The sequence below is a fragment of the Coregonus clupeaformis genome, chromosome 10, assembly GCF_020615455.1.
Source record: "Coregonus clupeaformis isolate EN_2021a chromosome 10, ASM2061545v1, whole genome shotgun sequence".
NCBI classification, from domain to species: Eukaryota; Metazoa; Chordata; class Actinopteri; order Salmoniformes; family Salmonidae; genus Coregonus; species Coregonus clupeaformis.
In genome coordinates this window covers 41,644,120-41,715,294 of record NC_059201.1, presented here as the reverse complement: position 1 = coordinate 41,715,294, position 71,175 = coordinate 41,644,120, and the positions used below count along the sequence as shown (strand labels likewise).

Genomic DNA, 71,175 nt, shown 5'->3' with positions numbered 1-71,175 from the left:
CCGGCCAAACTGAGCAATTGGGGGAGAAGGGCCTTGGTCAGGGAGATGACCAAGAACCCGATTGTCACTCTGACAGAGCTCCAGAGTTCCTCTGTGGAGATGGGAGAACCTTCCAGAAGGACAACCATCTCTGCAGCACTCTACCAATCAGGCCTGAATGGTAGAGTGGCCAGACGGAAGCCACTCTTCAGTAAAATGCACATGACAGCCCGCTTGGAGTTTGCAAAAAGGCACGTAAAGAACTCTCAGACCATGAGACAAGATTCTCTGACCTGATGAACCCAAGATTGAACTCTTTGGCCTGAATGCCAAGTGTCACTTCTGGAGGAAACCTGGTGGTGGCAGCATCATGCTGTGGGGATGTTTTTCAGTGGCAGGGACTGGGAGACTAGTGCGGATCGAGGAAAAAATGAATGGAGCAAAGTACAGAGAGATTCTTGATGAAAACCTGCTCCAGAGCACTCAGGACCTCAGACTGGGGCAAAGGTTCACCTTCCAACAGGACAACGACCCTAAGCACACAGCCAAGACAACGCAGGAGTGGCTTCGGAACAAGTCTCTGAATGTCCTTGAGTGGCCCAGCCGGAACCCGGACTTGAACCTGATCGAACATCTCTGGAGAAACCTGAAAATAGCTGTGCAGTGACGCTCCCATCCAACCTGATAGAGTTTGAGAGGATCTGCAGAGAAGAATGGGAGAAACCCCGCAAATACAGGTGTGCCAAGCCTGTAGCGTCATACCCAAGAAGACTCAAGGCTGCAATCACTGCCAAAGGTGTTTCAACAAAGTACTGAGTAAAGGGTCTGAATACTTATGTAAATGTGATATTTCAGTGATTTTTTGTATTTTTATTTTGAGTGTTTTACCCCCTTTTTCTCCCCAATTTCGATCTTGTCTCATCGCTGCAACTCCCCAATGGGCTCGGGAGGCGAAGGTCGAGTCATGCGTCCTCCGAAACATGACCCGCCAAACTTGCGCTTCTTAACACCCGCCCACCTAACCGGAAGCCAGCTGCACCAATGTGTCGGCGGAAACACCGTTCACCTGACGACCGAGGTCAGCCTGCAGGCGCCCGGCCTGCCACAAGGAGTCGCTAGAGCACGATGAGCCAAGTAAAGCCCACCCGGCCAAACCCTACCCTAACCCGGACGACGCTGGACCAATTGTGCGCTACCCTATGGCACTCACGATCACGGCCAGTTGTGACACAGGCCAGGATCGAACCCGGGTCTGTAGTGTTGCCTCTAGCACTGCGATGCAGTGCCTTAGACTGCTGTAACGTAACAAAATGTGGAAAAAGTCAAGGGGTCTGAATACTTTCCCAATGTACTGTATATGGATGTACAGTGATGTATTTCCTTCTATCTCATATCTTGCATGAAAATATAATCTCTTATCTTTGCTTTGATTGTATGTAACTGGTTTCACTCTGGCGTTGTGTGTGAAGTAAAGGATGACACCACTTGTGTCTGGATAGATTTGAATATTTGCTACCTGCATGGAGAGACAACAACAAACTTCACTTAAATGTGTCTCAACTGCATCCACAGCTTCTCCAATAGGAACAGAAGGAAAGACAGCAGCAATAATATGTAAACATGCACACAAACACAAGAAATGCACATGCCACAAAATGTTACATACAATACTATTTATAATTTCGGTCACACTTTATTTGGATAGTCAGGATTTTCAACAAACTATCTGTTGACAAGCAACTGCTTGCTAAAGTTACAGTTAGGGTTAGGTGTAGAATAAGGGTTAAGGTTAGGGTTAGAACTAAGGTTAGTAGATAGTTGAAATGTTACTGATAGTCTGTAGAGCATCTACAGATGGATTTTCAAAATAAAGTGTTACCATAATTTCTCTACAAAAGTGTTAGAATCAACCCTATTATTGGTGGTGAATAGTATCTAGTAAACTTGTGTGACTGGAGGGTTGGTTGTACGTTGAGGACATGGCTGTGTAAAATTCAACACAACCATGCCATTATGAAGCCATGGGCCGCTACTGGCATACACACACACACACACACGACACTGTGAAACCATTGGCCACACACCGTAGTCATGACTACAGCCAGGTCCCCCCACATGCTTTCTGTATGACTCACGTGTATGACCCTGACTGTGACCTCTCTTTCCGAGGGTGACTCAGGGGGAGTTGGGATATGCAAAAAAACACATTTCCATTTCACACATGCGTATGATACACACTTGTGAAACCCACCAAATTATATTATTATTATAAACACACACAAACACATGGGTCTTTCTATAAATCATGGGGCCAATGTGTGACATTGGAATAAAAATTTCAAAATGGTTTGAAACAAAAATAACAAATATTTTAATGCAGTTCCACATGTGTACTTAGAGGAATAAATGTGAATATATGCAAATTGACTCCACCTATACAACAACATAGGCCTATGACTATACATCCTTTATGCAGGGTTCATACAGACATAGGCAAGTCAAGGGCTTTCAAGGACTTTTTCAAGCATATAATTGTACTTTTTAAGGACCTCAATGTTATATAATTGTATAATTTAGGGTGCTGAGGAGTATTTCTGTCTGTAATAAAGCCCTTTTGTGGGGAAAAACTCATTCTGATTGGCTGGATCTGACTCTCAAGTGGGTGGACCTGGCTCCCAAGTGAGGTGCCCTCCTAGGCCCACCCATGGGCTGTGCCTCTTCTACCCCATAAAAGCATTCAAAACGTGTCAAATAAAAAGTAGGCCATTACCACTTTAACAATTATGAACTTTTTAGGCCTTGATATTCAAATTATTATTGCATTCTAAAATTATGTGAGAATAATGTGGACATTGCCTGACTAAATAGATTGGATGCACGCATGGACATTTTTCTGTAGCCTATGTGGCAGACGCAGGCACACATAATAAAGCCATGAATAGCGGTAGCATTAATCTCACCATCGCTGTTTTTATAATGAGAAAGTGACCAAAAAACAGGTTCCTTTTTAATGGAAGGATTTGTATGGAAAGCCAAGTTGAAGCTAACATTATTTGTTGTCATCCTCATAATAAACGCATGTGGTTTTACCGCAACAGAGTAGCTCAACACCCTTCAATTGAAGCGGCGGGAAACAAACGAAAGTGGCCACTCAAAAATAAAATCACAGATAATTGTAAGGGAGCAGGAGAACTTATAAATTGGCTACAATAATTACAAGGACTTTTCAAGCACCAAATTGAGGAAATGTCTGATTTTTAAGGTAGGCCCATTCCAGTATTTGAATTTCTGAGCTCCAAATCCAAGTTCAAGTAGGCTACTTCAAGCCCCTTGTATTGTTTAACATTGCAGGTGTAACATGGAAAACAAAATATATTTGTCACGCCAAGATGGCGTAGTAGTGCGGTCATGTATTCTGTTGTGTCCTCGTGTAAATAGCCACTTTTTTTCGTATATATTTCTCTATCTCACTTTCCATCTTTTAACTAAATATACTTTCCTGCAACCCGCCTCACCCAAGAACCTACGGCTGAAACTAGCCAGTTAGCCAGCTAACTAGCTATTAGCCACCGTTAGCGGTCTTCACCACTGTCAGTGGCCTGCACTACCTACCAGCCAGCTCTAGCCTGGACAATTATCGGCCAGTCTGCACAGCGTGCTTTCGACCCAGAGCATATCGGATTTTCTGCTGGAATCACTGAATCACTGGACCTTAACACCAGACCATCGCAACTAGCTAGCTGCAACCGAATGGCTGTTGTTGGCTAATCACTAATGTCCCGACACACCAGTTAGCCTTGAGCTAGCCTCGAGCCAGGCCCATCTCCCGGCTATCTACCTCTCTGTCAACCGGACGGGACCTCCTAGTGTCAACACGGAGCCCTGCCGATCCATCACGACTGGTCTGCCGATGTAATCGTCTGATGTGGTTTCAACAGGCTTCCCGTTGCGACGACCACGACTGTTCCTTTACAAGGTACCCCATCCTGTTTATCTGTTTAGCCTCAGCCCAAACTTTCGTCGCCATTACCAGTTGTTGTCTTAGCCCTCTCGAATAACACCAGTGATTCTATCTCTTTCATAGTTACCCAATGCTTAGATGTACCTCCACTGTACTCATATCCTTCCATATCCTTGTCTGTACATAATTCCCTGAATCTATTCTACAACGCCCGGAAATCTGCCCCTTTTATTCTCTGTACCCAACGCACTAGAACACCAGTTCTTAAAGTCTTTAGCCGTATCCTTATTCTATTCCTCCTCTGTTCCTCTGGTGATGTAGAGGTTAACCCAGGCCCTGTTGCCCCCAGTATCACTCCTACCCCCCAGGCGCTATCATTTGTTGACTTCTGTAACCGTAAAAGCCTTGGTTTCTTTCATGTTAACATCAGAAGCCTCCTCCCCAAGTTTGAGTTATTCACTGCGTTAGCACACTCTGACAACCCTGATGTTCTAGCAGTGTCTGAATCTTGGCTTAGGAAGGCCACCAAAAATTCAGAAATTTCCATCCCCAACTACAACATTTTCCGTCTAGATAGAACTGCCAAAGGGGGCGGAGTTGCAATCTACTGTAGAGATAGCCTGCAGAGCTCTATCATACTATCCAGGTCTGTGCCCAAACAGTTTGAGCTTCTACTTCTAAAGATCCACCTTTCCAGAAATAAGTCTCTCACTGTTGCCGCTTGCTACAGACCCCCCTCAGCCCCCAGTTGTGCCCTGGACACCATATGTGAATTGCTTGCCCCCCATTTATCCTCAGAGTTCATACTGCTTGGTGATCTAAACTGGGATATGCTTAACACCCCAGCCGTCCTACAATCTAAACTAGATGCCCTCAATCTCACACAAATTATCAAGGAACCTACCAGGTACAACTCTAAATCCATAAACATGGGCACCCTCATAGATATCATCCTGACTAATTTACCCTCTAAATACACCTCCGCTGTCTTCAACCAGGATCTCAGCGATCACTGCCTCATTGCCTGCATCCGTAATGGGTCCGCGGTCAAACGACCACCCCTTATCACTGTCAAACTAATTGACCTGGCCCGAGTATCCTTGGATCGATATTGACCTCATTCCGTCAGTAGAGGATACCTGGATGTTCTTCAAAAGTTATTTCCTCTCCATCTTAAGTAAGCATGCCCCATTCAAAAAATGCAGAACTAAGAACAGATGTAGCCCCTGGTTAACCCCAGACTTGACTGCCCTTGACCAGCACAAAAACATCCTGTGGCGTACTGCATTAGCATCGAACAGCCCCCGCGATATGCAACTTTTCAGGGAAGTCAGGAACCAATATACACAATCAGTTAGGAAAGCAAAGGCTAGCTTTTTCAAACAGAAATTTGCATCCTGTAGCACTAACTCCAAAAAGTTTTGGGACACTGTAAAGTCCATGGAGAATAAGAGCACCTCCTCCCAGCTACCCACTGCACTGAGGCTAGGAAACACTGTCACCACCGATAAATCTACGATAATCGAGAATTTCAATAAGCATTTTGCTACGGCTGGCCATGCTTTCCACCTGGCTACCCCTACCCCGGCCACCAACTCTGCACCCTCCGCTGCAACTTGGTTTCCGAGCTGGTCATGGGTGCACCTCAGCCACGCTCAAGGTCCTAAACGATATAATAACCGCGATCGATAAAAGACAGTACTGTGCAGCCGTCTTCATCGACCTGGCCAAGGCTTTTGACTCTGTTGACTCTGTCAATCATTCTTATTGGCAGACTAAATAGCCTTGGTTTCTCAAATGACTGCCTCGCCTGGTTCACCAACTACTTCTCAGATAGAGTTCAATGTGTCAAATCGGAGGGCCTGTTGTCTGGACCTCTGGCAGTCTCTTCAATCGAACGATGCTTGCACCCGCCTGCCCGACTAGAATCACTACTCTCGCGGCTCTGACTTAGAATATGTGGACAACTACAAATACCTAGGTGTCTGGTTAGACAGTAAACTCTCCTTCCAGACTCACATTAAGCATCTCCAATCCAAAGTTAAATCTAGAATCGGCTTCCTATTTCGCAAAACAAAGCCTCCTTCACTCATGCTGCTAAACATGCCCTTGTAAAACTGACTATCCTACCGATCCTTGACTTCAGCGATGTCATTTACAAAATAGCATCCAACACTCTACTCAGCAAATTGCATGTAGTCTATCACAGTGCCATCCGTTTTGTCACCAAAGCCCCATATACTACCCACCATTGTGACCTGTACACTCTCGTTGGCTGGCCCTCACTACATATTCGTCGCCAAACCCACTGGCTCCAGGTAATCTATAAATCACTTCTAGGCAAATCCCCACCTTATCTTAGATCATTGGTCACCATAGCAACACCCACCCGTAGTATGCGTTCCAGCAGGTACAGTGGGGAGAACAAGTACTTATGTCATGCAATAAAATGCAAATTCATTACTTAAAAATCATACAATGTGATTTTCTGGATTTTTGTTTTAGATTCCGTCTCTCACATTTGAAGTGTACCTATGATAAAAATTACAGACCTCTACATGCTTTGTAAGTAGGAAAACCTGCAAAATCGGCAATGTATCAAATACTTGTTCTCCCCACTGTATATCTCACTGGTCATCCCCAAAGCCAACACCTCCTTTGGCCGCCATTCCTTCCAGTTCTCTGCTGCAATTGACTGGAACGAACTGCAAAAATCTCTGAAGCTGGAGACACTTATCTCCCTCACTAACTTTAAGCATCAGTTGTCAGAGCAGCTTACCGATCACTGCACCTGTACACAGCCCACCTGTAATTAGCCCACCCAACTACCTCATCCCCATATTGTTATTTATTTTGCTCATTTGCACCCCAGTATCTCTATTTGCACATCATCTTCTACACATCTATCACTCCAGTGTTAATACTAAATTGTAATTATTTTGCACTATGGCCTATTTATTGCCTTACCTCCATAACTTACTACATTTGCACACACTGTATATAGATTTTCTATTGTGTTATTGACTGTACGTTTTGTTTATTCCATATGTAACTCTGTGTTGTTGTTGTTTTTAATCGCACTGCTTTGCTTTATCTTGGCCAGGTCGCAGTTGTAAATGAGAACTTGTTCTCAACTGGCTTACCTGGTTAAATAAAGGTGAAATATATATATATATATTTTAATCATTACCAGATCATAGTGTGAATAAGCCCACTAGGCTATGTAATTTGTTGTCATTATATCCACATGTATAGGAAGAGCGTTGGGTGTTGGACAATAGTCTATCCTACACAATTCTAAAAAATTAATAATAATAATAATATTTGGCCTGATTTGCATGTTATTTTGGCATTAATTCGCGTTACATATCAGTTTGTTCTGTCACTCATGGGGACACTACATCACCGCAGAATATACAGGGAGAGCTACAGTGAGGGAAAAAAGTATTTGATCCCCTGCTGATTTTGTACGTTTGCCCACTGACAAAGACATGATCAGTCTATAATTTTAATGGTAGGTTTATTTGAACAGTGAGAGACAGAATAACAACAAAAAAATCCAGAAAAACGCATGTCAAAAATTTTATAAATTGATTTGCATTTTAATGAGGGAAATAGGTATTTGACCCCTCTGCAAAACATGACTTAGTACTTGGTGGCAAAACCCTTGTTGGCAATCACAGAGGTCAGATGTTTCTTGTAGTTGGCCACCAGGTTTGCACATATCTCAGGAGGGATTCTGTTCCACTCCTCTTTGCAGATCTTCTCCAAGTCATTAAGGTTTCGAGGCTGACGTTTGGCAAGTCGAACCTTCAGCTCCCTCCACAGATTTTCTATGGGTTTAAGGTCTGGAGACTGGCTAGGCCACTCCAGGACCTTAATGTGCTTCTTCTTGAGCCACTCCTTTGTTGCCTTGGCCGTGTTTTGGGTCATTGTCATGCTGGAATACCCATCCACGACCCATTTTCAATGCCCTGGCTTAGGGAAGGAGGTTCTCACCCAAGATTTGACGGTACATGGCCCCCTCCATCGTCCCTTTGATGCAGTGAAGTTGTCCTGTCCCCTTAGCAGAAAAACACCCTCAAAGCATAATGTTTCCACCTCCATGTTTGACGATGGGGATGGTGTTCTTGGGGTCATAGGCAGCATTCCTCCTCCTCCAAACACGGCGAGTTGAGTTGATGCCAAAGAGCTCGATTTTAGTCTCATCTGACCACAACACTTTCACCCAGTTCTCCTCTGAATCATTCAGATGTTCATTGGCAAACTTCAGACGTGCCTGTATATGTGCTTTCTTGAGCAGGGGGACCTTGCGGGCGCTGCAGGATTTCAGTCCTTCACGGCGTAATGTGTTACCAATTGTTTTCTTGGTGACTATGGTACCAGCTGCCTTGAGATAATTGACAAGATCCTCCCGTGTAGTTCTGGGCTGATTCCTCACCGTTCTCATGATCATTGCAACTCAACGAGGTGAGATCTTGCATGGAGCCCCAGGCCAAGGGAGATTGACAGTTATTTTGTGTTTCTTCCATTTGCGAATAATCGCACCAACTGTTGTCACCTTCTCACCAAGCTGCTTGTCGATGGTCTTGTAGCCCATTCCAGCCTTGTGTAGGTCTACAATCTTGTCCCTGACATCCTTGGAGAGCTCTTTGGTCTTGGCCATGGTGGAGAGTTTGGAATCTGATTGATTGATTGCTTCTGTGGACAGGTGTCTTTTATACAGGTAGCAAACTGAGATTAGGAGCACTCCCTTTAAGAGTGTGCTCCTAATCTCAGCTCGTTACCTGTATAAAAGACACCTGGGAGCCAGAAATCTTTCTGATTGAGAGGGGGTCAAATACTTATTTCCCTCATTAAAATGCAAATCAATTCATAACATTTTTGACATGCGTTTTTCTGGATTTTTTTTGCTGTTATTCTGTCTCTCACTGTTCAAATAAACCTACCATTAAAAATTATAGACTGACCATTTCTTTGTCAGTGGGCAAACGTACAAAATCAGCAGGGGATCAAATACTTTTTTCCCTCACTGTAGGTACAGTTGAAGTTGGAAGTTTACATACACCTTAGCCATATACATTTAAACTCAGTTTTTCACAATTCCTGACATTTAATCCTAGTAAAAATTCCCTGTTTTAGGTCAGTTAGGATCACCACTTTATTGTAATAATACTAGAGAGAATTATTTATTTCAGCTTTTATTTCTTTCATCACATTCCCATTGGGTCAGAAGTTTACATACACTCAATTAGTATTTGGTAGCATTGCCTTTAAATTGTTTAATTTGGGTCAAATGTTTTGGGTAGCATTTCACAAGCTTCCCACAATAAGTTGGGGTAATTTTGGCCCATTCCTCCTGACAGAGCTGGTGTAACTGAGTTTGTAGGCCTCCTTGCTCGCACACGCTTTTTCAGTTCTGCCCACACATTTTCTATAGGATTGAGGTCAGGGCTTTGTGATGGCCACTCCAATACCTTGACTTTGTTGCCCTTAAGCCATTTTGCCACAACTTTGGAAGTATGCTTGGGGTCAGTGTCCATTTGGAAGACCCATTTGCGACCAAGCTTTAACTTCCTGACTGATGTCTTGAGATGTTGCTTCAATATATCCACATAAGTTTCCTTCCTCATGATGCCATCTATTTTGTGAAGTGCACCAGTCCCTCCTGCAGCAAAGCATCCTCACAGCATGATGCTGCCACCCCCGTGCTTCAGGGTTGGGATGGTGTTCTTCGGCTTGCAAGCCACCCCCTTTTTCCTCCAAACATAATGATGGTCATTATGGCCAAACAGTTCTATTTTTGTTTCATCAGACCAGAGGACATTTCTCCAAATAGTACGATCTTTGACCCCATGTGCAGTTGCAAACCGTAGTCTGGCTTTTTTATGGCAGTTTTGGAGCAGTGGCTTCTTTCTTGCTGAGCAGCCTTTCAGGTTATGTCGATATAGGACTTGTTTTACTGTGGATATAGATACTTTTGTACCTGTTTCCTACAGCATCTTCACAAGGTCCTTTGCTGTTGTTCTGGGATTGATTTGCACTTTTCGCACCAAAGTACGTTCATCTCTAGGAGACAGAACGTGTCTCCTTCCTGAGTGGTATGACAGCTGCGTGGTCCCATGGTGTTTATACTTGCATACTATTGTTTGTACAGATGAACGTGGTACCTACAGGCGTTTGGAAATTGCTCCCAAGGATGAAACAGACTTGAGGTGTCACGAATTCAGCCGAGGCTGCCCCTCCTCCTTGCTCGGGCAGGCTTCGGCGTTCGTCGTCACCGAAGTACTAGCTGCTACCGATCCATGTTTCTATGTTCGACTTGTTTTGTCTGTATTGGTCTCACCTGTTTCCCATCATGTTATTATGTCTTCCCTATTTAACCCTCTGGCTCACACTGTGTGTTGTGCGTGTTTGTCCATGTTTTGGTTGTCGTATGTGAGCGGGTTTGTTCCTCCCTGCGGGGAGGTATGTTCATTGAGATACCTACGAGTAAAGTAAGTTTTTCGATCAGCTCTGTGTCCTGCGCCTGACTTCGTCCTACCGCATTACACTGACGCCTTGACATGAGGAGGTCTACATATTTTTTTCTGTGGTCTTGACTGATTTCTTTTGATTTTCCCATGATGTCAAGCAAAGAGGCACTGAGTTTGAAGGTAGGCCTTGAAATACATACACAGGTACACCTCCAATTGACTCAAATGATGTCAATTAGCCTATCAGAAGCTTCTAAAGCCATGACATCATTTTCTGGAACTTTCCAAGCTGTTTAAAGGCACAGTCAACTTAGTGTATGTAAACTTCTGACCCACTGGAATTGTGATACAGTGAATTATAAGTGAAATAATCTGTCTGTAAACAATTGTTGGAAAAATTACTTGTGTCATGCACAAAGTAGATGTCCTAACCGACTTGCCAAAACTATAGTTTGTTAACAAGAAATTTGTGGAGTGGTTGAAAAAATGTAATGGCTCCAACCTAAGTGTATGTAAACTTCCAACTGTAGTTCAAGCCCCCTTGGGTGCTGCCATAGATTTACATTAGAAGCTACATCCAGGCTCTGTCGTAGACGGCCGCGACCGGGAGACCCATGCGACGGCGCACAATTGGCCCATCGTCGTCCAGGGTAGGGGAGGGAATGGCCGGCAGGGATGTAGCTCAGTTGGTAGAGCATGGCGTTTGCAACGCCAGGGTTGTGGGTTCGATTCCCACGGGGGGCAGTATGAAAAAAAAGATTTAAAAAAATAAAATAATGAATGCACTCACTAACTGTAAGTCGCTCTGGATAAGAGCGTCTGCTAAATGACTAAAATGTGAATGTAAAATGTAAGTGCCTGTCCAAGAAGGCTCAAGGTCATTGACCACAGATAAAATGACATAAAATCACGTTAAATCTACGTAGCTTTGATTGGACTGATCATGTCAACATCTTAGGCTACTTTCAAAATCTTAGCTAACAAGCTAGTTAGCTAGACAAGCAGTCATCATCATGAATCAAGTCAACAATCTACTGGCAAATCCTTTTCAATCCTTGTCATATGAAGAGAAATTATACATAAAACATATCGGTGCTCATCGACCATTTGACATAAACATACAACAAGACGGAAATCGCAAATTTAATAATGAGTGGTTTGGAAGGAATCAGTGGCTAACTGCAAGCATCGCAAAGCAATCACTATTTTGCTTCCCCTGCCTGCTATTTGGTAAAGCGGGTGTGTGCTCCAAGTCAGGGTTTAAGGATTTAAAACATCTGTCTGAAAGGGTCTCTTTTCCAAGCTTAAAGGGATAAACATTCACACGCAGCACCATGGGCCAGAAAAGGTTGAATACATTGGCCATGCTGTCATGACTTCTGCCGCGTTCAAAACAACTGGAAACTCCGAACTTGGAACTCCATTCAAGGCAACTGGGAACTCGCAAAAAAACGAGCTCCAACTGGGAAAATAAATGTTGAACGGTGATCCAACTCGGAATTCCAAGGCGGGAACTCGGGCCTCATTCTAGAGCACTTTAAGAACTGCCCATGTTCTGAATTCTGCCGCTGTCCATTTCAAAAGTAATAGACCCATGTAATTCCTGTTGATATTGCAAGGGTTGTTTTGTTTGCACAATGTCTTATTGTCTATAAAAGTGGATCCTCGTGATTGTATTTTCCTTCCTTTTTAGACCTCATAGGCCTAATAAAATATTTCAAATGGTAGGCTACCCACATCTCTCTCTCTCTGTGTTGACTTAAAGAAGAGTAAAGTTAAGGCCTCAACATCTTGCTGAATTTATCTGAACTAACATCTATCTGAATTTCTGTCGGTGTCCATTTTGAAAGTGCTGAACGAAGGCCTACCTCGTCACAGCTCGTTTACTTGCACTTGCTTGTACAGTGCATTTGGAAAGTATTCAGACCCCTTCCATTTTTCCACATTTTCTTACGTTACAGCCTTAATCTAAAACTGATTAAATAAGAATTGTTCCTCATCAATCTACACACAACACCCCATAATGAAAAAGCGAAAACAGGTTTTTAGAAATGTTAGCAAATTTATTAAAGATAAACAACAGAAATACATTATTTACATAAGTATTCAGACCCTTTGCTATGAGACCTGAAATTGAGCTCAGGTGCATCCTGTTTCCATTGATCATCCTTGAGATGTTTCTACAACTTGATTGGAGTCCACCTGTGGTAAATTCAATTGATTGGACATGATTTGGAAAGGCACACACCTGTCTATATACGGTCCTACAATTGACAGTGCATGTCAGAGCAAACACCAAGCCATGAGGTTGAAGGAATGGTCCATAGAGCTCCGAGACAGGATTGTGTCGAGGCACAGACATGGGGAAGGGTACCAAAACATTTCTGCAGTATTGAAGGTCACCAATAACACATTGGCCTCCATCATTCTTAAATGGAAGAAGTTTGGAACCACCAAGACTCTTCCTAGAGCTGGCCGCCCGGCCAAACTGAGCAATCAGGGGAAGAAGGGCCTTGGTCAGGGAGGTGACCAAGAACCCGATGGTCACTCTGACAGAGATCCAGAGTTCCTCTGTGGAGATGGGAGAACCTTCCAGAAGGACAACCATCTCTGCAGCACTCCACTAATCAGGCCTTTATGGTAGAGTGGCCAGACGGAAGCCACTCCTCAGTAAAAGGCACATGACAGCCCGCTTGGAGTTTGCCAAAAGGCACCTAAAGGACTCTCAGACCATGAGAAACAAGATTCTCTGGTCTGATGAAACCAAGATTGAACTATTTTGCCTGAATGTCAAGCGTCACGTCTGGAGGAAACCTGGTACCATTCCTACGGAGAAGCATGGTGGTGGCAGCATCATGCTGTGGGGATGTTTTTCAGCAGCAGGGACTGGGAGACTAGTCAGGATCGAGGGAAAGATTAAAGGAGCAAAGTACAGAGAGATCCTTGATGAAAACCTGCTCCAGAGCGCTCAGGACCTCAGACTGGGGCGAATGTTCACCTTCCAACAGGACAACGACCCTAAGCACACAGCCAAGACAACACAGGAGTGGCTTTAGGACAAGTCTCTGAATGTCCTTGAGTGGTCCAGCCAGAGCCCAGACTTGAACCTGATCGAACATCTCTGGAGAGACCTGAAAATAGCTGTGCAGCGACGCTCCCCATCCAACCTGACAGAGCTTGAGAGGATCTGCAGAGAAGAATGGGAGAAACTCCCCAAATACAGGTGTGCCAAGCTTGTAGCGTCATACTAAGAAGACTTGAGGCTGTAATCGCTGCCAAAGGTGCTTCAACAAAGTACTGAGTAAAAGGTCTGAATACTTATGTAAATGTAATATTTCCGTATTTTTTTTTTTATACATTTGCAAAAATGTCTAAAAGCCTGTTTTTGTTTTGTCTTTATAGGGTATTGTGTGTAGATTGATGAGAAAAAAAATATTTTAATCAATTTTAAAATAAGGATGTAACGTAACAAAATGTGGATAAAGTCAAGGGGTCTGAATACTTTCCGAATGCACTGTACTTAGAGCTAAATGTTAATGATATAATAACAAACATTATGAATTTACTGAACATAAATGTAATAATGTTTGTGTATGGTTCAAAAGTCAAAACTCATGCCGGCATTTGATATTATTGAAGGAGAGTGCTGTTCTTATCAAGTTACACAAATCCACAAGACGTCAGTAGAAACCATATTTATTTAAGATAGTCAGTCATATCAGCTATGTTTTTAAAAAATGCAGTAAATGAGGCTGAATGAACTTTTTCGCTGCCAGACGAGGCTCCGCTGATAGCCAGGTGTAGCGGAGGTAAGGATTCACTCCAAGGTGCTGAAAGGAAAGCGCCGCTGTCAGGACAGCTTTATGCCCTAACAGTTTGTGGGCACTTTTTGTCACTGTTATCGTGCAATTAATGTATTGTTTAGTGTTGTGCTATATAGTGGCTTTTCTGGCATGCATCTAAAAAAAATGGTTGAGTTTGCCCCAGCAACATTTGCTTGCTAAAATCGCCACTGGATCCAGGCACAACTGTCTTCAACTGTGTAACAAATGAGACACCAAAATATTTTGGACATTCCTCGCAAATACCTTTTTTCCAACACTTGGGCTGTTGTTGCATTGCATGTGCCATCACAACAGCTGTTCCTCACTTGGAAAATTCCTTCTTGGATCAGATGATGTGAAAATATCACGGCGTAACTAATCAGCTGGACACCAAATGCACATCCAACAAGTATTATGCATAAATATTGAAGAACCACATTAATGACAGTATCGATTTAGGTTTTAAGTATCAAGGTAAGGTGACTCTTTTGGTTAGAAGTATTCGATTTCTCAATTGCATTTATTATTTGGATTCGTGTGCCCATGAAACCGGTTTTCACCATGTAACATAAGGAGACACAATATGTTACATAGTTACAATGCATTTCTGAGTTCTCTATACAAAAAACTGTCTGACAGCTAGATTCAGGATTCTTACAGGGTTCAAGTTCAATGTCTAATTTAACTAATTAATGCTTAATAAATGACATAACAACAACTTACACTGCCATAAATGCAAGGACTGATAATTAATGTTTTATGTCACACGATTCTGGACAAATCTGTCAAGACACCAACCATGATAAAGTGTTAAAACATGGAAATGCCCTTGAGAGGGGAAAATGCTAGGCAATCTGTTCACCCAATATGACTTTCTGTTTCTGGTAATGAGTAATGCTTTCTGACCACTTCTCAGCCTTTCGTAGCGTACGTACGCCCCCTTTCCCGGCCTGTCACTTTTTCCATCAAGAAGAACTTGCTACGACATTGCCCTTCCACAATTAGCTCTGTCAGAGAGAGAGTGTGTGTGTGTGCATGGGTGTGTGGCGCTCGTGCGTGTGTGTATGTAGGGGAATACCAATGTTATCAGACACTCTCTTTACAGAAAAAGCAGAGGAACACAGACTTGCCTCTCAGCACTTCCTTTTAGTGGAAACTAAACTACACAGTCACCAACGAGGCTGTGAACACCAGATAAGCACTTCCCTTTCACTTGGAGTGAATTTCTTTGGGGTTGTTGTTGTTTTTGCCTGTGGGTGTTACTGTATGGTTGGCCCCCAATCAAACCTGTTAAACTTGGGAGTCTACAAACTAGATCTCCATGGTTTATTTACTCGATATAAGGATGACACAGATCTCAAAGTATTTTATTGTGTCTGTAGGCACTAAACATTAATAAATGCTCATTTTAGTTAATATTATTTCAACAACCACAGGTTAACAAACAATGCCAGTGACATCCCTACTGATGGATGCATAACTACTGTATGCATTTACAGTATGTAGCATGTATGAATATATTACACATAGTTCATGAATATGTTATGCATTTTAGCATTCTTGCCATAAAGAAAAAAAGCATAACGTTTCCAGTCAATCCTTTTCCTCTTCAGCACCTGGCACTGAAAACTCATGATCCAACATACACGCTCACCTCCTGCAACCCTCATGCAATCTATTAATATAACTACATTTTCCATAACTGTTGACTCCTGTGGTGCTGCTTGAAACATGCAAGCAGACTACGTGTGTGGAGAGGTGATGCCTAAGTGTTGGTCATCGTTGCACACTGATTGCAACTCGTTACGGCATGATAGCAGTCAGTCCCGCTCTGCTCTATCTGTTGCAATGGAGACACTGTTATTGCCAGGCATTGCATTTGACGGTGTACACTACAGTATGTACACGGCTCTGTCTGGGCTGTTGTGTCATCCCTAAGAGCTTATAACACACACACACACACACACACACACACACACACACACACAGGTGCACAAGCCTTAACCGTGGCGCTCTGAGGTCATAAAAAGGGCTCTGACACGGAGGTGTGAAGAAGAAAAATATCCTGAGTGAAAAGGTGCAGTGGTCAGACTGACAATTATAGAGGTGCCTGGTGTGTTGTAGTGGTCTAAACAATGTTTCTCTCTCTCTTCCTATTTTTTCCTCACTTTCTATGCCTCCCATTCTCTCTCTCTGTCTCTCCTTTACTCACGTTCTGTGCCTCTACTTCTTTCTCAACCTGTTGCTTGTCTGCTTCTGTATCTTTTTACTTTCTCTCTCTCTCTTTCTGCCTGTCAATCATGCTCCTTACCAGTTTCTTAGCCTATCTATTCTATCTCTCTCTTTCGCTCTCCTGTGTATTTTTGTATTATGTCCCTAGCTGCTTCTCAGTCACACACTGTCTGACTCACTACCTGTCTATCTCTTGCTTTCTCTTTCACTTTTCATCATTGCTTGTCTTTCCTTTTAATTTTTCCTCCCTTAACCTTTTCTCTCAACCTTTCTTTATCTCTGCCTCGTTTTGTCTTCTCCACTCTCTCGCTCTCTTTCTGTCTTACTCTCTCTCCCCCTGTCTCTCTGTCTCTCTATTTCTCCCTCTCTCTCTCCCTCATGTGGGCCTGCCTGCCACTGTACAGCAGGCGTCAGGTCTTGCCCAACCTCCCCTATGTGCTGTGCTGTCTGTCTGTGTAGCTGTGCAGCCAGTGGGGCTGGAGCAGTATTTGCATGGCATTACCTCAATCCCGCTCCTCTGACACGTATCACATTCCTAGAAGAGGCTTGACTTTCAGCCACACAGACAGATTCACTAGCTAGTACCTGAAAGTGAAGGGGGGCATCTTACGCAATGGCCCAGGGGATTGCTCAACCTCTCCCTCACAGCCAACAGGAACTGTGTAAACACACCAGGAGCGAAAACAAAAGTCAGAGCAAAGAAGTCACTATAGAAACTATCAACACATGCAACCAGCAATTAAATATTCAAATGGAGCCCTTCTCCTCTTTCCCAAAACAAATCGTTGAGAGAGGTTGCTGCACTCCCAGACTAGCCAGAGGCATGTTACTGTAGTTAATTACATACAGGTTTCACTGTCTGTGCTGGCTTGTAGTGCATCTGTATGGAAAATCTGAGTGTGTGTGGTATGAGAAATACTCATCATCACCATCATCATCTAGCCTCATACAACCATCCTGATCACACAGAATGTATGAGGCTAATCATCATCTCAGATAAGCAAACATTTCAGGAGAGTCACACTGAGTTATAAGAATACACCACATGACAGTGGTCTGAGGCAGAGGCCTCCTTGAGGACACCCAAACCCATCTGATCCTACGCTGTTGTTACTCATCACAGTGTGGAAGTATGACATTAATACAGTTCAGTGGCATGTAAATCTTGGTGGGGCAAACAAAACAAAAAAAGTGGGATGCATGCCAGCAAAGCCACTACACAACACAATACTAAAAAATACATTAATTGCACTATATTGGTGACAAACGGTGCCCACAAACTGTTAGGGCCTACATAAAGCTGTCCCAACAGCAGAGTCCCACAAGCAGTACCAACATCTTACCAATGCTACACCTGGCTATCAGCGGAGCCTTGTCTGGCAGCGAAACAGTTAATTCAGCCTCATTTACTGCCTTTAAAAAAAACATAGCTGATATGGCTGACTTGCTTAAACAAATGTGGTCTCTACTGACAATTGAGATGTACAAACTATGGCATAAGGGGACGACAAGTGTATAAGAGGCTATCCGTAATTTCGATTAAGACATTAATGAGCGAGCTAGGACGGACGTAGTCAATATAACAGCAGCGCAGCATAAAGGCTCAAATTATCACAGGCTTTAACTCGTGACAGAACCCCTACCTTTCAGAATCCTACATCTCCACAGTTCTCACAAGACTCTGTGTCGTTTTCATTAAGTGCATGTGATTATGTCTGAGTTGCATCATGCAGCGCTGTACAGTCTCCCCAGTGAGAGTTCCCAAGAAAATAAAAACTATTTTTATGCAACTGTCAAAAGCGAACAATGCCTGCAATTTGAACCAAACAGAGTGCCGATGGTAGAGGAATTATTTTTGACCCTGGTGTATGACCCTCTATTGAATTGTTATGCCGACATGCTGCATTACAGAGTGTTTCATCAGAGTTCCATTCCCAAGCCCACGTGCACTGAAATGGCTGCCACTACCCTAGCAGTCATCTGGGCATGGGGAGTTAAGTGTTGTATTAGGAATGAGGGTGATATAAGCCTGAAGTAATAAGAATAATGGGGTTGGGGTTATAAGTTAATTCCTGTATAAATCTGCATATTTATATGGGAACTACAGTACAGGGCTATTGCTATTTTATCAACTGTAATCTCGGAAGTATATAATAACCTATTCATACCACTGCTTTAATTAGTATCTAGTGTATATCAAATCCCTTCCATCAATCAATATTTCATTCTTGACTGGGTATGAATACTGTACAACCACGCTGACTAGTCCTCATTAAAGTTGTACACTGGATGAACTCCTTCAGTTCTAGGACATTTCTCATGTATCAGTCCATACCCACCCAGCTATGCGGATGACGTGTTCGCTTCCCTTTCCTTCCTGGTGTGCGATTCGGCTGCATGGGCAACAGGGAAACGGATGATGTGGTGGCCGAGGGGAAAGAGCTAGGAGGAAGGAGGACATAAGGAAATCAATCAAAGCTCAGATAAAGCACAAAGTCCCATCAGTTTCTTGCTCCTAGCAGTATGAAGCTCACAACACTGAGATGAGATGACAACTTCTGATATGAGTTATTTTCTAATGAACGGCATAATTCTTTTTCGACATTTTAATGACCTTGTCATGAGAGATATCAAATGGGCTTTTGACTGATCTCAATGTGCTAGACTCATATTAATCTGTCAAATGTGTCAAGGTGCTAGTCAAGTCAAGTGTTTTTCGACATGGATTGCACAACCCTCATTGCGTAGTACTTGTACTCCACATGCAGTTCTGGGGCCTGTTCTACCTGCGGCTGCACAGTCTCGGGGGTCTGGTTACTCACAGGAGTCATATGAGCGGGGAGCGGAAGCGCTGGCTAAACCACAGACCTCAGCCCCACCACTCCACTACAGTAGTTTCACCCTTTCCTCAGGAAGGCAGGCAGGGCCTTGTGGTTGCCAGTGGACCTGTGTGGGACTTTGAGGGGGGCTGAGATGGGAAATCCTATCAAAGAATCCAATGGGAAGTGTCTCAGATAATTGCATCCTGATTCCTGACTACCATCCTTAGTGAAATCCCCTGATCACAGAGAACTCTTTTAGACTCTAAAACTTCAAAAAGCTGTGTGGGGGAGAATCAATCACATGGAACCACTTTACATCTACATCTAGCTACCCACTGTCTTAGCTTAGCTGAATCACAGAGATCAATTCAGTCAAAATAGTCGTCCCTCTCCTAAATACAGCTTGGAATACAACTAAGATGTTACCTGTTAGTAACAAAAGTATGAGGGTGTGATAGAAAGGTGCCAACAGAGGTGCCAGGTGTAAAGTTATCTGTAAAACTACAGAACTATTTACTTTAAAGCAACATCCTTATTGGGGAATCCCACAGGTTGTGACGCCAAGCCAGCGAGAAAACACATAAACATTCAATATGGAGTCAACACCAAACCCTACTACCCGCACTAGAGGCCTTGTCATCTGTACCACAGTCACAGAAAGACGTAGTCATTTATACCACTACATTATAACACACTGACACCTTTCTCTAGTTTTCAACAGCCAACAACATCTGTGAACTTAATAGCTCACTACTAGCCACTCAATATAGACTCTTCCAAATCAGACAGAAGGAAACCCCAGTTTAAGACTATTGAATCTGGCTTTTGATTGATCTCAATGTGGTAGACATCAATCTGTCAATTGTGTCAAGGTGCTAGTCAAGTCAAGTGTCGCTGTATAGTCTTTCCTACTTTTGCTTTAGCTTTCAACATGGATTGATTGCACAACCCTCATCCAATAGATAGATATTTTTGGAAATATAGCCTGACAAAACAAACCTAAAGGGGATTCTGTGAGGAAGTAAAAGTGAGTGAGAGAGAGCAAATAATGATGATCAGACCTTCATCTTGGATGGGAAAATAGAGCTTAACAATAAACCAAGGAGAACCCTGCTGTTTTGGTCCATACTGTATGTATGAGTGTTGAGTGTAACCAGACCAGACCAGGATGTGCTCTGTCTCTGGGCATAGCCTGGCGTTAATGGCAGACCACCGTTGAGTCAGAGCACTTGGCCTCTGATTTCATCACATTTTGTTATGAAAGGCATGTGATTCAGAGAGAAAACGCAGCTGACTCAGAAAGGCCACTTTTGTGGCTGGGTGTGGAAATGCATCTGAAATGTCGTTCTCAATATAGAAATAGAGCCGTTGCACCAGCTAGCAGCGATGGAATGAGATGAAACACAGTGGCTTGAAGGCCTTTAAAAATAACATCTATTTGCATCCCAAATGGCACCCTATTCTCTGGGGCCCTAGTCAGGAGTCATGCACTATATAGCGAACAGGATGCCAGCCCTAGTGGTTTACCTTTAGCTTGGACTGAAGGCTACAGTGAGCCACGGCAACACTACACAACACATACAGCATTACCCTTTACAAATGTATAAATCCTTTTCCTCATTTATTTTCCTTTTTACATGACAATTCCGCATTGGACACGAAATCCAGCATTTGGTTGACCCAAATCCTACCTTGTACTGTTCCAGTGAAAATGCAATGTTAATTTTGTGTTCTGTTGAAAATAGGAAATTGCTGATGTGTGATGTATAAATCTCTTGTGTACTTGTTAGTGGTTTGCCTTAATGGTAGAGACACATATACTGTAGACTAGAGGGAAGAGAATGGGTTCATTGTGTGTGGCCTTATCAGCAAAAACCAAAATACATTTCTCAGTATTTCACTGCGTGATCAACACATGGGTCTTAGTTATTAATTATCTATTGACCTGGGCATCCACTGTCTCTGTTCTAGTACACCCAGGCTCCTTGGCTTCTATGCCAGGTCGGTATGATTTCACTTAGCCCACATTATGATTTCATTACAGTCATAAGGCTCTTGTGAGATTGTATTGGTTGTCCTCGGCTACAGGTTCTGCTCGCTTGCGAAAGGTCATTTCAGTTTCAGAGGCCCCATTCTATGTTTACACAAGACTCGAAGACATGTGTTTGACATGACTCACATAAACACACAGGCAGGAGTTCATTGTATTGTTTTGATAGAAAAGGGCACAAGACAGCTGTACTAACGTTAGGGAGGGGATCAAAGACAGATTGGCTGCACCTTTCCATTGGCTAACGTTAGGCAATAGCCTACAGCAGGAGAATGAACTGGTTCAAACAGTTGTTCAAAGTTCATATACTTTTTTTCTTCATTTGATGGTACCAAAATATGTTACACGAGAAGAAGGTCTGTGTTAATTCATCATTATAGCAAGTGAGTTATTATTAACCAGAAAATACCCAGCTAACCCAAGAAACTTGCCAACAGCTTGGAGAGACTGAGGCAATCACTGACAATTCTGACTTTCAGTTTTCTTCATGGTCATCACTTCCGAATAATTATTGCATCATTAGGGACGTGACTTATAATTGTGAAATCTTTCACAAGAACCGCTTAACTCAGTATTTTCCGCTTTGTTTGTGAGTTAAGTTATGCCACACATTTCATCTGAAATAAACAAATAAGGGGAATGAACAAGGAAGTACCTCTAATAGGTTATTGGGTGTCATGCTATGCTATCAATGTGAGTGATTGAGTTGAACTCACTTGGCTTTTTCCTCAAGCCTATAATCAGATACACCACTTAAATTAGCATTCACATCTTTCCTCCCACTCATTTCTTCAATATTTCATCATGTAGTACACACTCTATGGAGTGCATTCACAATCATTTAAAAGCTAGATTCGTTAGTTGATAAATCCATTTTTGGACATAAATTAATGATATGCAGTGGGGTCTGAAATAATGACACCCTTGATAAAGATGTGCAATAATGACTGTATAAAATAAATAATTTCAATACTGAGTTACAGTGCCTAGTGAAAGTCTACACACCTCTTGCACAGTCTTCACATTTTGCAGCCTCAAAATTAAATCTAAAAAGGAATACATTACATTTATTTTCTACAGATCTACACAACCTACTCCATATTTTCAAAGTGAAAGAAAATTATAGAAATGTTCCTAATTAATAAAAAATAAAAATAAACGAAGATGTCTTGATTGCATATGTCTTCACACCACAGAGTTAATACTTGGTGGAAGCACATTTGGCAGCCATTACAGCTGTGATCATTTAGAAAAATCTTCGACAAACTTTGCACAACTCTTAGGGCAATATATGTCCATTGTTTTTGTCAAAATTGCTCAGGTTTAGTACATTTAGTTGGGAATCATTTATGGACAGCAATACTCAAACCTTGTCTCTGATTTTCAAGCAAATTTAAGTCAGGACTGAGACTAGACCACTCAGGAACACTCAACACCTCTTGGAAAGCCATTCTGGTGTGTCTTTGGCATAAAAATGTGTGTAATTGTCTCGCTGAAAAATAAAACTCTATCCCAGGGTTAGGTTTTCAGAAGACTGAGGCTGGTGCTTCCAACAAGTGTTTACTCTGGGGTGTGAAGACATGCGCAATCAATATATCCTCATTTTGTATTTTTTTGTAAATGTTCTATAATTTTTCTTTCACTTTGAAAATGTGGAGATCAATAGGAAAATAAATCTAATTGAATCCCTTTTTGATACATTGTAAGGCAGAAAAATGTGAAGATTGCTCAGGGTGTTTAAACTTTCACTAGCAACTGTATATTGTATGTGTAACAATGATGCTGTGAGTCGAGAAGCAGGTGCAGGTGAAACGTTTAATAAAACAACAAACATGAAAGGAGACAGTGTAACAGTGGCGATATAGCATAATCACAGGGACAATACCGACTGAGGACTAAACGTAGTAGATTCTTATGAATAAAGTGTTCAAACGTTTAGTATTTGGACCCATATTCCTAGCATGCAATGACTACATCAAGCTTGTGCCTCTACAAACTTGTTGGATGCGTTTGCAGTTCATTTTGGTTGTGTTTGAGATTATTAAAAAGTAACACAATAAAATAACAATAACGAGGCTATATACAGGGGGTACCGGTACTGAGTCAATGTGCGGGGGTACAGGTTAGTCAAGGTCATTTCTACATGTAGGTAGGGGTAAAGTGACTATGCATAGATAATAGACAGCGGGTAGCAGCAGTGTAAAAACAAGATGGGGAGGGGGGGTCAATGTAAATAGTCCGGGTGGCGCCATTTCATTAATTGTTCAGCAGTCTTATGGCTTGGGGGTAGAAGCTGTTAAGGAGCCTTTTGGTCCTAGACTTGGCGCTCCGGTACCACTTGCCGTGCGGTAGCAGAGAGAACAGTCTATGACTTGGGTGACTGGAGCCTTTGACAATTTTTTGGGCTTTCCTCTGACACTGCCTAGTATATAGGTCCTGGATGGCAGGAAGCTTGGCCCCAGGGATGTACTGGGCCGTACGCACTACCCTTTGTAGCACCTTATGGTCAGATGCCGAGCAGTTGCCATACCAGGCGGTGATGCAACCGGTCAGGATGGTCTCGATGGTGCAGCTGTATAACTTTTTGAGGATCTGGGGACCCATGCCAAATCTTTTCAGTCTCCTGAGAGGGAAAAGGTGTTGTCGTACCCTCTTCACGACTGTCTTGGTGTGTTTGGACCATGATAGTTTGTTGGTGATGTGGACACCAAGGAACTTGAAACTCTCGACCCGCTCCACTACAGCCCCGTCGATGTTAATGGGGGCATGTTGGACCCGCCTTTTCCTGTAGTCTACGATCAGCTCCTTTGTCTTGCTCACGTTGAGGGAGAGGTTGTTGTCCTGGCACCACACTGCCAGGTCTCTGACCTCCTCCCTATAGGCTGTCTCATCGTTGTCGGTGATCAGGCCTACCACTGTTGTGTTGTCAGCAAACTTAATGATGGTGTTGGAGTCGTGTTTGGCCACGTAGTCGTGGGTGAACAGGGAGTACAGGAGGGGACTAAGCACACACCCCTGAGGGGCCCCAGTGTTGAGGATCAGCGTGGTAGACGTGTTGTTGCCTACCCTTACCACCTGGGGGCGGCCCATCAGGAAGTCCAGGATCCAGTTGCAGAGGGAGGTGTTTAGTCCCAGGGTCCTTAGCTTAGTGATGAGCTTTGTGGGCACTATTGTGTTGAACGCTGAGCTGTAGTCAATGAACAGCATTCTCACATATGTGTTCCTTTTGTCAAGGTGGGAAAGGGCAGTGTGGAGTGCGATTGAGATTGCGTCATCTGTGGATCTGTTTGGGCGATATGCGAATTGGAGTGGGTCTAGGGTATCCAGGATGATGCTGTTAATGAAACATAAAATATTACCGTTTTTAATGTCCCATTGGTAGGATATTCTTGATCGTAGATCATCCATTTTGTTTTCCAATGATTGCACGTTAGCCAATAGAACGGATGATAGTGGAAGTTTACTCACTCGCCTATGAATTCTCAGAAGGCAGCCTGACCTCCGCCCCTTTTTTCTATGTCTTTTCTTCACGCAAATGTCGGGGATTTGGGCCCGTTCCCGAGAAAGCAGTATATCCTTCGCGTCGTACTCATTAAAGAAAAAATCTTTGTCCAGTGCGGGGTGAGTAATCGCTGTTCTGATGTCCAGAAGTTATTTCATTCTGAGTAAAAATGAAACGTCACACTTGGTGTAAATCTTTTTAGCACGCATTCACCATCACGTGTACTTGAAATGATATTGTGAAATACATTTTCATGACTGCTATTGAAATTGAGAAATTATTCCAATGTATCGAATACCATTTACCTTTTTATGAAATTGAGCACATTGATAGATATTAAGTCAACTTTGAATAAGACCGTAATTGAAACTGTACAGCCTACAGACTTTGTTTGATGTCACTCTTCATTGGAGTCTACCTGTGCTGGAGGACATCTGCAAGATGGTGCTGGTAGGCTTAAATAATAAATTAATGTCAAGTTGCTGTTCTTTTTGTTTGCTGTCACAGTTTACGATAATGTGTAAAAGATTACCAAACTACATTTGTAACTAGTACTTTAGTAGTTTTCTGACCGGATAATTTTTTACTCTTACTTGAGTAGTTTCTTAAGAGGGCTACTTTTATTTTTACTTGAGTACATTACAATCTAAGTAACAGTACTTTTACTTAAGTACAGATTTTCAGTACTCTACCCATCACTGGTTACCCTTTTCAAAAAGAACAGGTCAAGAGAAACATGACCACAGTATATAATTCATTTTGGATTAGCCAGAGGCGGCAGTGCCCTTAAATCTTCATCCTTCCTACAACAAGTGCTAGCAGACACTAAGCTCCCACCAGACGGACGCATTCAATTCAGTCAATACCCAGAACATCTATTAGCCCAAACTATACTGAACAAAAATATGAATGCAACATGCAACAATTTCAAAGATTTTACTGAGTTACAGTTCATATAAGGAATCAGTCAATTGAAATACATTCATTAGGCCCTAATCTATGGATTTCATATGACTGGGAATACAGATATGCATCTGTTGGTCACAGATACCTTTTTAAAAAAAAGTAGGGGCGTGGATCAGAAAACCAGTCAGTATCTTGTGTGACCACCATTTGCCTCATGCAGCACAACACATCTCCTTTGCATAGAGTTGATTAGGCTGTTGATTGTGGCCTGTAGAATGTTGTCCCACTCCTCTTCAATGACTGTGCGAAGTTGCTGGATATTGGCGGGAACTCGAACACGCTGTCGTACACGTCAATCCAGAGTATCCCAAACATGCTCAATTGGTGACATGTCTGATGAGTATGCAGGCCATGGAAGAACTGGGACATTTTCAGATTCCAGGAATTGTGTACATATTCTTGCGACATGGGGCCGTGCATTATCATGCTGAAACATGAGGTGATGGTGGCGGATGAATGGCACAATAATGGGCCTCAGGATCTCGTCACGGTATCTCTGCGCATTAAAATTGCCATCAATAAAATGCAATTGTCTTCGTTGTGCGTAGATATGCCTGCCCATACCCAGTGGTGGAAAAAGTACCCAATTGTCATACTTGAGTAAAAGTAATGATACCGTAATAGAAAATGACTCAAGTAAAAGTGTAAGTCACCTAGTAAAATACTACTTGAGTAAAAGTCTAAAAGTATTTGGTTTTAAACATATTTAAGATTTAAGATGAAATGTAATTGCAAAAATATACTTAAGTATCAAAAGTAAAAGTATAAATAATTGCAAATTACTTCTATTAGGCAATCCAAACAGCACAATTTTCTAGTTTTTTATAGTCAAGGTCACACTCCAACACAGACATAATTTACAAATGAAGCATTTGTGTTTAGTGAGTCCGCCACATCATAGGCAGTAGGGATGACCAGGGATGTTCTCTTGATAAGTGTGTGAATTAGACCATTTTCCTGTCCTGCTAAGCATTCAAAATGTAACGAGTACTTTTGGGTGTCAGGGAAAATGTATGGAGTAAAAAGTACATTATTTTCTTTAGGAATATAGTGGAGTAAAAGTAAAAGTTGTCAAAAATATAAATAGTAAAGTAAAGTACAGATACCCAAAAAATCTACTTAAGTAGTACTTTCAAGTATTTTTACTTAAGCACTTTACACCACTGCCCATACCATAACCCCACCTCCACCATGGGGCACTCTGTTCACAACATTGACATCAGCAAACCGCTAGCCCACACGACACCATACATGTGATCTTTAATTGTGAGGCCGGTTGGACGTACTGCCAAATTCTTTAAAATTACGTTGGAGGCGGCTTATGGTAGAGAAATGAACATTAAATTATCTGGCAACAGCTCTGGTGGACATTCCTGCAGTCAGCATGCCAATTGCACGCTCCCTCAAAACTTGAGACACCTGTGGCATTGTTTTGTGCGACAAAACTGCACATTTTAAAGTGGCCTTTTATTGTCCCCAGCACAAGGTGCACCTGTGCAATGATCATGCTATTTAATCAGCTCATGAAACATGGGAACAACACTTTACATGTTGCGTTTATATTTTTGTTCAGTGTACATGTTACTTTCTTAAGAGGGCATAGGTTTAAAAGGATCAAATGTCTCTGATGATTTGTTTAGGGGATCTATATAAAACAGCATTTTGGATGCATCACTCTTTAGAAATGGTTTGAACTGCCATTGAAGATAATGTGCAGGTAATATAGTAGGCACAAAGGACTGAAAGCAAAACTCTGTCATCACTGAGCTAGAATAAAGAAATCAATAGGGACCGGTGATGGGGGGAGGAGGGGAAGGCCTTGGGGATTTACCGCTTCCTCAAAGGGCAATAGACATTAATGAGCCATTAGAAACAAACTGCAATACACAAACTGTGCCTCCCTACACAATACACAAACACCCACAGCCCTGCTATGTGTCGTGGAGCTGCTCCACCACAGCCAGCAGTAAGACGTGTTAAAGGCCAGTCATAATGGAACCTGACGCCTGCGACTTTTGATCTGTAAAGAGATTAGTGCTCAGTGTCTAATGAGGGGGAGGTCTGTTAGTGCACAGCTCGCTACAGTCAACAGGCCTAAATAGGTCACGATAGGTCCCAATACAATGTCTGGGTGAAGGGATCACACACTGACTCAGAGAAGTGGGGTGGCCTCAGGTCAGGCCATAAGGGACGGCGGCAGCAGAGTGTAGCCTCTTATAATTCAATTCTAGAAAGAAGCATAAATCGACAGAGGCCAGCTAATTGAATCTCCTCTCCATTGAAAGGCTAGAGGAAGGTGACAGGTACTTTGTTGCTCCTGCTTCAAAGGACACATCTTTAATGTGATTAATAAAAGAGCAAACCAGATGGCATCATAGGGTTAAGTTAATAAGTTAATAAAATTATGAAGCTTTATTATAACTGTTCTGTTTGGTTAATGAGATAAATTAGGCTCTTCTTCTTTCTTTGGATCTTTCTCTGTTTTCTTTTAATTTGTCTAACTATTGTCTTCATTAAATATCTTTAAGAAAAATGGGATATAACTAAAATAAACATTTTGTCAAATGTCATTGGGGAGCATGAGCAGGTTTTTTCTAGAGCCTGAAAACAGGAGCACAGTCAGAGCAGCAGGTACCGTTTGCCTGAGAAGAACACCACTGTCTAACTAGTTTATGCAAAAAGACCTGTCGCTGCAATGGAATTTCTGCTTTCGTAATCTCCTGCATAGCTGTGGCCGTGCCAGAATGAGGCCAAGCCGAGTATGGTTGGCTACTCTGCTGTCATTTATCTTCCTGGTCACTGTTAAAAAGTCCTGCAGATATTTTCCCTAACAGAGAACCATCCACCACAAAAGCAGCATTATGATGCAATACCCTAAACTTGCCCTTTTCTTTCCACTGACTGAATCACGATTACAGTAGTGGGAACAGGCCCAATTTCTGGTAGCGTCTGTCTGTTGTGAATGCCAGGAACTCTGTGGTCTGATAGCTGAAGACCCAAACTCCAAAGGAGCCATTGAAACCCCTAGAAGCACTTACAATCCAATTACCCACAGATATATAAGCTATAGCCTCTTTGTTAACTAGGCTAATTGAGCTAGCCCTTTCATGTGTGCGACTGACATGGACGGACAGCACGTGACCTCCAAACCCAACAGTGGCCCCCTATCAGTTATGATAGCAATCTCTTGAAAAGACATGGCTGGAGAGAATACCCACTTGATAGGTAGCCCCATTGTCTCCAGTCCATGTTCCCCAGGCTGTGAGTCTGTCACCACAGAACATTGTGTAGGGGTTATCAGGACATTTTGTATCATGGGTTACCAGGACAGCCAAGTCTACATGGCTCCAGTATCAAGCCACGCCACTGTGAGAACAGCGATTTATGCTCCCATTGCGATAGGCCTACTATTTCTCAACCCAGGAAGTATGACTTCAACACAGCTGAGAGTTTCAGAGAAATCCATTCATTTTCCCCCACTAATCAATTTCCTCTGATTGCCGTTTATTGTACTAAGACAGTTATTGGTTTATCATTGCACTATTTGCAGACTGCTATGGTGCCAACACAAATTATACTGTTTCATAATCCCTCCATGTAAATGTTGATACAGAGGGTGATTCATTCAACATCAAACTGTGACTCACAGAGTTAATGAAGGGAGATTGAGGCAGCAAGCAGGGGGAGAAATACTCCTAGAGAATATTTTTGGATATTTAGTGCTGCCAAGTTACATTGCGACGAGTGACAATTTCACAGCTGTCGCCTCAGGCAATGTCTCTAGCAGTCATGCAACGCTGTGTGTGCGACTGAAATGTTTCAATATTATGGCAAGGATGATCTCCCACTCATAGGGCTGACTAGGAGTCATCACGGCACAGGCACAGGACACTTCCCTCACCCACACACACACGTTGGTTTTACTACCCAAGTGGGGACCAAAACATTTATTCCCATTCAAAATCCTATTTTCCCTAAACCTAATCCTTAACCTAACCCTATCCCTAATCTTAACCCCTAACCCTAATTGCAACCTTAATTGTAACCCTAACCCCTAAGCCTAAAATATATATTTTCCTTTAGGAGTCCTTGAGGACTGTTGGAACCCAAAAGGATAGTAGAATTAGACCACACACCCACACACCATCTGACTCAGCTCAGGACCACACCAGTACATCCTATCTTTGGTCACACAAAGACATGACTTTGAAGGGAACATTTATCAGTTGTTTGTCACATGTGCAACTCAAGCACTAGCCATTAAAAGCTACCTGTGCAGGACTAATGATCCATGTGTTTCATTGACATTAATAATGTGAAACTGTCCTCTATGTGTGTGTTAGTGAGGCATACATACGTGTGTAAGTGACGCATGCCGGAAGTTGTACCAATAGCCGGATAAAAGTTATTTGATCCTTGCCCACTTTATTTCCAGGCTACTGAATTTTTTTAGCTGTGTAATCAATGTTAGGCTATTTTTTCTGATACTTGCAATGTGTTGAACATAGATGGTGAGGACAACACACTTCTACTTTCAGAGTCAATTTCTCTCATTTTCCATGGTTACAACAATCAAACAGATATTGTATAACCCATAATAACCAATGATTTATATATACACTAGATGACTTGACAGGGGTCGCTGTTTTGAAGCCACCACGCCTCCATCTTGGCACTTCCCCACCGGTGTGGTGTAAAAAATATTTTGGAAGCTATAGAAATGCATTTATTTGTTTTTGCCATGTTTATTCTATTACAGACACCTTAATGCATACTTTTAAATTATATTATGTGAGCTAAACATATATATTTTTTATATAATAATAATAATACAAATATATATTTTTTCCTTAATGTATTTTTTTTTTTTTACATACTAATGTTACTGTCCCCATTACAAGAAAAACATACTTAAATACATGTAATTTTGTCCTTGAAACATTTAATTGAAATGCTGTTGAATTCCATTCATTTCTATGGTCTGCTTTTCTGAGGAGTGCCAATATGGCCGACCAGTGGCTTCAAAGCCTTTCATTGGCCAATACATAGCATCGGCAATACAGGGTTTATATACGTCATTGATATTAACCCATCCCCATGTGCATGCCATCCAGAGAGCATGCATTGTGAAGAATGGTGCAATACCATCATTGCTATTGAGTCATAGGAGGAGTGTGGCAAACCCTGTCCAACATATGGTTGGGTTTATAGTGACAAATTGTTTAATCTTATTAAATAACATATTTCAATTAAATTACATGTGCAACTCTTGCATGTGTACTAAATAGTTTTGAATTAATTTGGTCAGTGCAAATTTGGATGTATTCCACCTCAACTGGATTTCGTCACATAATTACTTTATGATCAATGACTTGCAGCACACCTTGCAATTTCAGATTTAAATTGCAAGATTATTTTGTTCCATTCAATAGATGTAAACTGCCCGGGTGACTATTGCGAGGTTCACCCGCCGATGTCGTCAGACCAGGGGGTGGAGCTACGATGTTGCAATCATGCTCAGTCGCGCATCATCAACTTCACTGCTGTAACATAAAGGATATTTGAAGCCAATGCGCTGTCGGGTCCATTCTAAATCAGACGGGCAGTCGGTGGGGGCACGTCTGATTAGAATTCTACTTTTTAGGGACTCAATTTCCAAATTAAAGGTTTATTACGCAAGTGACCAAATAGGGGACGTGTAGCTTACTCTTCCCTATGACCAATTATTTATCTGGACGCGTCCACGAGTTTCCATAACTACTTCGGACAAGTAGGCTATCTTTCTTCATTATTGAGCAAGAGCCTTTAAACGTGTGTATTTTCTCTATTTATAGAAAGTTTTGCTGGATTTCTACTAAAAGCCTCCGGTTTAGAAAACCTGTCCTCGTTTCGCAATTGAAGACTCAAGGAAAACACTGGATACACAAGTCGCTACACACCGGGAATAAGGAACAAAGGCATCTGTACCAACAACATTAGAGACACCGGTGTTGCCGCCTCTCTTCAAAACAAAATAACCTATTCAGTTTGTAAAGGACTTTAATACATATTTTACTTTGGATATGTAAACAGACATCCCGCACAACAACCGACGAATGCTAATTTGAACTAATATTTTATGGTTCGATAATTTGCACAAGTAACTGTAAATAAGTTACAAAGACTCCCTTGAACCAAGCTCTCAAAATTATTTGGTTTCCTCTACACCGCAATGGTTTTGCTACGGTTACTGCACATTTCGAGTTTCTAGACAAGCACTGCACATTTCGAGTTTCTTGACAAGCAAAGCACTACACCCAAAGCTGGAGTTACGATACCATTGTTCTGTTCTGGAGAGCGGACCCCTTTGTCTTCCACTGCCAAGGTAAGAACTTGTTCACAATTTTCACCCTACCTCAGTATCCATGTTTTTATTATTATACAGTTGAAGGGGTTGCTTGCAGTCCCGACCTGTATTGAAAAGTCATAGATTTTTAACGTGTATGTTGTCGTGAAACAACAATGTTAAACTTTAGAAAGTGATGGTGCATCTCTCCCTACCACTCTTCGCGCTCGGTGAAGTATCCCCCCTGAGCTCGCGCTAACTATTTCTCAGAATTGCTCGCTGGTCTGACCAGTTTCGTCCGGTTCAACAAATATTTATTTTGACTAATAACATGACCCCCATGTGACCTCTTCTAGTTATAATGTCAATTTATCATAATCATTATTTTACTTGTAAAACTTCAGGCCTTGGCGCAAGCTAAGGGAAGCCTGACGTCACTTTTATCATGACGTCCGTCTATGTATTTCTAACTTATTTTTTCATTTGACTGTCTGAGAATGACTCACTAGCCCCATTTCGAAAGAGACTATCAGTAATTTGAGTAATGCATATTATGACAGGCAACATTACTCACCAGTCGAGGCTCCATGGCGTCATCCAATAACTTTTAGCCTGTTATTAGGCACTGTTTAATAGTGGATATGATTCGTCTGCTCTCCAAGTTGTCAATTATGCTTTGTATGTGCAAGAAAAAAGGGGATATACAGTATTTGCACACAGTGAGTTCTTCTAGGTAGTTATTTAATTGTGCATTTGAAATGTGGTTCCACATTTCCAATCAAACACAAATCATACAACCCCCTAGGATAGGCCTACAGGTTACCATGTGGTTCAGTCATGTCCTACATATATCACAATGAAACCCACTAAAACTCCCTTGAGACATGTTCCGTGTAGCTCAGTTGGTAGAGCATGGCGCTTGCAACGCCAGGGTTGTGGGTTCAATTCCCACGGGGTACCAGGATGAAAATGTATGCACTCACTAATTGTAAATGTAAGTCGCTCTGGATAAGAGCGTCTGCTAAAATGACTAAAATGTCAAATGTAAAACAACCCATGTGACTCTTTCAGATGAGTGTGAACATCTCCTCTCCCGCCCCTGCGCCTACTCGTCCCCTGCGGCTGAAGCGGCTGGAGCTGGATGACCCTCAGGACTACACAGAGGCCCTGAAATGCAAGCGTCCTCGACTGAGCCTGCCACCCTCATCCCCCGGCCTGGCCCCCTGCTTGAGGCCCCTGAGCCACAGCCCGGGCCCCGTGGGCTCCAACCACCACTGTGTGTCCTGCATTGGGCCCTACGTCTTCCTTGAACCCACAGAGGGGACAGAGACGTACAGGGCCATCCACAGGGTCACAGAGCAGGAGTACACCTGCAAGGTACGTATTGTAGCTACATGACCGGATAGAGTGGTGTGACTGTCACACTCGGTTTGCTTAATCAACTGTCTGTCGGTACTTGCTTGATACTGTGCCTGTGAAATCGACCTATGCACACACATCCTTTTTGTGCCATTCAAGTTCAGTTTATTTGTCATAGGCACAGGAACACATGGTGTTCTTTGGCACTCAAGAGTGGGTACATTATCCTCCGGAGATAAAGAATATGCATAGCTGTAATGTAGTCCAGTCTGTAATTTGACCGTGACCTTATGAACTCAGAACTGTAACATAACTCTACCCTGTGTCCTCTACCAGGTGTTCTCTATGAGGCGGTACCAGGAACTCATTGCCCCCTACGCCCGCCTACTGCCTCACGACAACATCTGCCGCATCGCAGAGGTGGTGACGGGCGAGCGCAGCGTCTACGTCTTCTTTCAGCGCAACTACGGTGACATGCACTCTTACGTGCGCACGTGCAAGCGGCTCCAGGAGGAGGAGGCGGTGCGTCTCTTCGGCCAGATGGCAGCGGCCGTGGCCCACTGTCACGAGCACGGTGTTGTCCTGCGTGACCTCAAGTTGCGCAAGTTTGTCTTCGTGGACCAGCAGAGGTTAGTAGTTGATACTTTTCTTAACTTAATTGAGTTTTAGCTGAGGAACATGATCATTGGATCATCTGTTTGCAGGTTGGATTGCCTTACAGTAGTGACTGAGACCTGGCCCAAATTAATCATCTGAATGTTTAGACGGCCAGGCATATGTGGACGGTTTACTACCATTATGTCACTGTTAAAGAAAGCCCTTTAGTTAGGCAACTGTTAAAACGACTCTAAAGATCTTCATGACGTCTTAATCACACCATCATAACAACCATGTCATATAGGACTGTAATTTCTCCAACCCTGTAAACACAGGTGTCATTCCAGACAGTTATGTAAGCCACTGTATTATGCATGCATATGACCCAGTGCACCTCCTGTAAATCACACAAAGCAGAAAACATGTCCCACCATGGGGGATTTGATTACTATGATGACTCAACCTCTCTCTCTGGTTCTCCTTAGGACCAAGCTTGTTCTTCAGAACCTGGAAGACTCATGTCTGCTCCACGGGGACGACGACTCTCTGACGGACAAGCACGGCTGCCCGGCCTACGTGGGCCCCGAGATCCTCAACTCGCTCCACTCCTACTCAGGGAAGGCTGCCGACGTGTGGAGCCTGGGTGTGGTGCTGTACACCATGCTGGTGGGACGTTACCCTTTCCAAGACGTGGAGCCTGCTGCGCTCTTCAGTAAGATCCGCCGGGGGGCGTTCACGGTGCCAGAGTCGCTCTCAGTGCAGGCCAAGTCGCTGGTGTGCTGCATGCTGCGAAAAGCTCCCTCAGAGAGACTGGAGGCCTCGGAGCTGTTGTTCCACCCGTGGCTGAACTGTTCCAACAACACAACACCTAACACGCACCTCAACCCCAGGAACTGCACTGACCAAGTGGTCCCCAGCTACACCGAAGACACGGGTTTCTAGAATAAAAAATGTAAATGTCCTCTGTCCTTCATCGTCCACTTTGTCCTACTGATGCAAGTACAGCAGTATTATCTCCATATAGGGTATACTGGTAATGCAGTTTTTTTTTTTTCTCCCTACATGAAGTTTGGTGACATTTTAAGAAACATATCAGTCATAAGGCATTGCAAATGTCTAATTGCAGCTTGGTATGTCAATGCTGTCAAAGCTTTGTTAACCTGCTGTTAGACATTAGCATGTATAGATGTTGAAGTTATGCTTTTGAAGAAGTTATGAATGTGTTATGCAGGGCCCTTAATCTGAAGTGGTACCAAATGTATAACATAGTTCAGTGTCAAAGTATCTGTTGACATTGCAGACAACAGTAACTACCAACTACTGTATCTCCTGGCCACGTAACAGACGCCTCCTTCAAGGTAGGTGTACACCTGCTGGTCTAGGGTCCAATGCAGTTAGTCCCGCACTGTAGTGTAACGTCAAGAAAGGTGCTTTTCAAAAGCTACCCAACGATTGTGCTTTAACCAATGGAAATATGTTTTGACTCAATGGGAAGAACAGATGAAAAGTATTCAGATAACATGCCCTATGGAAGCAGTCTGTCGAGCTGTATTCCCCTTTGCAAAAAGCAGTAGTTTTACCAGATTTTTTGTTGTGAGTAACTCAGATGGGAACACTAAATTGAAGATCTATATCTGACAGGATTGATACCTCCGAACTTGACGACATCCTGGAATACTTGATGCACATTTTGTGCCTTTATGTAGGCCTACTATTGTTTATATATTTTAGTGACATCTAGATCCTACCAACCATTGAAGTGCCTTGTTTTCATAACCACAGTTTACATTTAGTCCCCCCTTATATCCCTATCAAAAGTTCACTGAGTTTTGCTTTACCAAAGACTAATGCTGCATTCATAACCTAGTGGGAAGGTCGTATTTACCACATACGACTGGGAACAATCCACTTGAACGCCCCTCCAACTGGTAATTACTAGTGGGAAACTCATCTATCATCCCTGAGTTCCGACTTCTCCATGCTGATCTGAGGTCACCTACCAAGGAAATTACCTTTAACAGCATTTCCAGCAGTTAAATGCAACAAAACATTATTTATCGGATAAGAGCGTCTGCTAAATGATGTAAATGTTTTTGAACACTAATTTGTTCACAAGCATGATAGCTGTACTTTTAGTTTTTGGTTGACAACTTGTTGGCCATTAGCCAAATCGGCATTCAACAAGTTTAAAGCATGTGAATGCATCCAACTGATATTTACGACTTCACAACTAGTAATTACCACCTTCCCACTTGGTTATGAACGCAGCATTAGGCTACCCACAATCATCACTTATGGTGTGCCGATACAGTTTTAGTGATCTGTGATTCAGTGATCGTTCGCCTCGGTCACAGGGTTTGAATGTTTTCTGAAGAACGTGTGATGTCAGAGTTAGCATGGTGTCCTAGATCCCTAGACAAGTGTAGTCATCATTACCTCAGGAGTGAGTTAATGTCTGTAGAAGTATATAGTGCAGTGGGTTAGATCCTGAAGAATACAGTGCTGTAGTGTACTTTAAACAACTTGATTACCCATTTAATGGTGACATCGTGTTAGTATCTGTTGGCCTGAAGAAACAAAGGTATCACATACATTACATAGTACTGTGTATTATTCGTGATAAAGCCTGCATGCAGTTCGCTGACCCTAAATGGATTTAAGATCCTACACTAAGCCACAGCTCTTATTGTGACTTTGTAAATACTTTTTTTTTTTTTATATATTGTAAGAAAAGTACACACTACATTTTTTTTCTGATGTTGGTGGATGTACTTTTGTAAACAAAAGTAAAAAAGTATTTGTTGTTGCCAGTAAAAAATAAATCCTTGAACAAACTGACTGTTTGCAAATCAGCCTTTTTTGCGATAAGACCAAACTTTGTCATCAGAGATGATTGTAACACTTCATTACCCAATCTCTATTTTCGTGGTCAGGGTCAGAAAAATAATTCCAGGAATCAAGAAATGTAAACTATAAACACGTCTTGATTCAGCTTTGACTAATACCAGGATGTACAGTGGAACTGAATATTGTGAATATAAGTGACGCAAAACTGTGCAAGGATCGAGGTTATGACCAATTCATACTTAATAGTAAATATATCTGTAGGGTTTCTGCTACTACTGACAATAGTAATGATGCACTACCTAGTCTCATTCCAAGTCTTGTACTGGTTGGATTACATCGATTTAGAAAGAAAACCAATCTCACCTGAGTTTGACTAGAGAATTACACATCAACATTATTTAAATCAGTGTTTAAAAACAGATGTTTTAGTCAAGACCTTTATTGTACATGGTAAGTTGGTGACAAATAAAATGATACAAGTTGAGAAATAAAACCACAAGTATGAGGTCTTTAAAAGGTGCCAGAAAGAAAATGAAACTATTCTGCAATGTATTCAATAAATCGGTCAACCTTGCGATGGGAATTTTAAACGAAATGTTTTGACAGATAATATATCCTGGTCTTTAACACAAGAGACTAAAATAAATGTGGCTCTGATGCAAAAGAGTTAGCCTACTGTAATTGGACCATATTGTCAGGAAGTCAGACAAAAAAGCCTGTCTGTCCCTACCATGACAACCACCTGGTTATCACACATTGGCCACGGTCTTTAACACAAGAGACTAAAATAAATGTGGCTCTGATGCAAAAGAGTTAGCCTACTGTAATTGGACCATATTGTCAGGAAGTCAGACAAAAAAGCCTGTCTGTCCCTACCATGACAACCACCTGGTTATCACACATTGGCCAAATTGATCACAACAAATCAACAGTGAAATGTATGTCTACATTTACATTTTACAAACCGCTGCTAAGTAGACAAAGAATCAGACAATCAACAAGGAAATATGTACTGTAGCCATATCTACCTGCGCAAAGTACGGTTGTCAAAAGCCAATATGCTGATCACTTTGGATGTTGTTGACATTTGAAATCAATATCTGAATAAATTCAGGACAGGTTTGTGGTATCAACATCTCTAGGAAGCATGTTCTACACTAGAGGCAGATACATATACATCACATAGAAGGGACTGGATGCAACTTTACAATACCCACCTGTATCGTTCTACTATTTTGTACCTAACGTACAAAGGATGAGTCTTTGTCACATTTTACTTTAACAAAACAGCCAAGAGCAAGACTTATGCCACATACAGATGTAGGATCTTAATTTGAGCCAGTTTGCTACAGCAGGAAAATAATCCTGCAGAAACAGGAAATGTGAATTATTATGTGGATTATAATTCATTGACATTTTTGTAGGGGTTGATACATGTTTCATAAGGGAAAATCCAGTCTAAAATGTCAAAGTGGAAATTACTTATTAAACCTCAAATACACAAGTTTGAAATGTCCTGCATTGCAGGAAAGTTATCCTGCAACAGGGTGATCAAATGAAGATCCTACATCCGTACAGAAACACGGTCCTGCTAGTAGTCAGTAGGACAAACATAATGCTGATACAGTAGCTGTGAGGATCGATTTCTGGCTAATCAACCACTCACACTACTAGGCCTAAATAGGTAGCCTTCAGTCCTCCCATTAGTCACAAATGCGTTATTCTATATATTAAGTATATTTCCATCATGCGTCATTTGATAATGAAAGTTGGACGATAGGCATCACAGATCTCTACTGGGAGTTTTTCAGTGAAAGGAAACTCAGACTAGATTTGTTTCAAAACGCCACACAGTGGGAGAGCAACAGTTGGACTAAAGGGAAACCTGCTCTATAGCTAGACTTCTGCTATCATAAAACTACTCAGACAAACTAAAAACTGTTCAACTAAAGCAATACCTAAAAAGGCGTTTAAAGTTATATTAAAATACAAGATATGTAAATTAGGTTCAAACAGTACACTCTACAGGCAGAGTTTGTATTTGGTGTGAGAATTCACGTGTCACACCGACACACTCAAGTCCTTAAAACACATAATGGAATTGAGAATCAGAACTAGATTCTGGAGTGCTTTTGGAACAGCGATGCAGCAGAATTGTATTTGCTGGCTTGACCCATAAAACTATAGACTGCACTAAGTCCTGTCGCTAAATAAATTAAAACATTGTAGGTTTGAGTAGCATTGGTATGGAAGGTAGAACATATCCAAGAGCCAGACTGATTCAAGCTGGTATGTTACTTTTTCATCAGCTAAGTTAAGTCTGCCCCCTTGTGTTTAAAACATGCCCTCAAGCATGCAGTCTGAAAAGGGTCCTAAACCTAAATCTTGAGTCAATTTGGTACTAGAACAACCACACTTTGGAATGGTAAAGCTGAAAAAACTGAACGTGATCATAAAAATCCCAAACTTTTCTTACCAAAAACAAAGAAACAGCATAGAGAATGTGAAATATGTTGCAAATTAATGAGTGCCAGAACCTGCTCCAATACTAGGTCAAACAAAACACACGCCAAACATAAAGCTTTTGCTTCTGATAAACAAGGTAAGGAGAACATAGCAATGGAAAACTAAAACGATACACAAATAAAGTAACAGAGCTCCACGCTCACAGTCTGACTTCTGCATTAAAATATGAGGTCCACCACACAAATTACGAAGAAGAAAAATATAAGTAAAATCCCAACCCGAACAAGTTTAAGATGTGTTGTAAGAGAAATGGTGGCGACGTGGGTACAGACAGACATCCAAGTATACTATCTGCTCCTGTATGAGATTGGGACTGGCGCATCACTGGGCACACAGGGCACCATACCTACTGAGAGAACAAATACATGGTTTAGATTAGAAGATTAGACCGATCTAAACGATGCATCCATGAACAGCACTAATTCAACATACAAAGACCGTAAAACTGTTTCATTCTCTATGTTTTCGAAACCAATCACATTTGAGGTTTTTCTATTTGGGGAAAGGCAGTGTGTCCTCCTCACCTCTCTTCATCCATGTTCTCATCATAACAATCTTCATCCAGCTCCAGATCCAGTTCGTTACCAAAGCCAGAGTCCCGTGGGGCCATGAATAAACTAACACACAGGGACAAAAGCAAATGTTGCTCACCACAGACCACATCAATGTATAAGCATTTCTTTCAGGGATGGAATATAAGTATTTTGGGCATTCGCCAGTCGGAGTAGTAGACAGATTTCTACTGGCCCAGGTAACATTCAGGTCCAAAATCTGTGCCATGCGATGTTTGAAAAGACAAAATGTCACTGGCCTGGCGGGTTAGTTTCTACCAGCCCAGTCTGAAAAGTACTAGCCTCAGGCTAGTGAGCTAGCTTAATTTCTATCCCTTCCCTCGTTCTTTGCATTGAGCTTTGAGCAAAATATAAGTATTTATTTCATTGATCGTATTGTCAGTATGCAGTTATATTGTCTTTGATCAACCATGTTCAGATTGTAAACAGATGATTTCCACTCAGATAAAATAATACCATACCGTCTCGTTAAATGGACATGAGAAGTTAAAAACGGTATAGTTCACTCAAAAATAATATGTTTTTCATTAGTCCAATTTTAATACAATCCCAAAGAACTGTGCACGTCAGCAGTCAAGTTTAAAATAGAGGACTTTCAATACAGAGCACAAAACTGTAATAATGATGTGTTTTAAAGTCTTCAGTCTTACCTGACCGAGCGGCATGTGAAGAAGACGATCCTCTTCAGCCTTGTGTTGTAGAAGAAGTAGTTGAAGGACCACATGTTCCCCTCCTCTCCGTACGGGTCAGAGTCCAGGTCTGGGTTGTAGCTGCAACATCCAAAACAAAATGGCCTTTACATTCTGGTTCACAAACGAAATGTACAGGTAACTACCAAAATAAAGGAAACACTTGAGTAAATGACAGATACAAAGTATATTGAAAGCAGGTGCCTCCACACAGGTGTGGTTCCTGAGTTAATTAAGGAATTAACATCCCATCATGCTTAAATTCAAATATAAAAATGCCCAGTTGCCCATTATTTTGGCTACCATGGCTAGAAAAATAGATCTTAGTGACTTTGAAAGAGGGGTCTCAAAGGAGCATAGGGGGTTTAAAGGGTGTGTGTGTCTCAGTCACCAGATCTCAACCCAATTGAACACTTACGGGAGATTCTGTTTTCTACCACCATCAACAAAACACCAAATTATGGAATTTGTTGTGGAAGAATGGTGTCGCATCCCTCCAATAGAGTTCCAGACACTTGTAGAATCTATGCAAAGGTGCATTGAAGCTGTTCTGGCGGCTCGTGGTGGCACAACACCCTATTAAGACATATGTTGATGTTTCCTTTATTTTGTCAGTTACCTGTATGTCTCCTCATGTGTTTAAAGGTGGCGGTGCTCGTGCCGGAGTCTGGTGTAGAGATAGCGCTGCCAACTCCAGACCACACATACCCTCTCCACCTTTAAGAAAAAAATGGCATTGCTCACCTGTAGATGTCACACTCTGACAGGCAGATCTCTGTGTCGATGGCCTCCCACAGCTGGGGCTGTAGCCGACTGTACTCCTCCCCAGCCGCCGCCGACAAACTGCTGTTCACCGCGTTGAACACCTAGCGTCATACACTGTGTTAATAATGCCATACAAAACGCAGAACATTTGTGTTTATCAGGCCATGTTAGGATTTAGCCAACACTGACCATGTCTAGACATCGACTACTAGATTCAAGCACTGTGTTATACTTTTCATTTTGGAGTTGATCTGTTAGTCCCCTTCCCAAGCCTTTTGTCCTCCAGGTAATGGATTACAGTCTCATACCACATGAGACCAGACAGGCTTTGGGTCGTGTACAAGCTGCCTCGGCACGTCAAGCCCAATCAACTCCTGCTACTGTGTAGTGAAAGCCATGACGCAAAACCAGCAGAATACGCTGGTTCTGGTGTAAGCAATTCATACCAGCAACGTGAGGCAGGTACAGGCACTGTTGTGTAGGTAGGAGATGTTAAATCCTCACCCAGTTTATGCTGGGCTCTCTGCTGAAGTCGTGGCTCTTGGTGCGGCTGAAGTCATAGTCGGGGCGGAAGGATTCGTTGAGGGTGGCGATCAGGTAGAAGAGGGTCTTCCTGCTGCACTTGTCAGAGAGAGGCCCCTCCCCCTCGTCTCCACTCTGACTCTGGCTCAACCTACAACCACAGCACAAAACCACACACTAGTTAGTGTTATGAACATGTTCAGTGCACACTTGTGCATACTTGTCATTTCAACTGTTTGCTTGACAGGAACTACAGGATTCTTCTAGGTCTTCATGTAACCAGGCCATGGGCATTACAGAATACAGATAGAAGTGTAATGACTAGAACAGATTCAATTCACTATGTTATACATCTACTTTATACTGTGCGTGTGCTCTACATGCATCTGCAAAACACTGATCATTTCTCCCAAGTACTGAATAGATCTCTACTTCCTAAAGCAGCTGAAGAAAATCGGCAAATACTACCGCTGCACCATCGAGAGCGTCCTGACCGGGTGGTGAAGACGTCCCAGTACATCACTGGGACCGTGCTCCCACCCATCCAGGACATCTACTCAAAACGGTGCCTGAGGACCGCACGCATCATCATCATCAAATACCCCACACACCCTAGCCACAAGCTGTTCTCTCCCTTACTGTCGAGCAGGCGGTATCGGAGCATGAGGTCTGATGCCAACTAGTGACGGGTCTTTCGCGAACAAACGGCTCTTTTTGAAGGGATCTTTTTGGTGAACGTCGGGAACCGAATCACCTCGGTGAAAGAGCTGTTCATTTGGCTCCCTGATTTGCATACTGCTACTACTGCTTTTTGAGCTCAAAACAACGTTTTTCTGCGGATAAGTTACAAAATAATTTTCTAAGGTCCATATAATAATTTTGGCAGGTAAAACAACATGTGAACGTGCATTTCACGATCTGACATAATGGTAGCTTACCTTTTGGGCTTTACATAGAATATTTGCAATTTTTTCATGGTTCTAGGTCGATTTGGGAGCCAAATGAACCGTCTCTTTTACGTGAACAGAGCCAAATAAGCCAGCTTACCGAATAGACTCGGAATGCCCATCACTAATACCAACAGGCTCAGAGACAGTTTTTATCTACAAGCCATCAGACTGCTGAACACAAACTGGACTGACCACCTGCTCGGATTCTCCGCACCATAGCACACATTCACTCACTCATGCACACACATATACATTCATGTTACACACACATCACAACTGCTGCTACCAGACTCTTATTATACTGCTCAGTTTATACACTGCACCCATCCACAATACATGTGTAACTATTGGACTATAAATTGTGCCTTCCTGTATTATACTTATGCTAAAATGTTTATTCTATTCTACTTAGCCATTTACTTCATGTTCATATTCTTATCTTGTATTATTTCTAATTGTTGTTGCATTGTCCAGAAGGAACCTGCAAGTAGGCATTTCGTTGGACGATGTATACCATGCATATCACGTACATACGACTAATAAAACTTGACCTCTGAGTTTCTATGGTGGTGGTGTACTGTGAACTGAAGTCTTACTTGTTGGGGCTGATTCCTGAGGACTGTGGAGGGGACAGGGCTTCCAGGACATGAGGCAGTCCCTCCTGGCAGAACTGCTTGAACATCTGCTTGTCCTCACCTGCCATCTTGCAAGAGTAGCTTTCGATCCTGAGGAAAGACACGGTGCAAAACAGTGAATGGTTCATCACATCATGCATCCACTTAAGCAAATTACGTGGTTGCTGAAAATTGACTTCCTGTGTAACACAGTTGTGTTAGGTCTTCATAGCAAGGCATTGAAGTGCTGTCAAATTCTGTGCAAATGTCAATTTCTAGGTATACATACCAAATGGGCTGGTGGCACTATTGAAGTGTTGAGAACTTACCTTCCTATTATCTGACAGTCTCCCATTTCAATGGTGAGTCTGGTGTTTATGGCTTCAAAACTTGAATTTTCCAGGAGTTTCATCTTGACAGTTTATGTTTTCTTTTGCAAAAGTGCATTAACTCATCCCCTGTTTAGTACCTAGGCTTGAATACTACACTGCAATCTGTCACCACCAGGAGGTCAGGTCATCAATTCAATTCTGATAAACAAAATGTCACTTGTCTTTGCAACCCTGTCTTGCTTTGCACACTTTAGTTAAGATATTCAACAATGGTCGTACTAATGTAGTTAGCCTAACAATTAGCTATGTACTGGCCCACAACAAATAAACTCGGTCAAATGTGTCGTTCAAAAAAACAGAGAACGCATAAACGTTTCAGGCCTATCAAGCTGCCTTGCTAATGGAGCTAGCCATCTTGCTAATCGTGCAACAAAGCTTGCCTTGCATTTAAATACATCCGAGACAACCGGCCGTGGAGAATGAAGATCCCAGCTCGCTCGCGCGCGCAAAACAGTTCTGTGTATCTAGCGCTCGCTTAATTCAATACCAAAGTAACCAATTTCAATCACAAACTTTAAATTCAACATTGCACGATTAATTTATGGATTATGTAAATATCTTTGTCGATGGCTTAAGGCACTTACATTTCTGATAAAAATGTCTTCCTTTTTACTGTGAAATTTCCAATACCTGCCATTAAATAAACTGAAATTAGATACAAAAATCTTCATCCCAGCTTTTGTATCAGAACTTAAAGAGAAATCCCAGGCTTCTCGAAGCCTTTCGCATTCGATATGCACCTGAATTTGTCTGTAAAAACAGCAAACCAATTTTGTTGTTTTGATCCTTCCTCAGTGTAACTGCACTTCCTTCTTCCCTACAAGCCCAGTTCCTCTTTTACCGCATTTTGCCTCTAGGGGGCGCAATGGGGCCATATAAACATGCAATGACGTGTTATAATAACACCCCCTCTTCGTCCGGTTACAGTAGACTTGCACGATAAGTAAGTTAACACACACAATTATTAAAATACATATTGGTCTATCTGGATGTTATGTAACGGCAGTCTCTCATCACTATCTATGTACGGTACTGATATGTCATAAATTGCAATATGCAAATTATTCTTTAAAAACGTACTTCCTGACTATAGCTAGCTAAGTTTAGTTTCATTTTTCATTTAGCTAGCCTTCTGATCTTGATAATGAAGTAGCTACACGTAAAGAGAAGTGGTTTCAAGTTCTATAATTACGTTCAATTTTGAGGCGAGAGAAAGGTAAGTTAATTGTGAACAGATGAGGAAACTGTATGAAGAAGCCTGATAGCCCTATTACGTAACTGCCCGCTGATCAGCTGAGAAGTTTTACCAGCTTGAAGCTCGTGCGCCTTACCACCTTCAGCCTGTGCGACCCAGTCTATGCACATTTCCCTCTCTCAATTTTCGTAGCCTCTGTATACTTATGGGTAAAGTATCAAATGCCGTTTAGCATACAATACAATATTAATAGTAATCGTCTTCCTTATGGGATAGAGTGCTGTCAAAGTGAACGTTTCCATTTCACATGATGTTGTTTTTCACTGTGTGTTATTCTTCTCTGTATCATCACTTTCTGATTCTTGTCATTTCTTAAAATAGGTCTAACTATGACTTCGCCTGAGGTCTTCACAAGCAACTTAGAAGAGGGTAAGAATAAAGAGTTTTCATAATAGTTAGGCATACGTCTGTGTGGTTCTCCTATCTGATTTCCTGATCACGTCTAAATGGGCAGGTCAATAAAGGGCCAAAGAGCAATGATAGTATGACATCATATGAATGTTAAACGTACAATATCTGGTCTCTTTTTGACCACGTTTAATAGAGTATTGAGTGTTGTTCTGTGCATTTTTCTATTGCAGCGGAGGAGCTAGCCCAGTTGTTGAGTGAGGCCATCAGCTGTGGTGACAAAGAGGAAGCCAAGAGGTGTTCAGAGCAGCTGGCAGAGTTGTGTGTACCAGTATCTGTCAGGATCTCCCACAATGCTTACTCCCAACACTCTATTCGGTATGTGGAATCATTTAGTAGTATTCTGTTGGGTCATACTTTACATTACATAGGATTAGCCTATAACAGAATAAAGGCAAGTGGAATAATCAACATGTAATTACGATGTAACAAGCTATTAGATACAAGCGATTGTGGATTACTTACTTTACACAATCTCTCACCATCTTGAAAAATGTAAAGATGCACTATGCAGAAATCGCTCTACCATTTCCTGGTTGCTAAAATTCTAATATTTGGCCTAATTTCAGTTTCTGTGACAAAACAAGCAAGTATAGTGTAGATAATCATTATACCATCTAAACCACTGTGAAATATATTTTCCATTAACAAAAATATTACATTTTAAGCTGTTTGAAGCTGGTGTACAAAACCAAAAGTAAAATATGCAAATAAGAAACTTAAGCACAGGAAGCATAGAAATAGTGCACATAGAACAGATCTACCGCTTCTTAGACTTGCTTTCAATGAGAATGACAGATCTATAACTTCCATTTCTATGTGAATTTGGTTGGGTCGCCCAAAAGGTTACATATTGCAGCTTTAAGGAATAGTGAAACCTTTGTAACTGTGTTGTTTTAGAAAGTCAGACCCAGTTACCTCTATTGGTTACTTTGCTGCAGGTTGAAGGTGGGAGTCGGGGATGCACAGTCAGAAAATTATGTTCCTGTTACTTTGTTGGTAACACTCAACATGACCATTTCAGATCTTAAAGAAAAGGTAAAATAAATAATTGTTGCAAGCCATTTTCACCAACAGCTCTGATATTTACTCATTATATTTAATACACATATTTGCCGTGAAAAAAAGTGGCGACCGAGACCCCATGCATTCTTGAATTTCTCTCTACAGATCAATACTGACTATGGATTTCATCCATCTCTGCAAAGCTGGGTGATCGGGAAGCGTCTGGCCCAGGACTCTAACACTCTGTACAGCCATGGGGTAAGGAAGAATGGAGACCAGGCCTACCTGTACATCAAGTCTGCCCAGGCTGCCAACCTCAGCCGGGAACAAGTGAACCAGGAGGAGGAGCACCGTCGGCTAGACAGTAAGGACACTCCGTCATACAGCACCGTTTAATCTTCCAATAAGACCCTAGTATACTGAGCAAGGCACAGGTTGTCAACGTATCAGCTTGTGACACACACATACACACTTACACCAACCTATAACTTTAAATGTTTTCCCCCATTTTAGACAGCCATGTTTGTATTTTGACTTGTTGCCATTATGGTGTAGGTATCATCGAGTCATTGAGTCCTCTACTAGCCAGAGGAGCAACTGGACCAACTCCACCTCCCAAAACTAAACACCCAGCCTCTCCTCCTCCACCACCAAAGCTTCAAGTAAGATTATAATGCAAACTGTGCAATGTCTCATTGTATACATATACGATAACCATGCCCGTTTCTACAATAATGTGTGTGTGTGTGTGTGTGGGGACAACCAGGTGGGATGGTCATGCTCTGTGTGCACCTATGCTAACAAGCCAACGCGACCGGGCTGTGAGATGTGTGGGTCTGAAAGACCAGAAGATTATAAAGTACCTGAGGTTTACCAGCCTGATGAGCAGGAGGTCCAGAGACTCCAGCTAGAGGAGATGGCCAATCTACAGTACCAGCAGGTGAATGCTTTATACAAGATATGAGTTGCAAGATATGAGATATGCACGTGTAAGATTTTCGTGACAATCATGTCATCATTACATATAGCTAAAAATATACTTGGTATGTCCTGGTATGACTATTGTAATGTGTGTAGCCACCTTATTAAATGAGAAAGACAGCGTTCCCTTAATTTTACCCCTCTGTTGCTGTGGGACGAGGAAGGCATTGGCGGAAGAGCGGGAGAGGAATTTCCTGAGTCTGGTGGAAACAGACGCCCACAGCCTCGTCCCCAACACAGAGGAGCTGGACTGTCCTATTTGCTACTGCTCCATTCCGCCAGGGGAGGGAGCCACACTGCGGGAGTGCCTCCATGTTTTCTGCAGGTATGACACATCTTGGCTACAACAAAATATATTTTACCTAAACCCTCTGTGAACGCTTGAAAAAAAACAAGTGACCTTCCCCTATACCCAAAATAATAATTCTAACAAAGTAGATAGCAGAGAACATGGCTACCATTTACCCTCACTTCCTGGACAGACCAGAGCCTTAGATATGCAGGTTTAGAAACTGTTCTTCGTCCTATAAGCATTACATGGCAACGCAGGAAATTTAATAGGGCACAGGGCTGCAGGCCAGAAGGTTGTAGGTGGAGGAATTGACCGACAAATCTATGGCTATACCAGCCTATAGCCTAATTTCGTCTGTCAAACAGGTAGGCAGGCCTACCTCTTTATTTCTTAAATAGGAAGAAATAGGCTCCAAAATAAGGCCCTCTTGTTAGTAGTCTAAATAAAATTAATACGGTTAAAATGAATTATGCCTACTCGAATTTGCCTACTTTCAGCACCATGAGCTGTCCATTTCGATTGATTGTGACGCGGCTGCTGCTACTCGAATATTTTGAGGTCAATAACTGTGATAAATACATCATGGGCAAGAAACATTGTTTTTAATCAAATTAATTATAGTAGTAGCAAGCTATCAAAGTTGACCTCCGGTCCTCCTTCTCATCTTCGCGCTCTCCTCAACTGAACAGAACATAGGCTAGTCCGCACGCAAGCCTAATAAAACAAATATTTTCAGAAGAAACCTTTGACTCTCCTCCTGAACTACCACCATAGGCCTACACAGCACAGCCATTGGTTAAGCAGCACACAAAAAAATTTTGGATCAGCAAGAGCAGAGCAGGCCGGGGCTCAGGGTTGGAATATCCATTGCCGTGTGTAATGCAGCCTAGTTTTATTTTCACAGCAGCTATCTTAGAAATGTAACTTTGCTCTGTGCCTCTCCGAGCATGCACTTCATAGCCTATGGATCATTGGGGATTGAGACCACACTAAATAGCCTATAGGCGCACTTGATCTTGCACACCCAGTGGTGAATCAGAGATGAGAGGTGGCATCGGGCACACATTGATATATAGGCTAATAAGTAACTAATTCTAAAACACTGAGAAATATGCAAATTACAAATGACATAACCCTCCCTGGATTAGATTGAAAAAATACTAAATCCTCTCCTTGGCTGAGATTGAAAAAGCATGACCCTACGCAATTTCCCTCCAGGTAACCGTTCTGTACATTTCGATCAATCCTTAATGTTATAAAATGGCTTCCATTACTTGTCTCATGCACGAGGAAACAAAGCTACAACTATTGAGACACAGCCCTGGCTGGTACTATCTGGAGTAGATCACTGTCGCTCCACTGCTATTAATAATATAGACATTAAATACTTACTGACCTTGTATCAATATTAGAGATGTTCCCATTAATGTTTTATCTATAATAAATAAAAAACTACCAGCACTGCCATCTAAATAATAAAATAATTGTACAGGTTAAATGCCTTCTTATTTGCGTGTTTTCTCTAAACAGGGAATGTCTTAAAGGAACCATCGTGAACAGCATGGATCCAGAGGTGGCCTGCCCTTATGGGGACGAAGACTACAGCTGTGATAGAAAGCTGCAGGACAGGGAGATCAAATCTGTGAGTCCTGCAGATGCTCTCGCCGTTAGCCTGGCAGCCAGTCAGTTTTTGCTTTGTTGGCTAAAGGAAAAACAGAACTGTACCCAGGCTATCTCACTATAGCTCTCTGTATCAAGTGATGATATTACCTTGTATCATTAATGTAGGGTGCTTATAATAATAATAATAATAATAATACATGGCATTTATATAGTGCTTTTCAAAGACGCTTTTGTGAAAGATATTCATCACCATAACATATATTTAATCCATTCCGTTGTACTCTATACAGTGTCCTGTTTTTTGTCTCTTTAGCTTCTCTCTCAGGAGGAGCACCAGAAGTTTCTAGAGCTGAGGCTCAGTATTGCTGAGACGCGGAGTGAGAACAGCTACCACTGCAAAACCCCAGACTGCGCTGGCTGGTGCATCTTTGAGGATGAAGTCAATGAGTTTATTTGTGAGCTCTGCAAAGAGACCAACTGCCTCCTCTGCAAGGTGTGTCAAGTTTCTCTCTCTTACTCTTCCTCTGTCCCCCCCCCTTGAGTGCAAAAAATAATTATGAAGATAATGATAGGTGCTTGGCCAACAACCTTTTTGTCTACCTCTTTTTAAGGCCATCCACAAAGATATGAACTGCAAGGAGTATCAAGATGATCTCCGGATCAGAGCTGAGAACGACGTGGCTGCCAAACAGACCACACAGATGCTGGAGGTAATGTGGTAACAAGCAGATAGTCTTCCCTTTAAGTGATAAAGCACTGTTTTTGATTGAACATGACATACTACACTACTGAACTGCTATTTGACAGGGTTTTTTTGGGGGGGGGGAAACATACTATCGGCCCATTATAGTTTTGAACTGCAATATGAAGCTTATGGGTTTAGATTACACATATGATCAGCCTATTACACTACCGAACCCATATGTGAAGTCTACGAGTAAACCTAATCTTGATTAAACCTACTATTGGCTTATTGCACTACTGAACTGTGATATCTATGGGTAAACCTAACCTGGAGCTCCTGTTGTTTTCTTCGATAGTCCTTACTGCAGAACGGGGAGGCCATGCACTGTCCTAAGTGTAAGGTCATAGTTCAGAAGAAGGACGGTTGTGATTGGATCTGCTGCCTGATGTGTAAGACGGAGATCTGCTGGGTCACCAAGCAGGCTCGCTGGGGACCAAACGTAAGACAGTTCAGGCCAAATCAAACGAAAATAGACTTGCTTTCTAATTTGAAGCGCATGACACTTTTGACCATGTTGACGCTCGCGGCCCGTCTGTTCTGTCATTCACTACTGTGCATTCTAATTCCAGCGTGTAGACGCTCGTCCGCGTTTCGTTTGATTTGGTCTTTACTCTTCAGTTACACCGAACTGTACTCTTACAGCTACTCCGAACCCTCTAATACCACACCATGCTAGACTATCCTTATTAGACCTACCCTATGGCTCCATTTCAAACATACACTACATGACCAAAAGTTTGTGGATACCTGCTCGTCGAACATCTCATTCCAAAATCATGGGCATTAATATGGAGTTGGTCCCCCCTTTGCTGCTATAACAGCCTCCACTCTTCTGGGAAGGCTTTCCACTAGATGTTGGAACATTGCTGCGGGGACTTGCTTCCATTCAGCCACAAGAGCATTAGTGAGGTTGGGCACTGATGTTGGGCGATTAGGCCTGGCTCGCAGTCGGCGTTCCAATTCATCCCAAAGGTGTTCGATGGGGTTGAGGTCAGGGCTCTGTGCAGGCCAGTCAAGTTCTTCCACCGATCTCGACAAACCATTTCTGTATGGACCTCGCTTTGTGCACGTGGGCATTGTCATGCGGAAATAAGAAAGGGCCTTCCCCAAACTGTTCCACAAAGTTGGAAGCACAGAATCGTCTAGAATGTCATTGTATGCTGTAGCATTAATATTTCCCTTCACTGGAACTAAGGGGCCTAGCCCGAACCATGAAAAAAAGCCCTAGACCATTATTCCTCCTCCACCAAACTTTACAGTTGGCACTATGCATTCGGGCAGGTAGCGTTCTCCTGTTTGTCTATGGAAATTGCATGGCTGTGTGCTCGATTTTATACACCTTTCAGCAACGGGTGTGACTGAAATAGCCGAAACCACTAATTTGAAGGGCTGTCCACAAACTTTTGTGTATCACTATGGTCACCAAAATATTAAAAACTTACCATGCCCAGTTTGAATGCTATACTCTTTATTAAAGCATTCAGATATCTCAGGTCAGATAGAATTTAAGTATATATTATTCACTGACATACACACCTACTTCAATCCAGTACTGCTTTGCTGTTAAATACATGTTACAGTACTATAAGGCTTTGAATATCCTGTAGAACTGAGTGTATTAACCAAGTTTATACCATGGCATAGTTGAATACTCATTGATTGGCTTGAAGGGCATTCTAGAGCGTGCATTATTTCCCAATAACGCACAGTATATTTGCACGGTAGAATTCAATGGCTAGAGTTCATTCTTACAAGTTCTATGTTTGAGCTGCTTTTGAAAGCAAAAGTATAATTGAAAACATTATTGGCATTGTTGAATTCGATTTTCATAATAGCAAGCTAGGACTGATGGTTTGGTTAGCTAAACTAGCAAGTCTGTTTGTTTGGTTACCAAGGCAACTACTGTTGCAATCTTGTAAACTTGCTAAATAAACACATTTCTAGCAGTAAATGTGTTAAATTATAGCCATGGTATAAAAGGGATAATCAACTCGGGGCTCTATGCGTTCTCTGGAAAATAATGCAACTCTGTGTTGAAGGTAGGTTCCACTCCGCTAAGTACGTCTTGGAACACACCTTCCACATTGTTCATTATTTTCCATGGAACGCATAGCCGCTCGTTGATTATCCCATATGTATCTGATGCCTCCATGCAGGGTTCTGGGGACAACTCAGGAGGCTGTGGATGTCGAGTCCATGGGGCGCGTTGCCACCCTAACTGCCAGAACTGCCACTGAGGGGCCCCACTCCATCTCAACATGGTGCTGGATGGGTAGTCCATATGGGGACACACTCCTGTGTCCTGTGAGGCCAGGAGACAATTTTTCACTCCTCAGTAATGGTTCAATCCTAACCTGGACTTTGAAAAAAGAATGCACTGATGTCAAGGGGTGATTTGTGTAAAAACTTTAGTTCTGCACATGGATCTTAAGTTATTCGGTCCTTTGTGAAGACACTGGCTGGTCTTACTTCCAAAAAGGCACTTTATATTATTTTTCTGTTGAAACTTTGAACACCATTGGGGGTGATTCCAGATATGAGAATTAAAAATGATCCCTGGGCAGTGTTTAATTGATGGTTCAATTGACATTGGTATATCACACATTTTATTACCTAGTTAGAAGATTTATATCAATATTTTGCTCTATACATGCAGGACAATGTTTTAATATTATGTTAGAGGCGTATCACCACCTATATCTGACAGGATACTCCATTTAAACAAAACAAGGTTGTGATAAATTCAAGATGCTTGTTGTTTTCTTTGAGATGCATGTTTCTGTTTTTGTTAAATGGCAAGAGTCTTGGACACTGGAAGAATATTGAATATAGTCTTTCATGTAGAAAATAAATATCATAATGTCGGCTAATTGTTTAACTTCTCATCAGCAGTAAACTGAGACAGGTCTCCATGAGGTGCTAGTCATGACCTTAAAAGCATTAACACTAGAGATACTGTAAAACAGATACATATTGTAACCTTCTAATGGGGATAACTATTTACTTTCCTTTGGACTGAGCATGTACAACTAATGAAGGGATAGTTAATATATTAATTGGTTCTGTTAGATTTAAGTTATCCAAGGCTGTAATGAACAATGAGAATTCTTCTGTAGTTTGGTTTGACCACTCCTCCAGCCTTATTGGAAGTGGTTTTAACAACACTCAGCAGAAGCCATCCATACTTTTGTGTCATTGATGACTACAACTAAACCGATCTGTTCAGCGTAGCCAATTTCTTGTTTTAACATTGCATACAGTGCAGTATAATGCAAGTCTTAGCTACATTCATTAGCTACTTCTTTGAAGGATGATACCATTGCAGGGCACAATTACTATTTTGTTTGGCGAATGTAAAGCATTATTTACTTTGGGGAAAAAGAGCACAACTTTTCTTGATGAATGATCCAGAATAAAGGGATTTTTAACTTTTACTGCTTGAAGGTTTATTGTGTTGTCTGTCTGCTGCTTTGAGTCATTTTTAGCCCTTAGCGTAAGCAAAGATTGTAGAAACCTTAAATAGACTGGTGATTATGAACGTTTCCTTCATTTTCTCACTAATGTATTCACCTTAAAGAAATACTCTATAATGTAGCAATAAATACATAGGGAACTAAACAGATACAAATGTCCACTCAACCTATGCAGTTTATTTGCATTGATCTTGTACATTTTGTATTGTTCTCATGACAAATATAACATAATTCAACATAAAAGGCAGATAAAAACCATTTAGTGCAATGATACAGAATGAGGCTATTTCAGTGCAATGAAAACCATCCATGGCTAATAATATTGATGTATTGATTGTTTGATATCCAAAATAGGCACCGCTGAGTATCTGTGTGTCGCAATTGAGTCGACTACACATGATTCTACTTATGTATTTCTGTTGAACAAATTTGAGTAGGTCCAATGCGACACATTATTCAAATAATGTCAACTGTAGTCAATAAGCTCAAGCGACATTGCTTAAAATGAAATGTGCAAAAACCTTGTTATTTCTACGACCAGGCCATTTGGTGAGTATAGTGAGTTTAGTTGAAATGTGAGGACAGGATGTGCAAACAATGTAATAGGACTTCATTATTGTGCAATAAAACCATGGGCTCAGGCCAAGGCTCATGGGATGTCTGGGCGTGCTATCAGTGCTTTGTCGCAGATCACAAAGCTAACCTATTCGAAACCTAACCTAATTTAGACATGCTGTGGAAAATAACTAATGCAAATTGTCATCCATAAGGTCAGAAGACCCAAATGGATTCCTTCATTTTAATTTGATATAATGTTGAATATGGGTGTGTTTGTACAAAAAGTATATTTCCTATAACTTACTTAACAATAATAATAATAATAATAATAATAATAATGATGCTTTCGAAAAGTAAGTGCTAAACATACAAAGATGGGACTAAGACATTTGTGTATTTGGTCTCGGTACAGAATGAAAGGAAAGGAAGAGGGATGTGTTGAGGGCAGAGGATTCAACTTGATGATCTGCCGGGGGGGACCAGGCCAGGGGCGGGCTGGCGGGATCTCTGTCCTTGTGCCAACATGGCCCATGTGAGGCTCAGAGGGACATTTAACTCACCCCTGAACCTGATCGCAGACACGCACAGACACACACAGACCGTCTAAAATGGCACCCTATTCCCTATACAGTGCACTACATAGGGAGACATTTTGGACACAACCACACTCTCTCACACACGCTCTTCATTGGCAGCAGTTTCGACCCCAGTGACAACTCTTCAACCTAGTAACACAAAGTATTTGCTACAAGTTGTCGCTTGCCATCACCGAAATCGCTTAATCTCTGAGCACAACATTCATCACCATCCAGTTATTTTATTAACAAATATAAATTAAAAACAACGTGGACAATCAAGTCTCTGTTCCATTCTCGTCCTTCATAATAATGTGGAAAAGAACTCCATATTCTCTTCACAAAGATCTCTATTCTCTCTCCTTCTCGTGGATGTCTTCTGCTGTAATGGCCATCAGCCCCCTTCACTCACCTACAAGGCCCCTTCTCTCTCTCTCAGGGGAAGAGGTGCAGGTCCAGTTTGGGCACCCACTCCAGGGCCGTGTTGACCAGGGTGAGGGCGGCTGCCCCCAGGGCCACAGTGAGCCCCATGACGGCCAGTCGGACGAAGCGCCGAGCCGCGGTTGGTTGGGCCGTTGCCACCATAGCACCTGCAGCAGCTCCCTCCAGCGCCTGCTTCTCCCTCCGCCGCCTCCGCAGCACCTTGTCCGGCCGCTGCTGCTCCGAGGTCAGATCAAAGTCTTTAAAGGTGGAGGCCGCCATCCTGAGAGACAGATGGCAATGGTATTAATACCAGGCAGCTACAGCATGCATGTTCAAATTAAAGTGTCATTGCTTATTATGCTGATAATAAGTACATGATAACAGACCTACAGGCTAGTGTGAAGGAGGAGACAGAGGACAATGTTATTAACACTAGGCAGCTACTGCTGGGACAGGGCAGAGGATTACATGGCTGTTTGAGGATAACCTTGTTACTTGTTCTAGTACAAACTAGGTCTATTGGTCTCCCATACTAGTGGTATAGCTTAGGAGAACATAAACATCAGAAGGAAGGACATGTATTTTCCTAAATATACAGAACCTTCGCTTGGGGTATGTGTGTCTTTCTAGGGTACCCGTGAGGATTTCCTACACTGGACAACTTGTTACAGCTGTTGGTAAGTCATTAATAATGATCTGCCAATTTTTCTCATGTCATTATATTAAGATACAAGGGGGGGAACATAACTATATTCAACTAAATTCAAGAGTTGATTTAAAACCTGTTGAACTCTTTCTCATGGTTTGTGTCTTGACGGATTTGTCCAAAATTCTGTGACATAAAACATAACTTTTCTGTCCTTGCATTTATGGCAATGTAAGTTGTCTTTATATCATATATTACGCATTAATCAGTTAAAATTAGACATTGAACTTGAACCCTGTAAGAATCCTGGATCTAGCTGTCGGACTGTTTTTCTTGTATAGAGATCTCAGTTTTAATGTCACATGCACAAGTACAGTGAAATGGCTTTCTTGCTAACTCAAAACCCAACAATGCAATAATCAATAACTAGAAATACTAGAAAATAAACGAGAAATATGAAGAACACAATAAGTAAGCAAGCATACTATATACAGGGTCAGTTCCAATACCATATTTACAATGTGCAGGGACACTGGAGTGATGGAGGTAGATATGTATAGGGGTAAGGTGACTAGGCAAATGGATATAAGATAAACAGAGTAGCAGCAGCTTGTATGTGAGTGGGTGTGTGTGTGTGGGTAGAGTCAGTAGAAATGTATGTGCATATTATGTGTGAGTAAGCAGATGGAGTGTGTGTGTGTGTGTGTGTGTGTGTGAGTGTGCATAGAGATAAAAGGTCAATAAAGATACAAGGCTAACTCAGATAGCCTGTGTAGCTATTTTGTTAGCTATTTATCAGTCATATTGCTTGGGGATAGAAGCTGTTCAAGAGCCTGTTGGTGTCAGACTTGATGCACCGGTTCCTCTTGCCGCACGGAAGCAGAGAGAATAGTCTATGGCTTGGGTGGTTGGAGTATTTACCTATTTTCAGGCCTTCCTACCACACCGCAGTGCAACTATGTAACATTTTGTGTCTCCTTGAAACAGCCCAAGTACTGGAAAAAAGGTGTTCGCAAGGAATGTCAAGAATATTTGTGTCTCATTCGTTACGCCGGTGAAGAGAGTTGGGCCTGGATCCACATTGGATCGAATATCCCTAGCGAATTGTTGCTGATCATCTGTTGTTGTCAGTTTGATTTACAGCAAGATCTCGTTAGATTTAACAGAGAAAGCAGCAAGGTAACGAGTTCATGTTTTCATGCCTCGGATTGAACAGTCTACTGTGCGCAATTGTGTAGGATATACTATTGCGCAACACCCAACGCTATTCCTAATAATTATTCTGGATATAAATGGCAACAAATTACATAGCCTAGTGGGCTTATTCACAATATGATCTGGTAATGAAATAACATTTTTACATGTTACACCTGCAATGTTAAACAATATAAGGAGCTTGAAGTAGCCTACTTGAACTTGGATTTGGAGCTCAGAAATTCAAATACTGGAATGGGCCTACCTTAAAAATCAGACATTTCCTCAATTTGGTGGTTGAAAAGTCCTTGTAATTATTGTAGCCAATTTATAAATTCTCCTGCTCCCTCATAATTATCTGTGATGTTATTTTTGATCAGTTGTTGTGAGAGTGGCCACTTTCGTTTGTTTCCCGCCGCTTCAATTGAAGGGTGTTGAGCTACTTTGTTGTTGTATAGGTGGAGTTATGGGTTAATTTACATATATTCACTTTTATTCCTCTAAGTACACATTTGGAACTGCATAAAAATACATTTTATTTTAGTTTCAAACCATTTAGAAATGTTTATCCCAATGTCACACATTGGCCCTATTATTTATAGAAATACATCTTCAAATTCATGTACATGTTCAAATTCCTGCGTCATTGTTTAAATATGCTGGAAATAAGTACATGATAATATCAGTGGTACAGGCTAGTGTGAAGGAGGAGACAGAATTAGCTGTCAGGTTATTAGAGCACAGTTCACCTGTCAGGGGAGATGAAGGTTATTCTGTCAGATCACACCATCTATCTATCTCACCTCAGAGTGTTAATGAGGGAATTCGACTCGCAACAGCAGGGAGAAAGAGAGAGACCAAAAGAAAGACAGAAGAAGTAAAAGAAGCTTGGAGAAAGGAGATATAGAAGAAGATAGAGAGATCTATGGGGGCTGGCGAAAGAGAAAATCAATGGGAGAGATTACGTGACAAAAAGAGACAAGCGAGAGAAGAGGCAGGCAGTCTTACTGTTGACTGTACTGCTGGGCAGCCTCCCTGGCCAGCTCGGAGGGGGGGAACTGGACAAAGAGGTCTCCTGCACGGCTGATGAGCGTCTCGTAGGGCAGATCCTGGGGGATCTGAGACAGGAGGTGGTGTACCGACGCCATGTCACACTCACAGTCCAACACCTCATCCTCCCGGTACTGCACAATCTGGAACAGACACCGACCAAACGGCGTGCGAGCACACACACACACACACACACACAGTACAACACACAGTACAACAACCAGTTAACAACATCTATTGAATTCAATAAAATGTTAGCAAACTCCTCAGCGGCAACTTCGAAGCCATTGTCCGAAGACAAAAGGAAAAAGAGAAGGTTATGTTTGGAGTCACTTAGAAAAATGCTCCACTTTAGTCCCAAAAAGAGGACGCTCACCACAGCAGCAAAGTAGATTGGCATCAGGGGATGGCAGGCCAGGAAGAAGTCATACAACCGTACGACGTGTCGGAAATCTGACAGGACGTGGCCAAACCAGGTGATGAGCCAGCTAAGGGCAAAGATGGTGCCCACCTCCGCCCTGAGGACACAAAACGTAGGGACACCCATTTAGTGATTATTTGTATTATAGCTATATTAGTTGTGCTCATTAGTTATTTGAAGGAATTACTGATTGTACTAACAGAACAAGTGAAAATATGCTTACTGCTGCATGAAGTCATGCACCTCTGGGTTGACCCTCTCGATGATTGGCATCAGATAGTTAAGTATGTGTTTAGTGTTGTCCATGGTTGGGTCCATAAAGTCCCTGCAGTAAAGGAACAGGAGAGACAAACTGAACTGAACACATGACAAACTGAACCAGGATCAGATAATCATCATGACAGTCTGTCAATCATAAAAATAGAAAGTAGCACTGTGTATGTAATTCAAATGAAATGCTTCGAGACTTGCCTCGTCTCCACCAGCAACTGTATAAGATGACTCATCTGGTCAACCGTGTGCAGTTTACACAGTTATTTAAACCTGCACACACTATAAAATACTCAAACTAACAGGAGGTGCTACTATTGTATTGTAACGGGCTACGTTCTCTTTTCTACATGGCTTCCCTTCTACTTAAAACCCCTTTGAAAGCCAAGCTCCTATGGGAGGGGAGCACCCAGAGAGACAGAGACCCACCTGAGGTGGTGTGTGGAGAGTTTCTCTACTAGAGCGGTAGCAAGCCGCTCGCCCAGCACCAGCAGGAAGGTGACCACGATGTCATGGTAGCCCTGGTAGTAGTGCAGCTGGGTGTTCCTTCCCAGCACACGCAGGATGATGTCAATCAGCTCCTCCTGGAGGCCCTCACGCTGCTCGTCTGGCATGCCTACACAGGGATAGGGGTCAAAAGGGCAAAAGGTCACAAGTAGGGCTGTGGCGGTCACGAAATTTCGTCAGCTGCTGTTTGTCAAGCAAATAACTGTCGGTCTCACGGTAATTGACCGTTAATTAACAAACACATTTAGCATCTATTGCCTTCCACACATAGCCTACAAACCACTGATACAGACCTTTGGAATATCTACTAATAAATCCATTATTTTAGACAGGTCTAAAGAAGCATGATATGAAGAAAATGTAGTCTATATCAGAAGAACAGAATAGCATACTCTTGAGTTGTCCTTATGTTAGGTCCTGATCCAAGATTTGCTTAGAATTCCGTGGCATTATTTTATATTATAGTATGAAGAATACAATTGAACAAAGCTGAATAAAATAGAAATATTTTCTCAAAACGATTTGAGGGAGTACGCACATGCGGCTATTCTGTGTTGAGCGGTTAATAACGAAATAGGTACTCTTATATGCTTAATTTAGAGTTATTAATGTAACTTTAGTTGTTCTACAAACGTTGGGCTGTTTTGATTTTTTATACATTTTAAGGCTGCATGATGCGACTAATGATGATTTGAAAAAAGTCCCTTGAAAGGCATGAGCTCTGCTTTGTTTTTGCGCAGGCTGTACACACTTCATTAGTCTCTCATTCACAATTTGACAAGCACTTGATAATGCCTCGAATTTCACATGCCTTTGTTGTGCCCTTCTCCCTGAGTGCTGCGCTCTCTCCATCACGTGATCGGGTCTTTCTCACAGGCTACAAGTGAAGACAGACACATCGGGACGCAACTGCGCACCTTCTTATCCAATTCTGAGGTGCATATTGAAGATATTGGAAGAACTGTCCACATTTACTTTTCGTCAGCCAACAAGATGAGTAGGCCTAACGAACAGCAAAAGCATTAACCTATGTCAATCTACTATCCCCCATAGTACAAAAGTTGACCTATTCTATTCTAGAAATAAATATTCCAAACATAGTCTGGGACAGTTGTGGGATGCAATAGATCACAAATCAATACAACCACTAGCATCAAAAAAACATTTTTTACACAATGTGGCTGACACAACAAATTAGAACGTTTAGCTTAAAATGTTGATAAACTATTCGGCTATTTCTTCACATTATAAGCGCAGCAATGCGCACATGGCAGTAATCTATAAGTGAGAATGTTCCATTAGCGGGAAAACACCATTATCAAAAGTGACCGCAAATGCGATTATGTATGTAATGCTTTTATAAAGGTGCATTTTTATGGTGAAAATTATCTTCCCCAAACTTCATCCTCATCCGCTGCTTATGTATGCCAGTTAGGCTCTAAACCCCTTGTAAAGCGGATTAATGTGCTTAATTTTAAGAAGTTATTTGGCCACTTTAGTTGTGATACAAACCTTATCAAAACATATAGGCCTATGGGCTAGGCTACATGAGGTGTGTGACTATGATTCGAAAAAGTCGCAAAAAAAAGGCTATTTTATGCTGGGCATCATTCACAAGTGATAATATATAATTCACAAGTGATAGGCTAATATTGTCACCCATCAAAATATTCTTGATTTAATCTTGTCTTTACATACAGTATACTAAATATGTGTGAAATTTGTTTTGATTTAGAATGGACCATTATCATACACCTGTCTTGAAACAAGAGCAGCGGAAAAAATACATGTCATCTATGCACTTAAATAGCACATGGAGGACCCTTTCCCTCTGATTCATTTTCATGCCAGCCAAGTAGGCTATTCTGCTGTTGTAAAGAACAGCAATGTGCTTAATATTAGGAAAGGTGAGAAATAAATATAGCAGGCCTAGTCTATAGAAAGCTGATGGGATCCTCTTTTTAGTAGAGGCCATCACTCTGTTTTCTCACGCAATTGCATATCCTATAGAAATGTTTCGCAACATGAGCTCTCACAAAGTGTTTGATTAGATTTTCGATTACATTTGCATTGATGTCAGAGTGATTAGAAGGACAATAGAGTGCTGAGTACCAGGCAGTTAGCAAGTTTGGTAGGCTACTAATGACCATGAGCAGAATCAGAGCTTGGAGAAGCCTAACTACCGTGACTAAACGGTCACGTGGAATTTGACTGCCTTCATGACTCGTGACCGCCGGTGTGGCAGTAATACGGTCACCGCAACAGCCCTAGTCACAAGTCAAAAGGCACAGCTGATTTCCTCATTATGGCCAAATCCTAACTAGAGAAAAGCATGTATAGCTTTTCTCTAGTTAGGTCGCTCTGGATAAGAGAGCCTGCTAAATGAAAAAAATAAAATAAAAGTATAACTTGGCCTTTGTGTATCTTATGCACTGATTTATTTATTTAACCTTTATTTAACTAGGCAAGTCAGTTAAGAACAAATTCTTATTTACAATGACGGCCTACACCGGCCAAACCCGGACGACGCTGGGCCGAGTTATGCAGGCAGTTCCCAAATTAGGGTTCTGTAGTATACAACTGGAAAAGAAGACGGTCACACCCTTCCTGACAAAATGACCAAACTTTCGCATGCATAAATGTTGTCCTGAATTCTTGGCCAGAGAAACACAAGCATGGCAGAATTCCAATGAATTCCAAAGCACCCAGTAATCAGTTCATGCTTTCTCCATTTTGGGACTTTCTGCTGCTTTAATAAATAAAGTAGTAACATACAGACATCTAGGACACTCTCCAAAAGAAACAAATACAAATTGACAGGGTTGCGTAGTCTGTAGGCCTACATCACACAAGTCAAATTCAAGTGGGACACCGGCAGAACAGACAATGATGACAAAACACGCCACTGCCTCACATGATTTAATGCTATTCTAAGACCAGTGTCACTCACCAGGAGGGAATCTTCGAAGGGAACGCTGGACATCCAACAGCACCTGGTTATAGTCCTTATTATTCTCCCGCTCTACTTCCTCTGGAGAAGAGAGAGATCAGGTCACACATTTAACCATCAACTGTTGTTGGGGGCATGCAAGATATACAGTTGAAGTCGGACATTTACATACACCTTAGCCAAATACGTTTAAACTCAGTTTTTCACAATTCCTGACATTTAATCCTAGTAAATATTCCCTGTCTTAGGTCAGTTAGGATCACCACTCTATTTTAAGAATGTGAAATGTCAGAATAATAGTAGAGAATTATTTATTTCAGCTTTTATTTCTTTCATCACATTCCCAGTGGGTCAGAAGTTTACATACACTCAATTAATATTTGGTAGCATTGCCTTTAAATTGTTTAACTTGGGTCAAACGTTTCGGGTAGCCTTCCACAAGCTTCCCACAATAAGTTGGGTGAATTTTGGCCCATTCCTCCTGACAGAGCTGGTGTAACTGACTCAGGTTTGTAGGCCTCCTTGCTCGCACACGCTTTTTCAGTTCTGCCCACAAATGTTCTATAGGATTGAGGTCAGGGCTTTGTGATGGCCTCTCCAATAACTTGACTTTGTTGTCCTTAAGCCATTTTGCCACAACTTTGGAAGTATGCTTGGGGTCATTGACCCATTTGTGACCAAGCTTTAACTTCCTGACTGATGTCTTGAGATGTAGCTTCAATATATCCACATCATTTTCCTTCCTCATGATGCCATCTATTTTGTGAAGTGCACCAGTCCCTCCTGCAGCAAAGCACCCCCACAGCATGATGCTGCCACCCCGGTGCTTCACGGTTGGGATGGCGTTCTTCGGCTTGCAAGCGTCCCCCAGTTTCCTCCAAACATAACGATGGTCATTATGGCCAAACAGTTCTATTTTTGTTTCATCAGACCAGAGGACATTTCTCCAAAAAGTACGATCTTTGTCCCTATGTGCAGTTGCAAACCGTAGTCTGGCTTTTTTATGGCGGTTTTGGAGCAGTGGCTTCTTCCTTGCTGAGCGGCCTTTCAGGTTATGTCAATATAGGACTCGTTTTACTGTGGATATAGATACTTTTGTCCCCGTTTCCTCCAGCATCTTCACAAGGTCCTTTGCTGTTGTTCTGGGATTGATTTGCACTTTTCGCACCAAAGTACGTTCATCTCTAGGAGACAGAACGCGTCTCCTTCCTGAGCGGTATGACGGCTGCGTGGTCCCATGGTGTTTATACTTACGTACTATTGTTTGTACAGATGAACGTGTTACCTTCAGGCGTTTGGAAATGTCTCCCAAGGATGAACAAGACTTGTGGAGGTCTACAAAAAAATGTCTGAGGTCTTGGCTGATTTCTTTTGATCTTCCCATGATGTCAAGCAAAGAGGCACTGAGTTTGAAGGTAGGCCTTGAAATACATCCACAGGTACACCTCCAATTGCCTCAAATTATGTCAATTAGCCTATCAGAAGCTTCTAAAGCCATGACGTCATTTTCTGGAATTTCCAAGCTGTTTAAAGGCACAGTCAACTTAGTGTATGTAAACTTCTGACCCACTGGAATTGTGATACAGTGAATTATAAGTGAAATAATCTGTCTGTAAACAATTGTTGGAAAAATTACTTATGTCATGCACAAAGTAGATGTCCTAACCGACTTGCCAAAACTATAGTTTGTTAACAAGACATTTGTGGAGTGGTTGAAAAACTAGTTTTAATGACCCCAACCTAAGTGTATGTAAACTTCCGACTTCAACTGTATAGGCAATTGCAGTGGGGATGTGGACTCCACTGTAATTGATGAAACTATCAGGTTCAGCAAATAGTAGGCTAACTCAAGTGACAAAATCTGCTGTCAATTAAGCTCAGACCCCTGCCAAACCCTAAATCCCCCTTCCCCTTAAAAATAGATCCAATACATGCCCCTACGCTTAATATAGGCCTATTACCCTTTGTAGCATCCCTCGTCTGTCTGTCAGTGGCAGTGCCCATGCAGCTCACCTGGTTTCTCAGGCAGGATGTTGGTGGGCACGTTGAGCAGCCATGGCCACACTTTACAGCGGATCTCATCAGTGAGCAGCCCCCCCTCGCTGATGGCCATCCTCCTCAGCACTGCCACATCAACCGGCGTCACGTTCAGGGCCTGAGAGATCTCCGCCAACTTCCTCTTCCTCCGGGAGTCCCTATCTGTCCACATGACAACGGTTCAGGTGAGGTCTCAACTCACAGCAGCACAGTGGTCATTAGCCAGAACATCCTTCTGAGATAGATAAACTCGGAAGCGGACAGGCAAAGTATCCATCAGACCAGGGGTTCCCAAACTTTTTCACTTAGGCCCCACTTCCAGCATTGGGGTACATCCAATTCAAGACCTTTTGACAGTCCCCCTGCACTGTGCCTTTGCTGGATAGTGATGTCACTATGCCACACAAACTGGGAATAATTGTGTGCTTTCAGGATGATTAAATATTTATTACAGTTAATTTCGCTATGTCTTTTAAGGAATCCTGTATTATGTATGTGCCGTGAGGAACGCACAACTCCGTTCTCTTATACGTTCCTAGTACTGTCCCGGTGTTTTGGTTAAAGATTTAAGGAGACCATGTCAAATCAATGCCTGGGTAACCTTACTACCAGTCAATGGTGTGTTGTTCGCTAACGTTAGCTAGCTAGCTAACGTAAATGTATTTCGATTTTCCAGCTGTTAACGTAAACGTTAGCTAGCTAATGTAGTTAACACAAGATTGCAAACATGGGTCATGACAACTAGTTAGATAGCCAGACAGATACGTTACATCCTCTCGACTAATTGGGTAACTAGCTAACAGCTAGTTAACATTAACTAGCTAGCTAAAGAAAAAACAGAAAAACAATGAATGTCCATGTCGTTAGAATACCTTGTTTTCCAATCCCATTCAAAGGTGAAGACGCACCAACACTTCTAGATCTTTTCATGGTTTCCACGCTACAATCGCTACAATCATCGTAGATTTACTGGATAGATTATCATTTTCTTTCTCCAACAAATTGATTAGCTGTAACGTTACATTACAAATGTTCCCAATACCAAGCTAGCCTAGCTAGCTAAATAGATCAGTTATCGACGTCATTCAGCTATTGGTTATTTTATCGCAAAGTATTGCCAATTTCAAACATTTTATTACTCACATAATCAACATAATAATTTAGAGAGATAACTAAACCTAGGCTACGTTTCGCTTTTGCCCGACAATTAATTTTTATCAAAGACCGTACAGTACGAAGATAGGCTAAAACTGCTTGGCTAGCAAGGCTCATGCGTAGAAACATGTCATCGGGAATAACGGTCGTCTCGCACCGAACTCCGCGCATGTGCAGGCCGTCAAATCAAAGGAAATCTTTCAATAGCAAGTCGTTTTTGACGACAATGAAAACGTGTCAGTTTGTTACTTTCACGAGGTTGGTGTAATAACATGTTCGACTGCTTAAGACATTGGCTCGAATCTAAGTTGTGCCTTTAGATTTAGAGAAAATTAACAACTAACTAATAATTGTTCACTTTTCTCATTGACTTCTCAAACCCCGGTATGTTTAGCAAGCATTCCCGGAAGTCTCGTAATGTTGCGCCTCTGGGTTTAGAAACTCCGTGATTTGATGCTTTGGTGAAGGTGCCAGCGTTTATTGCCATCTACCAGGGGTGTATTCATTACGGAAACCGTTTACTTACACAGAGTACTGTCTTTGGTTTAGCGTTTAAGAACCAAAAGGACGCAAACATAGCAAAACGAGAGAATTTGGTAGGGCCGTCCCCGTTTTGTTCCGTTTGCGAAACATTTTGCAACAGAATCGGCGTAATGAATACGCCACAGGTGATGACTTACACAAGGATGCTGCTGAAACGCGTCTTTTTGTTGTTGTTGTTGATGTTTTTTATATATACACGAGGTTAGCCGAAGCCACGCCCCTTTTCATCTAGGGTTGTATCCCACCCCATACAGAACCAATCAGTCGATATAATCGAGAACTATCATCAGAAGTCACGCGACATGAATCAGACAGAGGGTTCGCCGCCTGACCCACTAGTTGGTCAGAAGGTTCAAATCAACGTTTCATATCGTAATTTCCGAGTAGGCAAAAAGCATCAACCACGGCAGTTATTACACCCCGTATAAATTGGTGGCGGTAATGACAATTTTTATTGTGCTGTAACTTAAACTAGTAGATATTCTGACGTCCTTTCCCGTAGTCAAAGGTACATAATCGCATACTTTTTAAAAACTGATTTACAAAGTTAATGTAATGGATTTGAAAAAGTGTTTATACCCCGTGATAGCCCGCTAATATGACCTATAGTAGGATAAAACATTTATTGAGTGCAATTTGATCTGAATATATACACTGAACAAAAATATAAACAACATGCAACCATTTCAAAGATGTTAAGGAGTTACAGTTCATATAAGGAAATCAGTCAACTGAAATAAATGCATTAGGCCCTAATCTATGGATTTCACATGACTGCTGGTCACAGATACCTTTAAAAAAAAAAAATAGGTAGGGGCGTGGATCAGAATCTGTCAGCATCTAGTGTGCAGCATAACACATCTCCTTCGCATAGAGTTGATCAGCCTGTTGATTGTGGCCTGTGGAATGTTGCCCCATTCCTCTTCAATGGCTGTGCGAAGTTGCTGGATATTGGCAGGAACTGGAAAACACTGTTTTACACGTCGATCCAGAGCATCCCAAACATGCTCAATGGGTTACATGTCTGGTGAGTACGCAGGCCATGGAAGAACTGGGACATTTTCAGCTTTCAGGAATCATGTACAGATCCTTGCGACATGGGGCTGTGCATTATCATGCTGAAACATGGTCCGGTCGGCCGACCAGATAGGTAGGTCCGGTCGGCCGACCAGCTAAATCCGGTTGGCCAGCTAGATAGCTAGGTCCGGCCGGCCAGATATATAAGTACGGCAGGTACGTCCGGTCTGCCGGCCAACCAGATAGCTAGGTCCGGTCGGCCGGCCAGATAGCTAGGTCCGGTCTGCCAAATAGCTAGGTCCAGTCGGCCGGTCAGATAGGTACAGTTGAAGTCGGAAGTTTACGTACACTTAGATTGGAGTCATTAAAACTCATTTTTCAACCACTCCACACATTTCTTGTTAACAAACTATAGTTTTGGCAAGTCGGTTAGGACATCTACTTTGTGCATGACACAAGTAATTTTTCCAACAATTGTTTACAGACAGATTATTTCACTTATAATTCACTGTATCACAATTCCAGTGGGTCAGAAGCTTACATTAACTAAGTTGACTGTGCCTTTAAACAGCTTGGAAAATTCCAGAAAATGATGTCATGGTCTCTCCATCACGGTTGACAACTCCGTTGTGTCCTCCTCCCAGAGTGCAAAGAGCCTTGGCGTGACTCTGGACAACACCCTGTCATTCTCCGCTAACATCAAGGCGGTGACCCGATCCTGTAGGGTCATGCTCTACAACATTCGGAGAGTACGACCCTGCCTTACACAGGAAGCGGCACAGGTCCTAATCCAGGCACTTGTCATCTCCCGTCTGGATTACTGCAACTCGCTGTTGGCTGGGCTCCCTGCCTGTGCCATTAAACCCCTACAACTCATCCAGAATGCCGCAGCGCGTCTGGTGTTCAACCTTCCCAAGTTCTCTCACGTCACCCCGCTCCTCCGCACACTCCACTGGCTTCCAGTTGAAGCTCGCATCTGCTACAAGACCATGGTGCTTGCCTACGGAGCTGTGAGGGGAACGGCACCTCCGTACTTTCAGGCTCTGATCAGTCCCTACACCCAAACGAGGGCATTGCGTTCATCCACCTCTGGCCTGCTGGCCCCCCTACCTCTGCGGAAGCACAGTTCCCGCTCAGCCCAGTCAAAACTGTTCGCTGCTCTGGCACCCCAATGGTGGAACAAGCTCCCTCACGACGCCAGGACAGCGGAGTCACTCACCACCTAAAGTAATCCTTCTACCCCCCCTTACCCCACCCCAAAGAAAGAAAAAAAAAACATATTGTAAAGTGGTTATCCCACTGGCTATAAGGTGAATGCACCAATTTGTAAGTCGCTCTGGATAAGAGCGTCTGCTAAATGACGTAAATGTAAATGTATAGAAGGTTCTGGTAGGCTAATTGACAGCATGTGTCAATTGGAGCTGTACCTGTGGATGTATTTCAAGGCCTACCTTCAAACTCTGCCTCTTTGCTTGACATCATGAGAAAATCAAAAGAAATCAGCCAAGACCTCAGAAAAAAAATGGTAGACCTCCACAAGTCTGGTTCATCCTTGGGAGCAATTTCCAAACGCCTGAAGGTACCACGTTCATCTGTACAAACAATAGTACGTAAGTATAAACACCATGGGACCAAGCAGCCGTCATAACGCTCAGGAAGGAGACGCGTTCTGTCTCCTAGAGATGAACATACTTTGGTGCGAAAAGTGCAAATCAATTCCAGAACAACAGCAAAGGACCTTGTGAAGATGCTGGAGGAAACAGGTACAAAATTATCTATATCCACAGTAAAACGAGTCCTATATCGACATAACCTGAAAGGCCGCTCAGCAAGGAAGAAGCCACTGCTCCAAAACCGCCATAAAAAAGCCAGACTACGGTTTGCAACAAAGATCCTATTTTTTTGAGAAATGTCCTTTGGTCTGATGAAACAAAAATAGAACTTTTGGCCATAATGACCATTGTTATGTTTGGAGGAAAAAGGTGGTTGCTTGCAAGCCGAAGAACACCATCCCAACCGTGAAGCACGTGGGTGGCAGCATCATGCTGTGGGGGTGCTTTGCTGCAGGATGGACTGGTGCACTTCACAAAATATTTGGCATAATGAGGAAGGAAAATTATGTGGATATATTGAAGCAACATTTCATGATATCAGTCAGGAAGTTAAAGCTTGGTCGCAAACCCGGACTCTAACCCGGAAGCTTATAAGAAATCCCGCTATGACCTCCGACGAACCATCAAACAGGCAAAGAGTCAATACAGGTCTAAGATTGAATCATACTACACTGGCTCTGACGCTCGTCGGATGTGGCAGGGCTTGAAAACTATTACAGACTACAAAGGGGAAGCACAGCCGCGAGCTGCCCAGTGACACAAGCCTACCAGACGCAGCTAAACCACTTCTATGCCCGCTTCGAGGCAAGCAACACTGAAGCATGCATGAGAGCACCAGCTGTTCCGGACGACTATGTGATCACGCTCTCCGTAGCCGATGTGAGTAAGACTTTTAAGCAAGTCAACATTCACAAGGCCGCTGGGGCCAGACGGATTACCAGGGCGTGTACTCCGAGCATGTGCTGACCAACTGGCAAGTGTCTTCACTGACATTTTCAACATGTCCCCTGACCGAGTCTGTAATACCAACATGTTTCAAGCAGACCACCATAGTCCCCGTGCCCAAGAACTCTAAGATAACCTGCCTAAATGACTACCGACCCGTGGCACTGACGTCTGTAGCCATGAAGTGCTTTGAAAGACTGGTCATGGCTCACATCAACAGCATAATCCCAGAAACCCTAGACCCACTCCAATTTGCATACCGCCCCAACAGATCCACAGATGATGCAATCTCTATCGCACTCCACACTGCCCTTTCCCACCTGGACAAGAGGAACACCTACGTGAGAATGCTATTCATTGACTACAGCTCAGCATTCAACACCATAGTGCCCTCTAAGCTCATCACTAAGCTAAGGATCCTGGGACTAAACACCTCCCTCTGCAACTGGATCCTGAACTTCCTGACGGGCCGCCCCCAGGTGGTAAGGGTAGGTAACAACACATCTGCCACACTGATCCTCAACACGGGGGCCCCTCAGGGGTGCGTGCTCAGTCCCCTCCTGTACTCTCTGTTCACCCATGACTGCATGGCCAGGCACGACTCCAACACCATCATTAAGTTTGCCGACGACACAACAGTGGTAGGCCTGATCACCGACAACGATGAGACAGCCTATAGGGAGGGAGGTCAGAGATCTGGCCGTGTGGTGCCAGGACAACAACCTCTCCCTCAACGTGACCAAGACAAAGGGAGATGATTGTGGACTACAGGAAAAAAAGAGGACTGAGCACGCCCCCATTCTCATCGACGGGCTGTAGTGGAACAGGTTGAGAGCTTCCAAGTTCCTTGGTGTCCACATCACCAACGAACTATCATGGTCCAAGCACACCAAGACAGTCGTGAAGAGGGCACGACAAAGCCTATTCCCCCTCAGGAGACTAAAAAGATTTGGCATGGGTCCTCAGATCCTCAAAAAATTCTACAGCTGCACCATCGGAGCATCCTGACTGGTTGCATCACCGCCTGGTATGGCAACTGCTTGGCCTCTGACCGCAAGGCACTACAGAGGGTAGTGCGTACGGCCCAGTACATCACTGGGGCAAAGCTCCCTGCCATCCAAGACCTCTATACCAGGCGGTGTCAGAGGAAGGCCCTCAAAATTGTCAAAGACTCCAGCCACCCTAGTCATAGACTGTTCTCTCTGCTACCGCACGGCAAGCGGTACCGGAGTGCCAAGTCTAGGTCCAAAAGACTTCTCAACAGCTTCTACCCACAAGCCATAAGACTCCTGAACAGCTAATCATGGCTACCGGACTATTTGCACTGCCCCCACCCCATCCTTTTACGCTGCTGCTACTCTGTTAAGTATTTATGCATAGTCACTTTAACTCTACCCACATGTACATATTACCTCAACTACCTCAACTAGTCGGTGCCCCCGCACATTGACTCTGCACCGTTACCCCCTGTATATATAGCCTCCCTACTGTCACTTTATTTTACTTCTGCTCTTTGTTT

At 42.4% G+C, this 71,175-nt stretch overlaps 4 protein-coding genes and 1 long non-coding RNA gene across 11 annotated transcripts; 2 read left to right on the top strand and 3 right to left on the bottom strand.

The window, feature by feature from the left end:
* Positions 1–31,375: 31,375 nt before the first annotated feature.
* On the top strand, positions 31,376–35,054 carry LOC121575109 (tribbles homolog 2). The gene is made up of 4 exons (XM_041887960.2): positions 31,376–32,176; positions 33,209–33,514; positions 33,833–34,125; positions 34,579–35,054. Exons 2-4 carry the CDS (start codon positions 33,209–33,211, stop codon positions 35,033–35,035), a joined length of 1,056 nt encoding a protein of 351 aa, XP_041743894.1. The 5' UTR covers positions 31,376–32,176; the 3' UTR covers positions 35,036–35,054.
* A 2,309-nt stretch (positions 35,055–37,363) lies between these two features.
* On the bottom strand, positions 37,364–38,326 carry LOC121575110. Its single transcript, XR_006002291.2, has 2 exons — positions 37,829–38,326; positions 37,364–37,682 (listed from the first exon to the last, which is right to left on the bottom strand). It is a non-coding gene; the product is annotated as an uncharacterized LOC121575110 (long non-coding RNA).
* A 110-nt stretch (positions 38,327–38,436) lies between these two features.
* LOC121575112 (repressor of RNA polymerase III transcription MAF1 homolog) lies at positions 38,437–44,783 on the bottom strand. 2 transcript variants are annotated; one of them, XM_041887966.2, is made up of 7 exons: positions 43,908–44,783; positions 43,561–43,689; positions 41,997–42,165; positions 41,472–41,593; positions 40,689–40,808; positions 39,991–40,083; positions 38,437–39,815 (listed from the first exon to the last, which is right to left on the bottom strand). In XM_041887966.2, exons 1-7 carry the CDS (start codon positions 43,988–43,990, stop codon positions 39,788–39,790), a joined length of 744 nt encoding a protein of 247 aa, XP_041743900.1. In that variant the 5' UTR covers positions 43,991–44,783; the 3' UTR covers positions 38,437–39,787. The 2 variants fall into 2 exon arrangements, with proteins under 2 accessions (XP_041743900.1, XP_041743901.1); XM_041887967.2 differs by having other exon boundaries at positions 38,437–39,812.
* A 45-nt stretch (positions 44,784–44,828) lies between these two features.
* On the top strand, positions 44,829–53,713 carry rbck1 (RanBP-type and C3HC4-type zinc finger containing 1). 4 transcript variants are annotated; one of them, XM_041887962.1, is made up of 13 exons: positions 44,829–44,913; positions 45,547–45,594; positions 45,807–45,951; positions 46,575–46,671; positions 46,804–47,002; positions 47,194–47,300; positions 47,405–47,578; positions 47,784–47,944; positions 49,442–49,553; positions 49,848–50,027; positions 50,146–50,244; positions 50,575–50,718; positions 52,436–53,713. In XM_041887962.1, exons 2-13 carry the CDS (start codon positions 45,555–45,557, stop codon positions 52,514–52,516), a joined length of 1,539 nt encoding a protein of 512 aa, XP_041743896.1. In that variant the 5' UTR covers positions 44,829–44,913; positions 45,547–45,554; the 3' UTR covers positions 52,517–53,713. The 4 variants fall into 4 exon arrangements, with proteins under 4 accessions (XP_041743896.1, XP_041743899.1, XP_041743898.1 ...); XM_041887965.1 differs by lacking the exon at positions 44,829–44,913 and adding an exon at positions 44,963–44,994; XM_041887964.2 differs by lacking the exon at positions 44,829–44,913 and adding an exon at positions 45,054–45,186.
* A 196-nt stretch (positions 53,714–53,909) lies between these two features.
* On the bottom strand, positions 53,910–65,676 carry LOC121575113 (TBC1 domain family member 20). Of its 3 annotated transcripts, none has more exons than XM_041887968.2 (8): positions 65,256–65,676; positions 64,360–64,545; positions 62,347–62,427; positions 59,319–59,505; positions 58,843–58,971; positions 58,575–58,716; positions 58,157–58,341; positions 53,910–55,588 (listed from the first exon to the last, which is right to left on the bottom strand). In XM_041887968.2, exons 1-8 carry the CDS (start codon positions 65,311–65,313, stop codon positions 55,321–55,323), a joined length of 1,236 nt encoding a protein of 411 aa, XP_041743902.1. In that variant the 5' UTR covers positions 65,314–65,676; the 3' UTR covers positions 53,910–55,320. The 3 variants fall into 3 exon arrangements, with proteins under 3 accessions (XP_041743902.1, XP_041743904.1, XP_041743903.1); XM_041887970.2 differs by having other exon boundaries at positions 64,360–64,541; XM_041887969.2 differs by having other exon boundaries at positions 58,843–58,944; positions 65,256–65,675.
* Between the last annotated feature and the right edge of the window lie 5,499 nt (positions 65,677–71,175).

Excerpts from the sequence above, each read along its gene's own strand:
- LOC121575109 (XM_041887960.2), top strand. The coding sequence starts at position 33,209 with ATGAGTGTGAACATCTCCTCTCCCGCCCCTGCGCCTACTCGTCCCCTG. Across the intron at positions 33,515-33,832 it reads AGCAGGAGTACACCTGCAAG|GTGTTCTCTATGAGGCGGTA; the intron begins GTACGTATTGTA and ends GTCCTCTACCAG. Across the intron at positions 34,126-34,578 it reads GTCTTCGTGGACCAGCAGAG|GACCAAGCTTGTTCTTCAGA; the intron begins GTTAGTAGTTGA and ends GGTTCTCCTTAG.
- rbck1 (XM_041887961.2), top strand. Across the intron at positions 45,952-46,574 it reads TACTCCCAACACTCTATTCG|GTTGAAGGTGGGAGTCGGGG; the intron begins GTATGTGGAATC and ends ACTTTGCTGCAG. Across the intron at positions 46,672-46,803 it reads TTTCAGATCTTAAAGAAAAG|ATCAATACTGACTATGGATT; the intron begins GTAAAATAAATA and ends TTCTCTCTACAG.
- LOC121575113 (XM_041887968.2), bottom strand. The coding sequence starts at position 65,313 with ATGAAAAGATCTAGAAGTGTTGGTGCGTCTTCACCTTTGAATGGGATT. Across the intron at positions 58,972-59,318 it reads CTCTCCACACACCACCTCAG|TTTGTCTCTCCTGTTCCTTT; the intron begins GTGGGTCTCTGT and ends TGTTCAGTTCAG. Across the intron at positions 55,589-58,156 it reads GCCCAGCAGTACAGTCAACA|GATGGCGGCCTCCACCTTTA; the intron begins GTAAGACTGCCT and ends TCTGTCTCTCAG.
- LOC121575112 (XM_041887966.2), bottom strand. The coding sequence starts at position 43,990 with ATGAAACTCCTGGAAAATTCAAGTTTTGAAGCCATAAACACCAGACTC. Across the intron at positions 41,594-41,996 it reads GAGAGCCCAGCATAAACTGG|GTGTTCAACGCGGTGAACAG; the intron begins GTGAGGATTTAA and ends GTATGACGCTAG. Across the intron at positions 40,809-41,471 it reads TCAGAGTGTGACATCTACAG|CTACAACCCAGACCTGGACT; the intron begins GTGAGCAATGCC and ends TGGATGTTGCAG.